This window comes from Chenopodium album, chromosome 13 (genome assembly GCF_948465745.1).
Source record: "Chenopodium album chromosome 13, dcCheAlbu1.1, whole genome shotgun sequence".
NCBI classification, from domain to species: domain Eukaryota; kingdom Viridiplantae; phylum Streptophyta; class Magnoliopsida; order Caryophyllales; family Amaranthaceae; genus Chenopodium; species Chenopodium album.
Window position 1 is genome coordinate 49227031 of NC_137846.1, and position 72089 is coordinate 49299119.

General features: G+C 34.0%; 5 protein-coding genes across 7 annotated transcripts; 3 read left to right on the forward strand and 2 right to left on the reverse strand.

Annotated features, from left to right (window-relative positions):
* Positions 1-3463: 3463 nt before the first annotated feature.
* On the reverse strand, positions 3464-7968 carry LOC145576793 (uncharacterized). The gene is made up of 7 exons (XM_081634494.1): positions 7390-7968; positions 6244-6384; positions 6044-6157; positions 5767-5940; positions 5180-5295; positions 3929-4001; positions 3464-3826 (listed from the first exon to the last, which is right to left on the reverse strand). The coding sequence occupies exons 1-7, from the start codon at positions 7831-7833 to the stop codon at positions 3821-3823; spliced, it is 1068 nt and encodes a 355-aa protein (XP_081490620.1). The 5' UTR covers positions 7834-7968; the 3' UTR covers positions 3464-3820.
* Positions 7969-11573: 3605 nt separating this feature from the next.
* On the forward strand, positions 11574-12941 carry LOC145575637 (uncharacterized). The gene is made up of 2 exons (XM_081633470.1): positions 11574-12213; positions 12274-12941. The coding sequence occupies exons 1-2, from the start codon at positions 11574-11576 to the stop codon at positions 12939-12941; spliced, it is 1308 nt and encodes a 435-aa protein (XP_081489596.1).
* Positions 12942-17542: 4601 nt separating this feature from the next.
* LOC145575638 (uncharacterized) lies at positions 17543-18119 on the forward strand. Its single transcript, XM_081633471.1, has 2 exons — positions 17543-17876; positions 18103-18119. The coding sequence occupies exons 1-2, from the start codon at positions 17543-17545 to the stop codon at positions 18117-18119; spliced, it is 351 nt and encodes a 116-aa protein (XP_081489597.1).
* An 823-nt stretch (positions 18120-18942) lies between these two features.
* Positions 18943-28251, reverse strand: LOC145574873 (peptidyl-prolyl cis-trans isomerase CYP37, chloroplastic-like). Of its 2 annotated transcripts, none has more exons than XM_081632744.1 (12): positions 27948-28251; positions 26781-27032; positions 26583-26672; positions 25164-25259; positions 23379-23486; positions 22622-22671; positions 22315-22417; positions 21720-21773; positions 20495-20653; positions 20288-20410; positions 19497-19546; positions 18943-19383 (listed from the first exon to the last, which is right to left on the reverse strand). In XM_081632744.1, the coding sequence occupies exons 1-12, from the start codon at positions 28110-28112 to the stop codon at positions 19263-19265; spliced, it is 1371 nt and encodes a 456-aa protein (XP_081488870.1). In that variant the 5' UTR covers positions 28113-28251; the 3' UTR covers positions 18943-19262. The 2 variants fall into 2 exon arrangements, with proteins under 2 accessions (XP_081488870.1, XP_081488871.1); XM_081632745.1 differs by having other exon boundaries at positions 26781-27040; positions 27948-28081.
* Positions 28252-36964: 8713 nt separating this feature from the next.
* LOC145574875 (trafficking protein particle complex II-specific subunit 130 homolog) lies at positions 36965-58060 on the forward strand. 2 transcript variants are annotated; one of them, XM_081632746.1, is made up of 21 exons: positions 36965-37295; positions 38489-38718; positions 39914-40095; positions 41615-41798; positions 42152-42242; positions 42747-42907; positions 45317-45406; positions 45494-45655; positions 45990-46051; positions 46156-46246; positions 47098-47261; positions 47407-47614; positions 50674-51219; positions 51301-51513; positions 51640-52015; positions 52238-52328; positions 52393-52477; positions 54436-54625; positions 55755-56050; positions 57454-57547; positions 57648-58060. In XM_081632746.1, exons 1-21 carry the CDS (start codon positions 37232-37234, stop codon positions 57821-57823), a joined length of 3756 nt encoding a protein of 1251 aa, XP_081488872.1. In that variant the 5' UTR covers positions 36965-37231; the 3' UTR covers positions 57824-58060. The 2 variants fall into 2 exon arrangements, with proteins under 2 accessions (XP_081488872.1, XP_081488873.1); XM_081632747.1 differs by having other exon boundaries at positions 57457-57547.
* Positions 58061-72089: the final 14029 nt, after the last annotated feature.

A 72089-nucleotide genomic window follows, 5' to 3' on the forward strand; every position in this document is an offset into this window, starting at 1 on the left:
TTATTCCAATTGGATTTATACATGCTAATATTGTGATCCTGATTAAGTAATACTAAATTATAGTGTAATGCGTTGAACATAATTTGAACTAAAAGATGTATGATTAATTTTTATTAGATTCAATTTAAAGTAAGGGTTTTTGGTTTTTTGTCTCCGTACAACCCTATTCCCAACATATCTAGCCTCTTTAGTTGAAGTTGAATCAAATTGACTTGTACAAAGTTCCGATCAAATTAGATGCCGCATCTCCTTATCTTAATACAGTACTAGAAAAAAAAGAAGTATGGAGTAAAAAATATGTTGAATCTCATTCTTCAAATATCCGTCAAATGTAGTGGCTTCTTCAATTAGGTGTTGAAAACTTCCAAATGTAAAATAGCAAGTGGATTCTTACCTGTCAAACAAGCTACAATATCCCAACTTTAATTGCATTCAAATCTATTTCAAAGTCTTCTTATTTCATGACTTAGTCCTTTTGCATTTAGCATGCCTTACATACACAATTTCTCAATCCAAAAAAAATAAAAAAAATAAAAAAAAAAAACAAAAAGAGAATTTTTTTATTAAAAAAATTGAAAAATCAAAATCAAGCATATATACACTCATATATAAAGCAGCCCAACAAGACCAAAAGAAAAACCCAACAAGTCAACAACAACAACAACAACAACAAACCAAAACCAAAACAAGAAACACAACATCAAGAGAATATGCAACACAAATCTAGGTTGCTATCAAAGCCACCAGTTGGCGGAGGAGTACAAATGAGGATCAAGAGAAGAAATATACCAGCGGCCTCGGTCGCAAAAGGAGGATCACAAGGACCTACATCAACCCCTTCTCCTTCATCAAAAGGGTTGGCATTATTATACTATGGTAATCAAGATTACTCTACTTATGGAGACAAGTTAAGAAAACAGCAAATGATGAAAGAGATGTTGATAAGAAGAGCGTTATCTCCGCCACCTAGACGGCTGACGTTACGGTGGCGGAACTTTCAGCCTACGCCGAGCCGGCTTTCGATGATGTCAACGGCCTCATAATATCAAAGAATTCTATCTAGTTAGTTATTCATCATTCATAACATGTAATTTTATTTTATTTTTCAGATTAGAGGTAGGAAATTAAACATTGTTTGTTTTATGGTGTATATAATATTGTACCAACTTTAAGTAAAGTAATGTCTTATAACATCTAGCAGAAAATTTTGGGTTAGCTAGCTATAAAAGTTACGGTTAAATGTTATGTGCATATTTGGGTATTATTTGTGAGATTTAAAATATTTCAAAGTTACACATAATATTTAACGGAGGTAGTATATAGTTTATATTTTAACAGAATATTTACTACAATTAAAATTTGCTGAAGCATATATACAGATCGGTCAGGGGGAAATTTGCTGAAGCATGTATACAGATCGTTCACTGGAATTATTGATGGATATCAACAAAAAAAACTCCAGGTTTGATAATAGATTATTACAGGATTTGTTGATATCATGATGAAGTTAACTGTTGGAAAAAAAAAAGAGGCTAATTTCTAATGACTTTAATCTGATCTGGAAAGTTAACTGGTTGATAAGGGGTATATTCGAATATCAATTTTATTATACAGTAGAACCAAATGGTATACAAAATCAAATTCTTATAGACAATTCTTCGTTTTTTTTTTTTTTTTTTTTTTTAAAATTGCAGTATAATCTTCTTTTTTGAACAGTTACAAAATATGGACCATTGATGATATTAATTTATTTGAATGTGTATTTTTTTTCATCTGTCTCCCTAGATTCCCTCCGTTACATGAAAACTATGTACCTTTCTCGTTGCAATTAATTGAGCACAGAATTTCACAAGATTGTGTTTTTTAACTCAAATGTTTTCTTTTTACAGTCGTATTTAAATGAATAAAATGTTCTGTTTTTAGTGACTTTTCTTTATTTTTTTTTAATAATACTCAGTATTCTAGTTTTTAATAATATTATAGTCCGTACTAATTAATGGCACCAATAAAATCCCTTATTTTCTTCTCTCTCCTCAAACTTATACACTTCTATTCTCTCCGTCTCCAAAACTTCAACCCTTTTGAGTTGATTTCGCGGTTATTAAGAAACTTAAATAAAAAGAAATAAAAACATATTGAAAAGATAAATTTACATGTGGTTTGTAAAAAATTAGAGAGAGAAATTATTAAAAATACATGAAAAAACAAAATTTTATATGAGGAAGCTAATTTTCCACAAATATTAATGTAAATTAGTGGGTATTTTAATGCAAATGGGTCAATTATTTTGGGACTAAAATTAGGCCAAAAAGGTCGAAGTTTTCGGGACGGAGGAAGTACCTAGTATTTTAAATAAATTTAACTAATTGACCTTCTTAAAATTGCGTGAAAGTCAAAACTTCATTTATTAAAACATGGAGGGAGTAAAATCCATGATATGGTTATTGATATTTTTTTAATTTTTTTTAATCATAAATCAGTGAAATTGATAAAAGAATGATTTGGGAAGTACATTAAAGAAAAAAAATGAAGAGTGTTCATGCTATATACTTGTATATATTTACATTATTTAGGCAAATAATTGTCAAAGTTTAGAGGAAAAGTATGTATGATATGGCTTGTTATATGTCTTAGAAAAATAATTGCTAGTGTCAACGAACTACCTACGCGATTTGGAAGAGGTTACTTTTCTTTTAAGATTCAAGTTCTAGTTGTTCTTTTCTTTTCCTAGAATTGTTGCCTCAAGTGTTTTTCCAAGAGCAAATTATGAGTCACGTCCTTGCCAATAATTAATTTTTACTATAATGTACTACTTCCATTCTCGTGCTTTATTTATTTGGTTAATGATTCTTTCTATCTCGCTTTGTCAGTAAGCCGTCACAGTAGTTTCATTTTAACTCTCTCTACATATAACCTTGCTTAAAATACCATGCATCTACCCCCTCATATTACAATTATATTGAGGAAGACGGTATGTGAAGTCTCATTTTAACTCTTTCTACATTAGCTTGCTTAGATTGTCCAATAGATGAATAGATCGTTTTGATCGACTTAGATTTGGGTAAATTTTCTCATCTCATATACTTGTAAAGTTGTAATGAAAGCGCTTCAAATTCGATCTCTTTAATAGTCATATCCAGGCTACTGTCAAAAATCATGAAAAAACAATTAATATTAGTCATATTTAATTTTGAGTACCTTAGTTTCAAATACCTATCTTAATTTGGGTCAAAAATCAAGTTATCTAGCTTCAAATATAAGGTGGCATCGACTGTGTCAGGTCCGCGGATGAATACCAAACAGATGAATAAACATCAGCAGCAAACTTGTAATCTTGCAGAAGTAACTACAATTATTTTGCATACTATAACAGACTAATCCAATGCCGCTGTTTATATTATACATTCATACTGATGTATGTAGTCTATGTACTACCATTCAATAAGAAAAATAGAACACAGGATTAGTAGAAATTATGTTAATGCTCTTTTACTTGTATATGTATGATTTATTTACCTCAAAAAAAATACATGTAAATATACAGGAATAGCTATAGCTGAAAATACCAATCGGTGTAGAATGCTACGTATACAGAAGCTATGTTGTCGCTTATACTCCTTTTGTACATCTTATATGTTATGTAGAAGCGACGTGACCACAATTATCCTTTACAACTAGATCTGGTAAGCGTTGCAACACCACAATTTACCAAAGCCAAAACCCAACCAGCTCACCATACCACTTGACAGATTCAACCTTCATTAGGATCACTAATAGTGGGAAAAATCTGACTGTTGTCCTCAATGGAGTCACATCTTCCTCACACCTGGAAAAAACATAGCACATTAATAACCAGAAGATTCAGACACAGGTTGCCTCTCAAGATGATTGCGAGAAATCAGTTTACAGCCAAAAAATAATACAATACCTCTGAAGGACTTGAATTTGTGGTTTCGGTAGACTCTTCTGAGAGTCTTGCTTCCGACTTTTGATTTGATAACCTAGCAATAACAAAACCCAAATAAAACGTCAGTGTCAAGCAGACACCGTACCATATAATCTATACTTCATAAATGATTTTTGAAGAGCAAAATGACGCAAACACGGTTACAAGTTACGCATTAAGCATCATTCTGCACAAACTTTACAAGCCAACCAAAATGACATTCGGCCAATAGAAGTAACAGGCCCACAAGAGCATGATTCAAAACAAGGAAATTGGAAACAGAGGACTAAGAAATTTACCGTCCTAAGGCAATAATTAACTTTAAAAAGAGGATAATAGGTTATAGGTATTCCCAAATAATTCCCACCAACCAACAGCTTTATCTCCACCCATTCAACTCCTCAATTTTAGCCCTTAATTGTTTCCTATTACTCTTTGATTCATTCATCTCATCCCATACATAGACTTGTATATTGCAATTTTGAAAACAAACATCTCAAATGTATTTACAGATGCACCATTATAAAAAGCCAAATCTTCACGCATTTCCGAAAAAAAAAAAAGAAAAAAAAAAAAAGGGCAAGCTTCCATCAACAAGAGAGAAAAGAAAACGAAAATACCAGCTGAAAAATAAGCAATCTGTTAGATGGCTAAAAGTGGAGAGCATGACACTCATATCAAAAGGTCAAGACTCTGTATCTGTGCATGTTTCTTAAGCAAGGTTCATAATAATCACTAGCAGGAAAAATTTGAAATTGCATGACAATCTGACTTCACTAATATCCTTAGTCCTTAATTATTACACAATTATCATTTATTAGCTGGCAATTGGTACTGTTATCTCAGAATATATTAAGCAATAGAATGAAGGGAATACAAATAAAGATTTCATGGAATTTGATATTAACACAAACAGATAATTTCTGCTAATAGCCAGCTGCCATTTACCAACATCTAACATAAATCTGGATCATAGCAACCTATTTGGAAGAAAATAAGCACCAAGTGCAGCATATATAGACCATTAGACACTGTCATACTTCAAGTTTAGCATATTTATAACTATTGAATATAAATGACAGAAAGGGCAATTAGTATATTTAGGAACAGGATTGACAACAGACACAAGTGTTATTGTTCACGTTATAAAATGAGCTGGTTGGGGACTTGGGGGTACGCGTCAAAAACAGAAGACTAACCAACATTCAAGATAGCAAGTAATTCTTAACTTACGTTGAAAGTATTGTCACCCATATGAGCTCCACACAATCAACCCAAAGCAGTCTTTGTTCTATAGGAATGACACCATAGGTCACAAGGTGTGCAAAAGGCCAAAGCTTCCATCCTGCCTGCAAAGCAATAAAGATACAATAATTATTACAAAGTTATGTCTAATAAACCGTTCTTACAGCTACAACGAGTCATCAACGTAAGCACCCATTCTCTTCCAGAAACAAATCAATAGCTAACAGTAAAGATTTTTACCCACTTCTAGTAGACCTTCTACATCCTCAAAGTATGGTTATAGTTTTGCTTCTAATTAGCTTTATGTCTCAACATGGTCCTAGATGTATTACTTAACTTTCTTACGCCCCATATCTGGCTGCTCAACTAATCAATACAAGAGGGCCTCAGAAGGCCTCTTGAGATACAACATCGCAGAAAGGGCGCTGGAACTGTAATGGAATGGAATGCAAATTTAGGATCAGCACACATTTCCTCAAGACCAGACACTCATTCTGTAATGTTTTAAGGTCAACCCTTATGCAAGTATCAAATGCTATGTTTTAAGATAGAAAAGATCTAGAGAAATTACTTACAGTGAGCATAGGCAAGAATGTTCCCTTCAGTTCTTTGAAAATACTAACGGGTGATTCCAATCTCAAGAGCCCCAGAACTATAAAATAAATACTATTCCATATTCCTGCCCAAATAGTTTGATCAAAGGCAACTTTAATAGGAACTGCCCACCAGTCTTGGAATGGGAATAATGCCTGAAAGAATCAGACTAGTTAAGACCACAATCATTTTAGGAACAAAGACGATAACTACAACAAATATATTAGAACAGTAGACAGTATTTTCAGTAAAGAATACCTCGCACAATTCATAATAGTAATGAGAAAGAGAACCATGTAAAGCGAATCCAGCAAGTCCAGATCTCAACATGCGGGTACGATCAAATTCAAAAAGTGGTTTCCCTTCATAGCACTGCAATTAAATAATGTAAGAAATTTATAGGAGGCATATTGGAAACATCCAATTAAGAATAAACAACAATCACCACAGTAACTAACCTGCGCTATCCAATCCCCTATTGAGTACACAACTCCACTAATCACCATTTTTGCTAATACAGGATTGGTTTTAAGAATCTCTTCATAAGCACTCCAGTTGTGTTGTGGAGAATATCTCAGTATTTCAAAAATTGTCCATCCCTGAAAGCAAAACACATAGGTAGTGACTAGTGAGCCAGAGGTTTTCAGATTTCTACAATTTTTTTCTTGATAAATAGTCCAATGTATATGACTTCAATGGAAAACATATATCAAGTAAAAAAGCAAATGCAATTCAGCAGAGTTGCCATGAACTACATGTCATGTTTAAATAAAACCATACATATTGATTACTGTTTCAAAATATGATTTAATTAATTACACAGGTGGAAAATATAGCGTTTAAGACTTAACCATCTTTTTGACAAGAAAGCATTAAATGGAAGCTTAATCATTGAACAAGTCATGTAAATAGTCAGCAACGAGTAAAAACACAACTATCAACATGTGATTTGTGTTCAGCTTCAGCCAAAATCAGTATATGGCTACATCCCAGATGCCATCTAGCTACTTGATAACTGTTCATATCACAATCTCAATTTCAGCAAGAATCAAATTCAACATAGACTTAAACCAATTTTTTTCATCTGTCATGAGCTCATAAACAGCATGCATGAACAAAACTACAATTTAAAAATAAAAAATTCCCTATACTTCCTAACTTCCATAAACAAGCTAATGAATTTACTAGTACAGTACTACAATGGCTTTGTTCCTACCACCATAAAGGCATAAGTTTGAGATAAAAAAGTTAATATTAGTTCCCATAAGTTCATATAACTGCTACCTAAGTTCAATTCATAACTAATTAAGCTCTAATGAGTTCAGATAAGTTCCGTAAAGTTCAGATAAAGATTTCCAAGACAAAAGAACGACAGACAATTACTAATTACTGCTCCTTAACCAGAAAACATAAGCTAACAAATTCAACTTGTACATGATTTCTCAAGCAAAACCCATTAACATCATTAACTTTCAATCAGCTCAATATCAACATAAACAAGCAACTTTGTTAATCAATAATCAATACAAAAAACAACCCATTCAGAAAAATTACAATGAAATTACAATAAAAAAAAACTAGAAATTTAGAATTATGGAATATACCTGCCAATAATCATGATCAATGGTGAGCAATTTAGTCAAAGCAAAACTACCAGCAGCAAGAACAATAGAAGCATTAATAATCCTATCAATCATCTTATCCAAATCTTTCCCACCATTTCCTTGACCATCATCACCACCACCACCACCAGAAACACCTTCCAAAGACAACTGCCCATCAAACCCACCAACCACCGCACCTCCGCCAACTACCTCACTCTCCTGAAGAACACTCATCGCACTTTCAATTTGTTCCGCGATTTTTGAGCTCTTCGCCGGAATAATACTATAATCATCGCCGGAAACGGAGGTGGTGACTGCGGAAGACCGCCGGAAGGTGGTGGGAAGGGGTAATTGTGTAAATGGTTTCTGGGTTTTTGTGGGTTTTAACGGTTTCGTAAGAGGAGGAAGTGATTGAGGTGAAATTGAGTGTAACGAAGCCGCCATTAATGGAAGGTTGGAGTTGGAGGAAGAAACAGAGGACGAGCAAAAGCCAAAAGCAATCGACGTGTTATCTTCGACTCAAGAAAGAAAAAATTAGGAGAGAGAAAGTGAATTTTTTTATATGATTGGAAGATTCTAGTTTCTTCTTTATTTTATTTTTTAATTTTTTAAATAGGGTAATGCAAAATATTTGTATCTGCTCAAAAGTGTGATCCAAAATTTGCCTAGCTATTTTCTCAAAAAAAAAAAAAAAAATTTGTCTACCTATTGTAAAGTTGATAAACGTTTATCTTGATTATGGATCATGGGGAGTTTATAGTTAAGTAAGCGGTATTTAGGAATAAAAATACAATTCGAGAATGATCACGTAAGTTCACATTGAATTCGGGGTGAACTTAATCTTTTTGAATTTGTATCGTTTGGATGCCCTTAGAAATAATAAAAAAGAAAAATACATTTTAATAATACCAACTATTGCTGATTTAGCTCTAATAATCATAAGACTTATTTTTTAATAATTCTAATTATGGAGTTAGTTTGCCTCTAATGGTCCCAATCGGTCAACAATAGGTCAATAAACTGTTATAACAAGTGACCATGACACATGTCAACACGTGATAGGTCCAAATTAAAAAAAAAAAAACTAAAACAAAAAATATATAAAAAAACCCCAAAACCCAGCCAATCGGCCACCCCAACCCCCACCGCGCGCCAAACCCTAACCTCCGTCGAAAACCGGCCGGCCAACCCCCTTAACCACCAAAATCGATTGGCCAACCCTCTACAACCCATCTAACCTACCCTTGACCTCCGAAACCACCAACCAACCCATCCCGACCCCAAAACTCACCAACCTAACCCACAACAACCTTCGAAACCAGACCCCCTACTTGAATCCGCCGCCATAACTACCCCTCCTCCCTTCTCCCACCGCCATGACCGCCCCTCCTCCTTTCTCCCACCGCCGAAATGGCTGATTTTGAGGGTGGGGAAAAGGAGGAAGGTGATATGTCTATTTTATATAGTAATTACTCCCGTCATTTGGTCATAATTAGGAGTATCTTTGGCTCTTTAGAGTCACTTTTGTTACTAATATGTATTTTCGTAGTTTTGTAGTATTTTGTAGGAAATTGCAGATTTAGAGCATTTTTCCGGTTTTATTTGGAGCCATTACGAGCACTAGAAGATATTGACCGTATTTCATAGCCCAAGGCAGGTTAGAGTCATTAAACCGGTGATTAAGGGCTCGGCTTAGAATTGAAGAATTGAGGCGTTAGACCGAGTGATTAAAGCCCCAAAGAGGAGATTAGAGCATCAATAATGGGGGGTTCTTAGGTGGTTCTTAAGGAGAGAGAAAATATAAGAGCTAGTTCTTAGGTGAGAAATGGGAGTTTCTAATTTAGAAATTGTGTTAAGGGATTCTGAAATAAGCAATGGGTCTTGAAATTAAGAACTGGTGATGAGTTGGCATTAAACGACATGGGTGCCACTATAATGTATGTGCGTTTTGATAAAAATATCCACCGAAACTTTGCATTTTGGCAGAGCAAATTCAGAGAAATGCAGAAAGCCTCCAACATTTACACATGGCAAATGCATGCATGCAAAAGAGCTCCAACGGCTCTTTTACTGAATGCATGCATGTGAATCACTTTTTTTTTTTTTTAAAGAATTTAAGTTGAAATTTTTTTAACAATGTAATAGTAATATGTAACGGTTATTTAATTTGTTTTTACAATATAAAAGTAGATAACTTGATCACCAAAATTACCATACTTCAATTTTTTGTAAATTTTTTTTCCTTTCATAATTAATATATATTTCTCAACATGGATAAAAATAATCCAAATTATAGATTACCCAACTACACAACAAATATAAATTACCCTATAAATCCAAATTACATAATGGATAATCAAAATCTTCAATATTATCCAAACAATCAAAATTACCCCAATTATCCCAATAATCCAAATTTTCCCACCCATCCAAACAACCCAATAAACCCAAATTTTCAAGTAAATCCAAATATAAATCCTAATATAAATCCTAATTTTCATCCTTCTATTAACCATCACCAAAACATGGGGAATAACATTTCAACTTCATCTTTTTCCCCATACTCCACTCAAAATTCTTCAAATTATTTTACAAATATGTTAAATGGTACAAATTTGTCAAGTGTCGGGGAATCTGAAGGTGAGGATGTGGTTAATCATGGTTGTGGAGGTTCGGGGTCCGGTGTATCTCTTAGTAACATTAACATTAATTATGTGGCAGAAGAAGAAAATGAAGGTGATAATGATGAACCAACACCAACAACTTCAAGTGGTAAAGGGAGGAGGATATCTTGGAATAAGGCCCAAGATAACCTTTTAATTAGTGGATGGCTCAATTATGCTCCTGATAAAGTAAATGGTACTAATCAAACCGGTGAAGCATTTTGGAGTAAGATAGTAGACTACTACAACAAGCATCGTAGTGGGGGAAGACCAAGAGAACTTCAACAACTCAAGTGTCGCTGGCAAAAAATACGACCTGCAGTTGCAAAATATGCAGCATGTGTTGATCTATGCAAACAACGAAATAAAAGCGGTGAGTGCACTTTAGATGTCACTAATGAAGCTAACACAATTTATTATTCTGATATGGATGAAGATTTTAAGTTTGACTTTGCATATGAAAGATTAAAAAACCAACCTAAATTTATGAATGCATTTGTGTACACCACCGATTCATCAACACCCTTATTTGATCCTCCAAATTATCAAACTCCAAGTGGTATCAATCAATCTGGAGGAAGTGACGGGAGTGAAAAAAGATCAAGACTAGACGAAAGTGGAAATTTTTCTTCGTCATCTGCAGAAAGAACACCACAAAGTGCTAACCCCCTAACACGACCAGGGGGTCAAAAGGCAGCAAAAAGGAAATTGAAGATGAAGGCAACTGATGTTGTTGATCCTTTGCAAGAGAAACTTGCAAGTATACAACATTCAAACGAAGAAACTGCAAAGGCAGTGAAGGAGTTCGTTGAGGTTGAACGAATTAGAGAGGAAAGAAAAAGACAAGCCCAAATCATGAAAGAACGGGAATTAAAATATCAACTACTACAAGCATTACTAAGTCGAGATACTTTATCAGAGGAAGATGAAGCTCGTAAAAATAAGTTGTGGGACGAATTAATGACCATGTAATGACTTTATTTTTAAACATCATTGTTAATTTAATGTAATTGTAGTTTATCAATAGTTATGTTTAATTACTACTAGTTAATGATATTAGTTAATCGTATCAGCATAATTCTTAATTTATATCAGGGTAATTCTTAATCGTATCAGTGTAATTCTTAATCTTATTAGTTATGTTGTATTGAAAAAACAAAAAAACATGCTTATGTTTGTAATTTTAAAACGACAAAAGACCAAATAGTACAAACATGTTGAAATATGAGTCAAAAACCACGTACATAAATAATTTTGAGGCATTTTCTTTTGCAGGTGAATTATCGATGTACTCAGAGCTCTTCTGCCGACATCAATAGCATTGTATTGATATAATATGACTTTTGTGTGACAATGCATGGTGTGTCACGTGTCTTTCATGGCACATCAATTATTTACAAGCATCTTTAACTTTTCAAATCTATATAATAACACCTTGTACATTAATGTTTACACAACTTACAATTCAATTCCTCTCTTATTTCACAAAAATTTCAATACGCAGTATCTTCAAAAATAATTATGGCTTCTAGTTCAAGTTCAAGTTCAAGCTTTGCAAGCTTAGATCATGAAAATCCAAACCCCCGTTCACAAGTCCGGCAAATGGCTCGTAATTGGGTAATGGAAATGCCACATCGCAATCAAATTGTAGCTGAAATTGTTACCGAGCTCACTAGAAGGAGTTCAACTTCTCAAAGGCAGAGGAAGAATCGTTCTCCCAATCGACCAAGAGATCGTGTTTCCGGTCACAACCGGTTATTCTTAGATTATTTTGCTGAGAATCCAGTATATACTGATGATCAATTTCGACGGAGGTTTAGGATGAAAAGGTCGTTATTTATGCATATAGTTGAAAGAGTCCAACAAAGCGATCCATGGTTTCAACAAAAATATGATGCAGTAGGGAAGCCCGGTTTTTCACCACTACAAAAATGCACTGCAGCTATGAGATTATTGGCATATGGAGTAGCAGCTGACCAAATCGATGAGTATGTCAGAATTAGTGAGAAAAGCTCACTCAATGCCTTAAGTAGATTTGTTGATGTTATAATTGCCGAGTTTCAAGACGTGTATTTGAGGAAGCCAAATGAAGAAGACTTACAAAGGCTATTGCACATTGGAGAGGTGCGTGGATTCCCAGGCATGTTGGGAAGTATAGATTGTATGCATTGGGAGTGGAAAAATTGTCCAACTGCTTGGCAAGGACAATTTCAAGGTCGAGATGGTAAATCTACAATAATATTAGAAGCAGTTGCATCGGCAGATTTATGGATTTGGCATGCTTTTTTTGGAGTTCCGGGCTCATCAAACGACATCAATGTACTAAATCGATCTCCAGTTTTTAATGATATTTTTGAAGGAAGAGCGCCACCAGTCAATTTTGAAGTAAATGGTCACCAATACAATATGGGATATTACCTAGCAAATGGTATATATCCAGAATGGGAAACTTTTGTGCAAGCATTTCGACTTCCACAAGGTCGAAAAGCAAAATTATTTTCGCAACGCCAAGAGTCGGTACGAAAAGATGTTGAGCGTGCATTTGGAGTTCTCCAGGCTAGATTTGCTATAATACGAAACCCGGCACTAATATGGAAAATAGAAGTTGTGCAAAAAATAATGATAGCTTGTATCATATTGCATAACATGATTGTTGAAGATGAACGACAAGGTTACCTTCACAATGAAGAGTATGGAGATTTTAGGCAGTTTGATCAAGCAGAAAATGATGATGACTCGCCAACTAATTATAATGTACGTTGGCGTGCCGATATGCAAACATACCTAAGGAATAGGATGAGAGTACAAAATAGGGAAACCCATATTCAATTGCGAGATGACTTAATGGAACATATCTGGGATCGGTTTGGTCATGATGGTGAGGAATAAAATGTATTTTTATTCCTATTAATTTTAATTTCTGAATGTATTTCTTTGTCTCTTTTAATTGTGTTTATGTTTTTTTTTTACTATTGTTAATGTGTTATTGTATGCAAAAGTTCTTATCTCCATATTCAATATTAATGCCAATTTTTTTAAGTACATTATACAACTCATATTTAACAATACATTTGTATGTTGTTTAATACCAAAAAACAATAATTAAAAAAAACAAGCATATATACTAGTAGTAGTAGTAGTAGCAATAATAATAATAATAATAATAATAATAATAATAATAATAATAATAATAATAATAATAATAATAATAATAATAATAAAAGTGTTCCTAAAAAAAAAAGTGTTGTTGGACAAATATAATAATGATGGAGCAATTATTAAAAGTAAGAGAGAGAAAGAAGAGAGAGATTAAGATATAGTGTTAAGACCTAGTGCATTTCTTTGGGTATATGAAGGGTGGAGCTTAATAAGAATTTATGATGATGTGGAACAAGAGAGAGAATAAGAACTACCATATAAGAAACAATGCATTATTGATGCTCTTAGCGTTTGGGCCAAGTTATTAGCCCAGACGGAAGTCCAAATGGTTAGAGCTCCGCCCGGTCGGATGGAGGCTCGCCAGAAGGCGCGCCCGATCGGGCAGGGCGAAAGAGGAAGAAAACGCTCTCGCGCCCGGATGCCCTATGAAGAAAAAGGCGGGTCCGGCCGGGCAAGATGGTGCCCGACCGGGCGCGTCTTTTGGGAGGCGATTTCCGACGTTATTTTACTTAGTTTCTAATTAGGATTTTTATGTTTTGTATAAATATGTTTCATTTAGTTTTGATACAATTATCTCTCTTTCATTAGCTAAAATTCTCCTTTAAGCTTAGACTTCTCTTTTGTTTCTCTTCCTACAACTCTTGGTTTTAATTCAATTCATTATTTCCGTTAACTTTGGTATCGATTTTTTCCCTTTTAATTTCACTAATTTATTTGCTTTTGTTTATCATGTTTTGTTTAATTGCTTTGATTAGTTTAGATTTAATTATGTGTGAGTAGATTATTTTCTAGGGTTGTGGGGATCCATAAATAATATGAAGGGGTAATTTATTATTGTTGATTGTTAGTGCTTGATTAATTTCCTATTGATTGATTTAATGCTATGCAATATTGATTTGAGATTCAAAAGATGAGAATTGATGTTTAGGCTTAGTTTCAATAGGTAGGTTAATTTATAAATGGTTAAGTCAAGATTCGAGAGATGGGATTTAATACCGATAGATTAATTCTGTGATTGTAATACGTAGCGAAAGCCCTTTATGATCTGATTAATTGATGCATTGATGATTGCTTATTGTGTTTTACCCTGAAATATTATTTATTGGTGAACCTATACCCTAGGCTTTTATTATTTGATTTCTCTCTACTTTAATCTCCTTAGTTTAATTCTTTTTACAACAATAAATTGGTTACTTAATAATTTAGATTATTTTAATTAATTAGGAATAAATTGACTTGTTTCCCTGTGGTTCGACCCTACTTCCCTATCTACTTAGTTAGAGTACTTAGGTAATTCTTTTGATTAGGAGATACGACTTTATCCTGTCAGAAAGGGTGATTTTGGTGGCGGAGGAAGGGGCACTACTTTTTATTTTATTTGAATTGGTTTTCCGGCGAAGGGGAGGGAAGGGAGGAGAGTGGTTTATTGTGTTAGGTGGATCGAGTGTATTTCTGCGAGTTAGGAAGGCCGGTTAGCCATTTTCGGAGGGGGGGGGGGGGGGGAGGTTAAGGGAGGTGGTCAGTCGGTTCCGGTTGGCTGTGGGATCGATTTTTGTTATTGATTTATTTATTTTTTTTAGATTAAGCTAATCATGTGCTGAACTGCTGATATGTGGTGTTTAAAAAAAAAAAATTACCCTTTTAGCAGGATATCGATTTTTGGGACCATTAGAGGCAAAGTCAGGGCATATTTAGGATTATTAAAAAAATAAACCTAAGTTGAGATTATTAGAAGTAAATTGACAATAGTTGGGATTATTAATGTGTAATTTTCCTAATAAAAAAGTAAATTAAAGGTTTTACTTGATAGTTGATATCATCTTACTCTAATCCGTCTATTTCTCAGATTTTCAAATATATCTATGTTTATATGTTAAAAAGCGTTCTTAAAATAGAATATGTATCACGTGTCATGTTACCCTTTTAAGCTCTATAAACGTGTCAAATCATCAATATATGTCATGTGTCACTTCTTTAAGCACTATAAGCATGACATGTCACCTCCACAAACTCAAGACCAACAAATGTTATGAATCTTATGATACAAATCTTACCACCTTAGCTATTTATTTATTGTGTGAATTTACCCAACCACATTATAGTTAACTTGGATAAAATGATTAGTCCTTATTGTACTATTTGTTACATATCATAGGATAATTTAACAAATTTTTTTTTTTTAAAAAAAAAAACAATTTTAATTTTAAAGTTTGAAAATTGTATTGTTTTTCAATTTTGATGAAAAATCAGAATTTTTTGTTAAATAGTCAATAGTTTAATGTTTTTGAATCATGCAAATAACATACAAAATATTGAATATGGTTCTCCTAAAAACAATTTTTTTTTTTTTTTCAAAATATTAAATTTTCAAGATGATAAAAAAAAAAAAAAAAAACAAATATTATTATCAAATTAAACAAGTACAAACTAGCAATTTGAGGCATTGCTCGACTGAGCCACACACTAGTTAGTAATTTTAATCTATATAAACACATTAGACAACTTAATTTCTTTTGGTTAATTTTACTTGACTAAGAAGCCAAGACGTGTTTAAAACCTTTTTATCACTACCGACTTGATAACTAGTTTGATATTTGTGGACGTTAAAAGGCAAATGCCACACAAAAACATCTTCCACCAAATTCTAGAGAATGAAAACTTATTCTTGATGCTGACTTGGTTGATTAAGTCACATCCCCTAAAACTTATTCTTGAATTTTCGAGTCATTTGATTGGTTAAGAAGAAAAAAAGGTTTGATGTAAATGTTTCACTAGGGTATACTTCTTTCTTCGTTCCAAATTTTCTTAAATTTTTAAAAAATGATTGAGATTCAATGAAAAAATTGTATGGTTGATAATTACACACAACAACATGTCATCTAGAATTGGCTACGTCATTGTCAAGAACTAGCTAACTAATCAATTTAGAAAACAAAAATAAATTTCTAGACAAGCATTGAGTACAAAGAATTAGTTATTAAATTTTGAAAACAATTCATCCATGAATAATGCTCATAATACTCTTCTTTTTAAATGACTCTTTTACTTCTTTTACGTCCCCCCCCCCCCCCCCCCCACCACCCCTCCTCCTCCTCCTCCCTCCAACACCACCTTCCACCCAGCCTTTGCCGTCACAAACATCAAAAATCTCATGAGTAATCGATAATAATGCTTACTAACTTTAATTGAACAATAAAATATTACAGTTTGAATTGTTGTTAAGTAACTTTAATATATGCTTCAAAAAAAAACTTTAATATAGATTTTCCAAATATAATTTTTTAAAAAATTTATTAAAGCATAATTAAGATTCAAGATATTGATTGTCAATTTCCTATGTTGACAAATATGTCTTGTCAAAATTTTGTAACTATTGAGTACAGTTTGGTACTTCTGCTTCTTGGGCTTCTTGAAAAAGCTAAGTGTTTTCTAATTCTTGAATTTCCCCCATTTGGCCCAGCTTCTATTTTTTAATTTGAGAAATAGTTTCAAAAATTAGGCCTACCACTACCTAAGTCCTAAGAAACAAGGGAAGAATGAATTTGGATATCCTTGTGATTTTTTGAGCTTGTTCACAGTGTATTGGCTCAATGGAATCCTAATTATGTATTGCACTTTGCACGAAATAGTTGAGTTTATGAACATCATTCAATCTTGTTAAGAGCAAAACACCAAAAAAAATCTTGTTAAGAGCAAATAAGATAAGAGAAGCCTAAGTTTAAAGCTTTGCAATGCCGGTCAAGAGACAGCAACACCAGTTACATACCTAACACCGGCGAAGAATATCTTATAAAAACACCAAGCTTTCACCGCGCTCGAGGCAGGCGCTCATATGATGTTGTAGTGGTAGTTGTAGCTTTGTACTCTTGTAGGTAGTCCAAAATATATAATTGTTCAATATTAAACCAGAAAACGACTCACATTTGGGATCCAAATGAAATGTTTACATAAATTCTCAGTATACCACAAAACAAACTAGACTTTAAAAAGTCATGAAATTAACACCAGTAAATACTGTAAGTCTGTAATAAATAAGTATAAAATAAAGTTCACATGCATGCAAGTAAATTGCATGTAACAATTTCCAAAATCCACAACTTGATCATCTATCATCAACCCCAACATGAGAACAGAAATCAACCTAATCTGCAACGGTCATAAGTCACACAGTACATGCATCCAATAAGCAAATAACCAAATTTAATCATAACTTAATGTTCATAAATTAATATCAAAATCTAAAATTACCATCTATAAATACCCCTTAACTTATATAACCAAATCACATATTAACATCTAAAACAAGTTATATTTCATTTTCACACATCATAATGGCAAGCTTGATTAGCAAAAATAATCATAATGTTTTTGTTTTCGCCATGATTTTCGGTCTAATTGGAGCATATTATGGAAACATTAAGGTAGGAAATGGGCAATGCAATGGTGATTTGCAAGGGCTTATAACACAATGTGCAGTGTTTGTCCAAAAACCTGGTCCACCAATGGATCCATCTTCAGCATGCTGTAATGTGTTAAAAAATATTGATGTTGCATGCATGTGTACTCATATTACTTCACAGGTTGAGCAGCTCATTAGCATGCCTAAAGCTATGCACTGTCTTCAGAGCTGTGGCAAAACCATGGCTCACGGCTCCAAGTGCGGAAGTAAGTTTTAATTCCGTACTTTACCTCGGTTCAGATTTAGATGTCATGTTACTAGTTTCAAATTATATTATCAATTTGATAATTGGTTTTGAACATAAGTTTTGTTTCTTTATAACAAGTGGTAACTTCCTTCTGATTTAGCTGTCACGTCACTATTAAAAGTTAGTTTATACGTATGTGCTAATTGATGTTTTTTTTTTTCTTTTTTTTGGCTTGTTTTTGGCAGGTTATACAGTTCCATAAGCAGGAAATGAAGAGCATCTGATTCATCTATGGCAGTTTGCTGTTGTAGCATCTTTCCACATGTTTTAGGCTTGTTATGGTAAATTTAACTAGTTTGTCGTGAGTTTGAGTAGTTACCCTAGTTAATTTTTCTAAGTATTTTGGATTTTTCTTTTAACCCTTTAGGTGTTAGTGTTAAATTAGTTTGTTACCTCATATGTATGAACTTCCATTATCTCAGGTGTTATTGAGTTGGTTTTTATTACACCTTCAACGTGATTTCCCAAAATGCGCATTCATTAATTCTCCTTTTCACTTTAAATAAAATGAGTACTTAGCTATGTGATGATAAGGGATACAATAGGTGCAGTGGTTTGATTAGCCGAATCCAGATCAACGGGTGTCATAACAATGAATTTTCAGATGAGGTGCTTTGATTAGCCAAATCCGGATCAACAGGTGCCTTAACTATGTGATGATAAGGGGATCAATATTTTAGTAGGATTGTTTTAAGGATAATGATATATGTTGCCCTTAGAGCTATATAAATATACTTCCTAAAATGGAATCAAGTTGGGAATTCACGACAAAATTACGCATAGATCGGTATAGTTAATGTTAATTTATCCTCAATATTTTCTTTTTTAGCTTCTTATACATGACCCTTGTCATTTTCCTTGTTTTAAATTAAGCTATCTCATCTCATGACTTTTAGCATTTGGACAATACAAGTCGCCATTCTAAGATAGCGTACTTAAAAGGAAGATACAACACAGTGTACTATGAATGAATTGGCCGTACCTGACTGAAGTCACACAGGACATTACAAACGAACCACACCATATTTGACAAATAAAAGCCTTTGATTAGGAATCTGAAAACAATGTTCAATTCAACAATCTTAGATACATAACTCAAACAATAAACCTAGACACTATACATAAGCCAGGTTGCTAATGAAGTATGAAATATGAGTTTTCCACCAGCAATGCCAGAAGGAATATGATCTTGAAGCTGAACATTGAGGTAATATCATTGTACAGATCTGGAATAATGAGCTAGGAAGTTGTAAGCGTTTATAGTTCTCTATCAAGGTAAAAGAACGAATAGCATGCCGCAAATTTAAGAAATGCCATCAGAGCAGAGTCTGAGGAGAGAGCACTTTCAAGTTGAATTTGGGTTATTTGGCAGTATGAGGCGATCTTGGCCTTCCACTAGCTTTGCAGATCTAATGATATCGCCAGTTTTGATTTGAGGAAGAATATCTCGCCCCACTATCGTGTAACTACACCATAAAATACCAGTTATGAAAAAAAAGCACAATCATATGAGAATGTTGAATGTATTTAGTGATATAAAAGAAAAATATTAGAGTACAATAAAGCTTTAAAGACATACCCAAACACAGAGAATTGACCTTCATCAAATGACAGTCCTCCTAAGCCGGCCTGAAAAAGTGAAAGGGTCATAACATATTCACATTATCATATACTAATATACTATGTACCATGATTATTGAACAATACTAAGTTATATATCCAAGAGGACACGTCCGAGGCAAAGTCCCTTGCAAAAGAGCTAAAGATAATTCCTACACTATTACTTAGGAAGAAGTTCCCTACTTCGGGGATATGATACCACCAAAACTACTGGGCTGACCGGCTGATGGTGGAATTTTTATGTACTATCTTGGTGATGTAAAGTACAATGCCCTCTTACAAAGCACCTTAATTCAACTTACTCCACCCCCAACCCCTGCCCTCAATGAGCTTTGAGTGCAAGGCCTCAAGTTCTAGAGTGAAAGCTCTAACCAACTGAGCTCCCCTCACATGGTCGAAAATCGAATCTTACAATGGGATCAAATGAACTTTTTTCAAATCCTGAGTGATAACTTTGGGTCAGCAATGTGTCATAGAAATCACCAATAGAATATAAGTATGACATAATTTCTCAGCCTTACTGGAAACAAAAATGCTATCTTGATCCAAATAGAAAGATGATCTGCTAAGATAATGCCCACTTTTGTATAGAAAACTACTGAGAGTCCTGTGACATTATTACTCGTATTATTAATTTTCAAATTAACATAAAGCAGAGATTATTGTAATACTGGTAGCCATCATTAAGTAATACAGGCTATACAGCAATGTAAATTTAAGGTAAGTTCAACAAGGTTGGGGTAGACTTACATTTCTCTTGTCATACAAATAAAAGAAAAACTGATTCGGCGATGAGTATTCCTCAGAAGAATCACTGTGAGCCATAACAACCGCTCCATAAACAGATAATGGCAAAACTGGAAGCTCGCCATCCTGAAATGCAAGAGAGATTATACATTGCAAAATGACATCAGCAAGCTTGGCAAGTTCTCAGATGGGATGAAAGTGAACACCAACCTGTACACTCAAAGTTGTCTTGTAGAGTGGCTCAAATTGCCCAGATGGCATTAATTCTAGAGGAACACTGTAACCTTTGTTTGCGTCAAGTTTGTTGTCGGAGAGAACAGCTTGAGTGGTGCAATTTAGCTTTGTACCATCATATGTTCCATCAATTACCTGATAATTTTGTGTAAGTATGCCATTTTATACAGAAGAGTTAATCAACATAACTTGATCTTGTATAAAATGAAGAAAAGTTGACAACCTATTGATTCATTAACCACACTTGAATGTTATAAGGAAATCATTGGTATTTTAATGACAGCAATATAATTATGTATACATGTGGCCATTGCTTAATAATTTATTGCTCATCGAGGGTTAGCCAATGCAGTCTATGATACATATAAACCATTTGAGCCATTCAAAGAACAAAGAACATAACTAATTAAAACCACACCATTTCACAAGATCAAAATGTTCTTCCACCTCACAATCCCATTTAACTTCTTCAGGTAGAAAGCTCAGAGGTTTCAGCACATCAAGCACCTCACCAGGCTTTTTCAGAATACTCAGAGCCATGCTAACAATAACCCAATTAACCCTTTCCTAGGCAACCTCCTGGACCAAGCTCTCTCCAAGTAAACCTTGATGCTTCTCTCAGTCAGAACTCTCACTACGTAGGTATGGTGAAGTGCACAGAAATTCAACTGACCATTTGATACGTAGTTTCCAGAGGAAATCCGGATTTCCCAGTGCTGAGTTGGAAGAACTCCTGTGCGTAATTGCAGTAATTCTAAAGGATGGCGCAGTGCCATCCTTGCTTCAAATTGTAAAACCTTGGTGGAATAAAAAATAAATAAATAAATAAATAAAAAAAACCGGCTACTCAGATTGGTGGAGCTATGAAGGTATCCAAAATGAAAATCCTTTGCGAATCTTGGTTACCAAATTGGATATATACAAATATAGGGCACAAAAGTAAAATATAGCCTAACATCAAGAACCTTAAGTGGAACTCCTTCCAAAATAAATCCCTCTTAAGCTTCTCTAACTTTTAGGTGACTTACTTTCCTCCAGAAAATGTAAATGTAATTTGTGTGCATACATCTTAGTGATGCAATAATGAGACTTGAACACTGAGAATCCATTTCTCAAATTATTGATTTTGAACAGATGATGAAATCAATGTGCATAACAATATTGAAATTTATCAAGGAAAAGTTTTGTTCAGGTACCTTACCAATTTAGCGAAATTCCCAGCAGTCAATGGTGCCGAATACCCATCTATTACAACCTGAATGCATGCATCAGTAATAAGTTAAAGTATGATGGTAACAAAAAGAAACAACTCAAAAGCAAAGAATTTATTTACATGGCATAGAAGTCAAATTCTCAACTATTCAAATTGAAATCCTACGGTTCCTAATTCAACTATAGGCATTCCTTTTAGTACTTATGTGCAGGTGCTACATGATCTGTGCATGATGTATCCATATGATTATTTCCCCTTAAAAAGAGGCAGATAATTATACAGAAGGCATTATAAATTGGATCCCTCAGCAAGGAAAAGCAACTGGAGTTTCAAACTTTAATAGATGCTTTCACCCTATATAAGTTGATAGTTCCTTTCACTGATTGAAGAATTGCGGGTTTCAAGAAGCTCAAAGGAAACAGTTTGAAGCGTACCAAATAGTAGATCAATAGTCTGACTTTTAGGCGCACACAAGTCCAAAAATGTTAAATGAGCAGAATACACGAACTAAACTAGATAGTCAGGTTGCATTATGGGATTCTTATTAGTGCTTTACAAGAGAGATTTAGTACAGAGTTAGTACCTGAATGGTGGCTGTATTTTTGGCTTCACCTCCAGCTTGAGGAGTAAATGTAGAACCGTCTCCTTTCTCAATAGTAAATTCAACTGTTCCTCGCCCATTTAGCCTAAAGACCAAGTATATCCAAGCACAGATTTAATACAGAAGAGAACGAAAAGAAATCTACTTTTTATCCATTGCTTCAAAAGCAGCGGATCAAATTCAACTGTCAAAAAACGAGTTTATTAATTAAGTAGCAGGAGCTCTAATCAATAAAATTCTTCCTCTTTCCTTCCACCAACAATGAAAAGCTGACAAATAGAAAACATGCCTTGGATACTGTGAATATTGCTGAGGTAATAAAAACGATATTCCTGGAGCCTGTTGCAATCGAAATATGTTAAATTTTTGCCATCTAATTGAAGCCTCACCATGGAAGCATAGAAAATACAGCTAACAATCAAGTAAATTCAGAAGAAATATATTAAACAGTGTATGTGCAGGAATGAGAACAGCAAAGATAGCATGATGAGACCTCACTCACTAAAGGCCAAGGCATGCTTTTAATAAAATCCATTGCACAATGAAATTACAAAGGTCGGTACTAGAACCCAAGCACTGAAACAGGTGGCAACTAGCGGAAAAGCTTCTTCGAGTCTAAAAAGCATTTGATCTTGAAGCATTCAGATAATCTTGGATATTATGATTGATTAGAATTGCAATTTCCCAAGAGGCCAAGAAACAGAATAGAACAGAAGCTATTTTTAGCTATATAATCTCAATCATAAGCTTAGATCTCTACATATCTCAGCAAATTAATTAGACCCCTGTGGTTTCTCTAACGAATCTTGTATAACTAAGTTTTTGGAATGCATTCAAGAGTATACAGCAGCTTTATTTACAGAAGTGGCCTTTCCAGCCAAACACTGTTATTTCTCACTTACAAAGTGCTATGATTATATGACAGAGCAAATGGAAAAACTTGAAAATGCATTCTCAGATGTTTCAAAACAACTATATCACTGTATGTCACTCATTGCTTAAATTTCAACTTTTCAACCAGAATAACTATCAATATTCAATGATACCTGTAACAGCTCCAATTCTGCAACTGTATCCAATGAAGATGCGAGGCCCACTGATACTCTATCAGCATCCTTTTCTTTAATGCAATCGAGAAGTGATCGCAAGCTACCCTACAAGAAAAGGCTGAAGAAAGTTGTAAACTAGTATTTTCATGACATAAACTATAAGAAGAAGCCAGCTTCAGAGTAACAGCTAGAGCATGGCCGTGAACCCCTGTTTGGACTGTGAAGCCAAGCAACACAAATGCTCTACTTCAGCGGAACAACCAAGGAACAGCCATTCCCTGATGTTGAGCATATTGACCAAACACAACTATGCTCGGGAGGAACTGTGCCTTATCTGCAATTGTTTGGAGTCTTAAGGCATAAACAAACTGTGCTGAATCTGGCACGACAACCCCCCCCCCCCCCCCTTCCCCTTGCTCTAACAAGTGACAAATATTTTTAAGTTTTCAGTAATTTTCCCCTTCATATATTAACTTTTCTAGGTTAGTCACTACTCACTAGCCACTGATATTTTCATCTTTTGTCGCCACTTTTTAGATAGAGAAAAAAGTTCTCTTCTATTTTATCTAGTTTTTCAAGTACTTTAAGTTGCTTAGTTTACTCTCAACACTTGTACACTTACTCTTGGAAATTATTAACCTCTTCTTTCACATCCTCTTTCAAAGGGTTACTATAATTTCTAATCTCTCTCCCCCAATTATTGTTAGCGTGCATGATTGCTCCTCACATTATTGCTATTATTTTTTTTTACTTTTTTTTTTTTCTTTTAGCATCATAAGATTCATGTCTAGTAGTTTTTTCATGTTTAGTAGATTTTTTACCAGTGATCATGTTTTGCTAGTTTGATTTTCCCCAAAAATCAGGTAATTTTTAGGAGGCAAGTCAAGGGGAAGGAAGGTGATATGTGAAACTTGTTTGTGTGGCTGTAAATATAGGAGGATTGTTTTGTAGAATAGGAGGACTTGTTTGTCATAGCGTTGGTCTTCATTACTTGAGTAATATCCATGATGCAATCCGAGGAGGATTTGAATACATGTTAGGCATCTTCACTTGCTCTAGGGGGTTAGATCTCATACTATAACAACAACGTGAGTTGGGGTTAATTAGGGTTCAAGCCACACTACTGATTTTAATCCATTAGCCCTGGATGAGAATGAGCTAGGTTTTAGTGCCAACTTATTCACATTGGTAAACTAGTCATAGACTCATAGGTGTGAATGAAGGATGGTCATTACAACTTACAAGTCATAGCATGCTAGTGGGAGAGCCAACGCCCCTAGACCTCTTTTATTATATTATTTATCCTATAACCTCATTCGTTTCTCTATCAACCAAAAGTGAAAACGACAGTAAAGAATCATACTCTCATAGGATGTTTAATTATACTAGTTAGGACTTAGGAGGCCCGAGATAGGTTTCTGCTTAGAATCTTAGATAGGAGTGAAGACATGCCAATCACTTTCATGATTATAAATTCCCTTGAAATTTTGAAATAATATTCACACACACACATTGTTTTCTTCTCCTTTTTTCTTCTAGAAGCTTGGGATGAGGATAGAGTCAACATAACGTACTTTCAAACAAAAGAAGAAGCATTTAATTGGATTTAATGTAGCATATACTACATAGGTTTTATAATATACCATATATGTTGGCCAAATAATGAACAAGCAAAAGCAAGCACAAAGGTTAATAGAAACATAGAGCCAGCTTCAAGGTAGTAAAGAAGAAGAAAGCTGCTTACTGACATTGGAAAACATATCCTCAACATATATGACATACCTTCCCGTCAATCAAAGATGCATACAGAAGAGAACCCTTTTCCTTCGAATCAGCGGGTATACTTGCCAAAATTGATTCCTTTTCATCTAGAGCTACCTGGCATGAAAGGTTAACAAGCTAAAAAGATCAAAGACATTTCTACTTCTTTGACAAAGATGGGATAAACTTGAAGGTAAAGCAAGTATAAATACAAAATTAATACCATACTCAGAATAGAAGCCTAATTTTCATTGACAAAGATTTCAAGAGTTATTGTAATTGAGGAGCAGAAATATAAACGTACAGTGCACCACTAAGACAAAAAGATATACTTACAATGACGCATATATATCAGAGACCAAACTGCATCATGTTATATACGGAGTATTAGAGAATTTTGCATGATATGAGTAAGGACTTTTACTACTAGTTCAATGGGGCAATTCTAGCACATAAAGAAAAAAATAATAATAAAAAATTACATACATAATTTATTTTTTAACATAGAGGTGAATAGTTCAAAAACCAAGTGGAAGGAAATCACTGTAATTTGTCATCACAGATGAAGAAATATCATCAAATGTAATTGTAATTGTGTTAAACTTCAGTTTTTATGGTCATATGATTACCTGATACCACAATTAAGGAAATAAATATAAGAACTTCAGAGTTCAGACTGAGTGAAGAAAGCACAGAGTTTCGAGTGTCAAATTGAGTTTGCATTTATCCATTTGATCTTTTGATTAGACCATGGATGCAAGCAAATGAATAATATATACTTTTGACGTATACAATTCTACAATTTACATCATTGAAGACATGATCCTGAAAATTTTAGGGTTTGTAATCTGTGCATAGATGATTGTCAGTTAAACTTTAAAATATCTAAGTACTTCAACCCTAGATTTTTCAACGGAGGAGGTCATGTTGGAGTATATAAACATCACCAAGTATGGAGTTCAATGAACATTGTTGCATTAATCACAAATACTGTTCGATTCAATTAGTATCCAGTGAGAATAAGAGTTGTTATTATTGCAACATAGTATTTAGCTCAGGTACAGAAAGCAAAATGCCACTGTAGAAAATTAATTATACTAGTGAGCTAGCTAGTAATAGCCTGAAAATTAAATATGTCATGCACGTATCACGTAGTTCATGGATCTTTTAAGAATACAGATATTGCAGGTTTCTCTCTAATCAAGTAAATTTTATTTTCTTCTACAATTATCTACAGAACTCTGGAAACGAAATTCCAGAATCCAGAATCAAATGTTTGACTTATATCCTTGAGTAGGGCGATACTGACAACAGATCAGTAAAGACAGAAGACATAACCATAACTCTGCTTCATGAAATTATACTTCAGCAGTTCAGTGCATGTAAATTGTAAATGATACACTACATAAATATTGTAGCTGCAAGACATAGAAAACAAACCTTTAAAGCCTTTTTTACATTTCCCTCCATTGTTCCATATGGTTTTCTTTGAGGGATTCTAAGCAAGTATGAGAGCTCCTCTAGAGATTCCTGGACAATATAACAGAAATAATAGACAAAAGGGGGAAAAAAGACAAGTCAGAGAAAGATAACAAGATTATCCCTCAGAGAATCATGTGAAAGAATGTAAAGATCAACCTGTATTGTTTTCATGTTTGAGTTTGCTGGTATTGCCCTTCTTAATGCAAGTTCCCCAGTTCTAGGAACTTTAGTATCTGGAGAATAAAGCACAGCCTTTGCAGGAGGGACAGAGTAGGAACCCCAATCAATAATAGGTAGAGGAGTTGAAATCTGAACGACAAGAAGAACTGCAGCCAGGGTCCTTTCGAGTCCTTTCAGCCCATTCTTAACCATGTGGGTATAAGATGTACCATGCTGATCTGTTGATTCCTGCATGACTGAAGTTCCATTTATGAATTGGGATAACCATGAAAAGAATTGAACTCACTGTACTATACGAAGGTTGATAGGAATCCGTAAAGCAGGAAATGAAAGATATACAGAACCAGCAAAGTTTATATCAAATTATATTATCTTACTCATTCATTCAAACAATTGGCAATTTGGCATTGTCTTGCTCAAACAATGTATCACATAGTACTAAAAAAACCACGCACAACATGTAATTTCATACTAAATTCAATGAACGGACCAACTAGGCTATATGATAAAAGAACTCGCAACTATGCTAATTAACCTTAAATGAACATTGATCAGAGCATAATGCACATCATTCTCCCACATATATAATCTAGAGAAACATTTGTGTAAGACCGCTTTTGTGAGTCGAAGCAAGCATGTAACCCTATCCCAAATTCTAACTCCCCTTAGCCCAACCCACCCTGCAAGATGATATTAGGATGGTAAGGCAGTCTTACTTAAAAATTTGTATATAATCTAGCAGTCTAGCTGGTAGTCTCTTCGTCCACAAATAATCTTCCCGCACACCATTGTAGGATCGCCACAACAAACCTTTTTATCAATTAAAATAGAAATCTTCTCCACTCAATCCATGAAAAATAGAATCCTCCACTTACTCTCTTTATCTCACACTCTTATCTCACTTTACTTAATTCATCAATTTGCGTCTCCAAACCTAACAAAAAGATTATTAAGACGAAAGAAAACAACCCAGAAATGCACACCAAGCTCCCAATAGCATAATTCAATAGTGCACATCATGCTTCGGATGTATTTGTGCAGTAAACAACACTAACAAATTGAAAATAAGATCTACAAATGCGAATATTAAATGTACATATATAAAAAGAACTCGAAAAAAGGGGATTATCAGAAAGAACCAACCTTTGAGGAGTAATGGGTAGTTACGCGTCGAACAGTGGAATGCTGGGTTGTTTGAATTCGAGGGAAGAAGAATTGGCGGTGAAGGGGAGAAGTGAATTGGGAATTCATTGAAATTTTGGGAGATGAAGAGAGGAAGATTGGAGAAGATGATAATTGCGACGCCATTGAAGAACTGAGTTGGGGGGAAGAAGAAAGAGATAATGGCGCGTTACCTATAGCCTCATCTACTCAACGTTATCTCATCATCAACTCATCCGGTTGGGTATTCATTTTGTATAATTTTTGTTTATTCCATCTGGGAGCCTTCGAGGTTTAGTTCACTAGTTTGACCGCACTAGACTTTCTTGTCCTTCTCGGGGTTATAGGAGTTTAGTAAAAGGCTTCAGATCTCTTGATCATGGTCTTTGTTGGAATGTGGGAAATGGTTCACAAGTCCATATTTTATGGGATTCTTGGGTGTTTTGTGTTTCAGTGCAGTTCAAGGATTTACTTGCTAGATCGGATTTTCCGAATTTGGTGTCTTCTTTAGTTAATCCATGCACGAATACATGGGACTCTTCTCTAGTTCACAAGTTTTTCCCTCCTTCAATTGCACTTTGTATTATGGGTTTAGAACATCCTCGTCGATAAATGGATGATTATGTTTATTGGAAATTTTCTAGCTACCGGAGATGGATCCTTTTCAACTAAATCAATTTATGCTTATCTGATCCAACACCTGGATCGATCGGCCTCTCCAGTTTTCAGCACTTCTTCTCACTGGTGGAAACAAATTTGGGGTATGCCTATTCTTCCTAAGTGAAAGCTTTTTACGTGGAAAATTTTATATAAGGTGTTACTGGTGGCTGCCATTTTATGTATAAAAGGTATGCCAGTTGATCCAAACTATGGTTTTTGCAACCAAGCTCCTGAAATGGTTGAACATCTTTTCTTAGACTGCCCCTTTGTTCGCCGTCTGTGGGTGTATGGCCCCTTAGGTCTACGAATTCCCGATGAATCTTCATTCCTAGCACTGTCAAAACGGTTTGACAGTTCGGGTTCGGTTCGGTTTGAAATCGGTTCGGTATTAAATCGGGTCGATTTGAAATCGGTTTAAGTGTCTCATGGGTCGGTTTCGGTTCGGTTTAATTAGTTATCGGTTCGATTCGGTTTCGGTTTATTCTTGAGCTGTTTTAATTCGGTTCGGGTTGTAAACAGTCCGGGTAGTAAACGGTTCGGTGCAGACAGGTTGCGGTTTGTTAACGGTGCGGTGTAAACGGTTTTTATCCCGGTTCAAACAGTTTCGGGTTGGAAACGGTTGCGAGTTAGAAACAGTTCGGTTCTTTTTTGGTTCAGTTTATAACTAGTACGATTCTTTTTCGGTTCAGTTTATAATTGGTTCGGTTCTTCTACGGTTTAACGTTATTTAGATCAGTTCCATGTCGAGTTACCAAATTACGGTTCGGGTCGGTTTTCGGTTTCAAAAAATCGATTGTTTATCGAGTCGTTTGGATTCGTGCAGATAAATGGTTTTGGTTTGAAATTTGATAGTACTTGCTAACCTTTTGCGTTAACAAGTTTTATGTAAAGTCGAGAATCATTTCATATTTAAGCATCATATTATAAACAAATTCTCATTGATTTTATAAATACATATTATGTTCTGTTTCAAGTTTAGTCATACTGATCTTACTAGTTTATTACGAAGTAGATTATAAAAGTTAGTGTATTAATGTATTATTGTTTTACAACTAGGTTATTATATGCTTCTTATTTAATCATTTAAATACTAGTATCATAGTCATGATTTGATGAGTTCTTGTGAAATGGAAATTTGCAATTTGGTAATTCGATACTTGATTAGTCAACAAGATTGATAATTATGACTCATTCATCATTATATATTTTCATCAATTTATGAAGATATTACAAAGTAGTTTGATTTGTATAATGAAAGAAAACATTAATGACTAATTAACAAGGTAATATTGATTAGTTCAATTGATCATGTGTACACATTAACACATAGCATCTAACCATCTCATAGTTAAATATTCGTATGTATTAGTACAAAGTTATAGACTCATGAGTGATCTTTTTAAATTTGTCTATTTATACATTTTATTAATATAATGTTTTTACAATTTTTACGTGTATCGGTGTATGAAAATAAAGATATAGATGTTTTAATACGTGTCTTGGAGACTTATCCCGATCAAATGGGGCAAAAAAATAATTAGGAATTGAGGGAATAATATTTTTGTAGATGAATATACAACACACAAACATACACAGATCACCACTCTCAACCATAGATTAAAAAATCAATGGTTAGATTCTTTCTCCCACAACACACACGGATCACCACTCTCAACCATAGATTAAAAAATCAATGGTTAGATTTACGTGAAATACCTTTTGAAACCCTTTCACTCTCACTCTCACTTCACCACTTTCACTCTCTATTCTCACGGTGCCTCATTCTTTCTCTCTCTCATCTCATTCTCAGATCTCCCTCTCCCTCATTCATTCTCAGTTCTCCCTCCCTCTCATCTCAAATCTTGCAATTGTTTGAAGCTGCCCAGAATGACAAACTTTGAAGCTGCCCAGAATACCGAACTTTGAAGCTGTCAAGAATATTGAACTTTGCAGATCTCCCTCTCTCTCATCAGTGTTGTTGCTGCCCAGAATCTCCCCGAGCTGCGTCCTGAATTTTACTCTCCAAATTCAGGTATGAACTCTCTCTTTCTTGTACTTCTTGCAACTGATTTACTAGGATGTTGTAGAATCTGAGCTAGGATGTAGAATTTCATTTAATCAGAATCTGAGCTCTAAAGTTGTAGAATTTGAACAGCCCCATAATAATCAAATGGCCTACCTAATTAAGTATGGCAGCTATTAAGAAGTGTGGATGAATTTACCATTTAGTCATTAACCATCTAAACATGAGATGCCCATAATAATGATTTATCCAGTGACAAAGGATGCCGATTATCGTGGCTAAATGTGGCCTTAAATTACCAAACTATGGAATAATGTTCACCCAACTCTCTCTAGTCCAAGACCAACCCAACATTAGAGGGTCACAAACTCACAATCAATCTATGTATATCTTATAAATCATGGTTTTGATTTGAGGCAAATGTTGTTAGCAATAAGGTTTTGTTTATACAAAAATGAACAAATCTTGTTACAAATTAAATGACCTATGTATGAATCGGTTAGAATAAGTTTTTCTAATATAGAACATATTTTATATGAAATTTTAATTTAATATGACTATTATAGCCAATTGTACAATTATACAGATTGAGAATTTATGTGTTTATTATCATTTCTTATTTTATTTTTTTTTATTTTTTTTTTATGAACACTCTAAAGCAAGATGGATTGCTACTGAAATTTGATTATATGAGTTAAAAAAAAAAAGAGTTTAATTTCAGTTTAATTAGTGTTCATCTTATTTAATTTTCTGGTAGTTAAAAATTAATGGGTTGCTACTGAAATTTGATTATATGAGTTAAAAAAAGAGTTTAATGTCAGTTTAATTAGTGTGCATCTTATTTAATTTTCTGGTAGTTAAAAATTAATGGGTTGCTACTGAAATTTGATTATATGAGTTTAATTAGCGTTCATAGAAAGATTATTGACCTGGGATTGACAGTGAAAAACATTTGTTATAAGGCTGAACTGTGTTGTTTTGTTTCTGTTTTTTCAACAATGGAGCTAGGGTATGAAAATTATGATGAGGAAACTATAGATTCTCAAGACTCTGTTCAGAATCAAGATTCTTCTCAACAGCAAGTCACTACCACTAGTGGTAGTAAGCGTGGACGAACATTAGATGTTTGGAGGCACTACACCTTTTTTGATAAGATGGTTGGTCTTGCTCTGATAAGATATGCGCGATGCAATGTTTGCGGTAATGAATATAAAGCACCAGGTAAGGCTGGTACTTCCACTTGTAAAGCTCATACTAAGGCATGCATGAGTAAAAATCCACAACATCCTGCAAATAAAGAAAGTGGTGTTCAGCCTTCGTTTAATCAAACTCGTCATTTACAATTGCTTGCTAGAGCGGCTATAATTTTGCATTCTTATCCTTTAAGTATTGTGGAGCATCATGGCCTTAGGGAAGTTTTTACAAATCTGAATCCTAATGTGAAGCATGTGTGTAGAAACACTATTTTGAAATATTGTATTGCGGAGCATGATAAGTTTAAGTCCTTGTTGTTGCAAAATTTTTCTGGAATTGAAGGTAGAGTTAGCTTCACTTGTGACTTGTGGACAACATGCACTAATCGAGGTTATCTCACTTTAACTGCACATTATGTTGATAAAAATTGGTGTCTAAGGTCTAAAATTCTAAATTTTAGATATTGTGGTCCTCCTCATACTGGTGTTGAAATAGAAAAATTTGTGTTTAAACTTATTGGGGAGTGGAACCTTCAGGGTAAAGCTTTTGCAATTACTGTTGATAATGCTCGATCCATGGATGTTATGGTTAACCTTTTGAAGAAAGATTTAATGTTGACTTCTCCTCTTCCTTGTAATGGTAAATTTTTTCATATTCGATGTTCAGCTCATGTCTTGAACATTATTGTTCAAAGAGGTTTGAAAGAAGTTGATAGTAGTGTTCAAAAATTGCGTGAAGTTTGTAAATATATTGATTCTTCGGACTCTAGACTTACTCAATTTGAGCATACTCTTTCTGAGGTTAACTGTGTGTTTAATGGTAAGTTACGTCTTGATGTTGTGACTCGTTGGAATGTCACCTATACGATGCTCCGAAAAGCTTTAGAAGCAAAGGAAGCCTTGAAAGTGGTTATCGATAAGTTTATGGGTTATGAATTCAAACTTTCGGATGATGAATGGGATACCCTTGTAAAAATATGTAATTTTCTAAAGCCATTTTATGAAATCACTGTGTTATTTTCTGGTTCAGAATATCCTACTGCAAATTTGTATTTTGCTAGTGTTTTGAAAATTGAGCACACAATAACTAAAGCCCATATAGACCCTAAACTTGCACCCATGGCAAAAGTTATGCTTGAAAAGTTTGAGGGCTATTGGGATGACTATAGTTTGATCCTTTCAATTACTATTGTTCTTGATCCTCGCTATAAGCTTATTCGAGTGACAAAGATGTTGAAAGTGCTTTATGTTGAGGAGGCATGTGTTGAAAAGGCGAAGGTGATTAAAGATGCTCTTTTGGAGTTGTATAACTTTTATTCTTCTATGTCTTCTGGTTTTAACTCAAGCACGATTGTTCCCCCCTCCATCCCAATTGTGATCGATAAATCAAATAGTGACTTAGATGATGACATATTCAAGGTAATTAATTTCTGTTACTGTGGTTTACAAAAATAATAATTGTATGTTTTAATTTTATTATTTAATAAAAGCATTTTGTTTGAACTTTTCTAGGATATTGATGATGATGATGATGGCCCATTAAATCGGCCATCGATGGAGATTGATAATTATTTGTCTACTCCTCGTCAACCATCTTATGAAGGGCAGAATTATGATGTTCTCAAGTATTGGGAATCTCAAATTAGTGTGTACCCAACATTAGCTGTTATGGCTAGGGATGTTTTGGCCATTCCTATAACATCAGTAGCCTCTGAGTCTTCTTTTAGCATGGGTGGTCGTATTTTAAACAAGTATAGGAGTGCGCTTTTGCCTAAGAATGTTGAGGCGTTGGTTACCACACAAAATTGGTTACGTGGTTATGATTGTGATATTGAAGAAGACGTCCTTGAAATTGGTAAAGAGGTGATAGATGAAAATTTTGCATCTAATTCGGAAGGTATTGAAGTCCTTTAATATTTTTGTTGTAATTATGTTGTTGAGTATAATCTGCTCACATATGGCATAGGAGTGTTGTAGTTTTTTTTTTTTAATAGCTTTTTTTCTTCCTGCCTCTTGAATTCTGCTACAATTGATTTTCTTTTTGAGTTTAGTTGATTATAAAATGAAAATCTACCGAAAATTCGTTGGTTTAATTGCATTATGAGTTGTGTTTACTTTTTGTGTAATGCTTACAATCAGTGATTTAGCTGAAAATATAATTGGGAGTTGCTTTTTGTCTTTGTCTTTTATCCATTACAGTCTGAAAAAGAGGAAGTGTTGCTGTTGCTGCTGCATTTTGGATGTTCTACACTGCTGCTGTGTTTAGCCTCAAGCCTAGGCGATGCTACTCTTTTTACTTCTGACTATGGTTTAGTTTCTTCAGTTAAATATGGAGCAATTAACTTGAGATTGTACATATAAAAAAGATCAGAATTTTTTTGTACTTTAATGAAAAGTCAGAGTTGAATTGGTTTGAGTTTTGTTGTAATTGTAATGAGAATCATATATTTTGATGTGAACTTCAGAGTATTTTTATTATATGATTCAAAAATAATTTTATGCTTTTAATATTCTGATTAAATCAAATTACTTCTAAATTTACAGTTTTGCTGCTCTAGCATAGGCTCAAAAAAATAAATTCATTATGGCAGGAGGATTTTTAGTGGCAGGAAGATATTTTATACTATGATAATAAATTAGCAGGAAGATATTTTATACTATGATAAATTTTAAACTAATATTTGGCAGGAAGAATTTTTGTACTATGATAAATTTTCAAATTCTTAATGGTTCTTTGTATTATCAATAGTAAGATTATTTTGCTTAATCCATATAATTACATTAAAAAAATTTGGGAAAAATAATAATGCTCTATTGGTAGCAAACATTTGTGCATAATTAAATTTCATTTAAAACACCTTTTAACTTGATTTAATATTCTCTTTATATTAAGCAGTTTGTAGCCGATTCGTTTATAAGCGGTCCGGTTCATAAACGATTCGGTTTGCAAGCGGTTCGGTTTATATACGATTCGGTTTATATACAGTTCGGTGCAAACGGGTCGCGGATTGTAAACGGTTCGGTGTAAACGGTTTTTTATCCCGGTTCAAACGGATTCGGGTTGAAAGCGGTTTCGGGTTAGAAACAGTTCGGTTCTTTTTCGGTTCGGTTTGATTTCAGTTCGGTTTAGAACTGGTCCGGTTCATTAACGGGTTCGGTTCTTATTCGGTGTAACGTAATTCGGATCGGTTCGGTTTTGGGTTCATTCACATACAGTTCGGGTCAGTTTTCGCTTTCAAAAAAACGGTCTTTAATCGGTTCGGTTCTCATCTGGGTCGGTTTGTTTCGGACAGTTAAACGGTTTCGGTTTGAAATTTGACAGCACTATTCATTCCCCTTTGAGGTTTGGTTCACTATTTTGATCATTTCCTTGGCATCTGTGTGTGGTCCCTTAGGTCTACGAATTTTCGATGGATCTTCATTACCCTTCGAGGTTTAGTTCACTAGTTTGATCACTTCCTTGGCAACTCTGAAATACTGGTCTAGGTTGGACTCAATCTTGAGTATGGCATGGGCAATTTGGATTTCAAGGAACAACATATGTTTCTGTGCTTCAACTTGCTCTCCTAGTTTTGTTTTCCAACTTGCAAAAAATGTCTGGATTTCGAGGAGCTTTTCAGCTAGGGAGTTCCCTATTCCTAATCATAGCTTCACCCCTCCTGGTTTTGCTTTTCATCTATATTCGTATTTTCTTCGAGGTGGGGAGTTCACCTACCTTTTTATGATCTTACCATTAATGGTGCCTGAGATTCAACAGACTGTAAGGAAGGTACAAATTGGATTTTCTCGGTCGTGGGTACCAATGATATCTTGGGTGGAGGTGCCCAGGTGTTAGAATCCAACTCCTTTTGATGTATTAGATTCCATTTAGATGATTTCTTAGAGTTTACTTTATGTTTTCTTAGCTTGAGGTCTCATTATTGTGTTACTGTCAGTTAAGTGTTCACTAGGGATTCTCCTTGTAATCAAATTAAAGCTCTTTAGAGGGTGAATGATTAATGAAATCTTAAGCCTTCTACCAAGTGTTGCCTTGCTCTTATGCTTGTTTATTGTTAGACCTTTATAGATATTGTGTCTTACTTGCATATTAGCTCCCCTTCAACCCAACTTAATACGAGTGATAGAGCAAGAGAAAAAGGCGGCATCAAAGAAACAAGCTCGCGATAGAGACACCCAAAAATGGGAGATGAAGCCCAGTGAGTCGGCAACATCCAAGATACACCCCCGCCAAACCCAAAATCAGACACCCGGTTCAAAGCAAAGAGCGATGAGCCCAAAGACACCAAAGGAGAACCGGACCCGCTTGTGCCCACCTTGAAGTATTGGCCGTCACAAGCTCCGACCACCCGCACTCTGTCGCCCAAATAGACGTGAGTGCTCCTGTGATTCAATTGCCCGCTTGTGTTGCTTTGTGCTCATAAGCCCCTCTTCCGCTCAAGGCTAGCGTTCTTGCCGCCAAAAGGCTAGAGCGCGCCGCACGTTTCGAGGCCCAAACTCCCAGATCGTGACACCAGACTTATTTTGCCCTGTTTATTTGCGTTACAAATCGCGCGCCATCGGGGTTTTGTTCATCTTCGTATTCTCATTGACTGTATGCTTATTCTTTTTGCTTTACAGGATGGTGGTGCCACACATTTCTACAGTATGAATTCATCAGGAGATTTGGGACATTCTTTCAACCTTTCCTAATTGCCAAATTCTGAAAGTTAGTCATCAGTCAGTGGACTTTGCTTATGATCTAGCTACTTCAGCTCATTGTCGTCAGCTTCTATACTTTCATTTTTAGTTTCTTTTTCCTTTTTGTTTCGTAAAAAAAAATAAATAATAATAAACAGGGCTGGTCTAAAAAAATAAGTGTATTTTTATTCGAATAATTTTCAATTTTTCATTAAACCAACCCATTCGAGTCAGGTTGACATGTGAGAGATTTTAAACCGATGAGAGAATTCTTCTATCGAGTACCTATACCGAAAAAAACAGACACACTAAAGGCCTGTTCTCAATTACTTAACTGAACTGAACTTAATATTTTGTAAGAGAAGGAAATTAGGAACTGAAATGAAGTGAAAATAAACCGAAGAAAACCGATCCCTAAACAATCTCACTAGTCAGTAGTCACTACACCCAAGAAGAAGAGGAAAGAGAGAGAGGGGGGAAGAAGCCTCAAAGGTGGGAGATATGAGAAGGATGAGCAACAACATTTGAACCAACACCAGCGAAGTCGATGCCTCTTTGCTCCATTTTCTTACTCCCTTAAACACTGAAAACATCCACCATAATTTCAATTCACATTCAATCCAAAAACCAAAAACCCTGGATTTTCTTCTTCTTCCTGATTAAATCTTGCGCGATCACCGCATGATTCCTTCTTCTACATCTTCAGATCAATCATGGCGAATTACTTAGCTCAGTTCCAAGCTATCAAAAACACCTGCGATCATCTCGTCATTGCTGGTACTCTCTTTCTCTCTCTTCTCGTAAACTTCCATTTTTGTTTTTGCTGATTAATTGCACAATTCAGAAGATTAGCATTTTGATTTCATTTATAATTTTTTGATTTGCTGTTTGATTGATCCAATATCAAACTGCTTGTCGCTTGATTTGCATTGATTTGATTTCGCAATTACATTGTTTGATTCAGTTTTGTGATGAATGAGGGTGTAAGATTATTAATACAATGCAGAACTTTAGTTCTAGGGTGCAATCATGGATATGAAATTATTGGGATATTATATAACTTGATTTTCTATAATGTGGGCAATGTAGAGTATTTGGTAAACCGATAATTGTGCTGATTCAATGGAGCTATCGGTTCGCTAGTAAGTTAGTAATTTGAGGACTAGGGTATCAATCTTGCACATAGGATTATAGGAATCTACTAAGCAATTGATTTTGGACTATATTAAAAGTTGATGCTCACTTACTAGACGACCTTGTCCAAGGTATATATGATATCATACCTTGTACTTTTTTTTTATTGATATAGTCGCTTTAAGTGAGACACAGGGGAGTCTTTTTCCAAATAGGTTGCACCATCAGTTTTAGAAAGCACGAGTCATACCAGGACAAGTGGATATTTGTAGGCAAGGTGTAAGGTTTGAGTGATGCTGTTATCTACTTTTCTTTTTTTAAGGAAGAGTGAATTTATGGAGTATAAGCAAGAAAAAATTGGAGAGCGGGGTTCTATGGTAGGATTGATTACATATATTGGGGGGGGGGGGGGGGAGGGGGTACTTCTTGAGATAAACGTAGAAAAGCTCCTCACACTTAACTAACACATTAAGTCATTAATTGAAAAATATACAGTCAACGTTAGCATAAATTAATCCACAAAAAATAAAAATTGGTTATCGATCGTTGGCCATTTGAGTAAACTATGTTCTGGTATTGTGAGATGGATACTTGTAAAGTTGTAATACCATGTCATGACTTCAGCCTGGAAGACATAACAGTTACCAATGTTAGAAGCCTCAACATGGGGAGGTATAGGCAAGGTCTTTTTTTTTTTTTTTTTTTTTTTCCTTCTATTTGAGCTCTTATGTTCCTGCGTATCTGTATTAATCCAATTGTTCTTCTTCTTTTATGCTGCATTTATATTTGTTTATTTGTCAACATTCATTGCTAATGCACATACAACTATGTTTCAGTGGAAGATGTGAGTGATTTGTGGCCAAATGTCAAAAATTTATTTGAAGAGCGGCTTCCATTCAAAAAGGCTTGTCTAAATAACAAGACTCGAAATCCTGTGTTTCTGGAGAAACTGCCAGCTGAATATATATTGACCACAGATTCAAGGCTTCGCAGCCGCTTCCCACAGGAGCAGTCACTATTTTGGTTTCGGGAGCAGTATGCTACTGTGGTACTTGTTACATGTGAGGTAAAAAATTAAATCTTCTATCACTTTCTACCTTTCTCCTTATTCCTTCAATTTAAAATTACAAGTGTTTCTCATGCGATTTCTGTTAAAATTGACAAAATTCTTCTTGTATAGTTTTTTCCATTTTAAATCATGCACCCTATAAAGTCTCTCCTTTTGTGATCCCAAAGGCCATGGCTGTTCTGAAATTGATACATATCCTTATTGAATTATAAAGTTCTTGATTTTACATTTTCTTAATGATTGAGTGTCAAAGTGTTTTGCAGCCTTCTTGGTCATTATTTATTTTACATTTTCATTTGCATGGTCTTCAAGATGTATCTTTGACCATTAGTATCTAGTTACCTAATAACAAATAATTATAAAAAGTTATGCACGGAAAGGATTCCAATAGTATATCACAAGAGTGTTTTTTGTATGTATTAAAGATACATTTTGGTCAAAGTTTTTAAAGATTGATCATGAAAAGAGGGCGGAGTGAGTATTAGCAAGGGTAATACAAAAGGAGGACAAGGTGTCCTTACAAAGAAACTCTTAAAAACTACAAATTCGTCCAATTCCTCTTCATCTTTCCTAGAGAATAATTTGGGAAAGGCCCAGCTGCTATAGCACCTAAAGAGGCTAGTGAAGTTGCATTGTCCAATATCAAATCACGCGTGAAACACTCATGCTTAAAAGTTCAACTATTTCTTTCTAGCCAAGCACACCACAATATTGCCATGCCATCACTGAATTGTGCCAAAGCGTTGTCTTCTTCACCCTACCAAAACCCAAATTAAAACTGTAACCTCTCTTGAATGTATTTGATTAGAATATATTATTGATATTTTCCTGAGAGCCACATCATTATGCGATTTGGAATAAAGTAACTTGCTTTGTTTCCTTTTTCTTACCTTTATATTCTCATTTCTTTGCTGATATGAAATTATGATTAATGTTTCTTGTATAAAATTGGTCTGCAATTACTGTCTTGGAATTTGGTGCGGAAGTTATCATTTGTATAGGTTTACTTTATTTTTTTATTTTATTTTACTTTTTGGGTGGGGGGGGGGGGGGGGGGGAGGTTATTGAACATAATTATGAGTGAATTTCAGGCATACTCAATGTTGTTGTTTAGCCTTACTCTCATTATTTGGTTGCAATTTTTCTTTGCTTTGTGTTTACTTGCTTCTATCCCTTGATATATATGCCGCAGGACCTTGATGAGTTTAAATCCATCCTCAAACCTAGAGTGAAATTGTTGACACAAAATGATGAGAAGGAGTGGTTCATTGTGTTTGTGAATAGAGCTCATCCCACCAATGATCAAGCTACCAAGATGGCGAAAAGGGTATATGCCAAGGTGGAAGTGGAATTCAGCTCCAAAAAGAGAGAAAGGTACTTTAGTGCAACAAGGAGCATGTGGTTCCTTCATTATGATTCTGCATAGTATATTTATGTCATTCCTAGAGCTTGCGTGACCTACAGAATTGACTTAAGGTGCAGTTTTACACCACATTAAATTAGCTTGTTTGGTCTAGTATACTGATCAATTAACAATTACTGTAACAATTTTTTCAATAATACTTGTATTGAGCGGATGTATAGAATCACATTACTTGTTGTGTTTAGGATATATTTGTGTTCTGAGATCTTTTTTGGATTATTGGCGGACTCTGATAACCTTTAATCATGAGTATTTATAGCAGCTGTTGTTGTATCTGTCTGAATCTGCTCAAATTTATAGCATGAACAACCTTTATGTGATAGCTTCAACACATAATATGCTGAATTATTATTTGAGTGTAGCTTCCAAAGTTTAAACTACTCTTTTCCAACAATAGTAAACTGCAATTTAAATTGGAAGAGGGTTGCATCGGCTTGTGGCATGATGTTATTACCTTCCTATAATATTTTTTGCTTACTACTCCCTCCGTTTTTTTCTACTGGTTAAGCTTTCTACTTCAGTTCGTTACATCCTCTTTAAGCAAACTTTAATTTCCATCTTACGCACATGCAACACTTTCTTTCCTAATTTTTCTTACTGACAAAAGCCGCTTATAAGTTACAAGCTTACAACACTCTCTTTTATAATTTAAAACATAAAATCACTTTAAACACTCTCTCCTAGTTTTACTTTTACATGCCCCACTTGCTACTCTTTCTCCTACCCTATTTGGTTTATGTTGCTACAATAATTTTAACCAACAAAAAGAACAAAGGGTGTTTTTATTTTATAACTCTCGGTGTATCTCTTGATACATAGGGTTTTTATTGATGTGTAATACTTAACATTGGGTGGTGTGAGTACTAATCATATAATCATTTTCATACCTGTCACCAATGAATATGAACCAACTGATGTTTTGGAAGATCAGTTGGTTTTGATTAGGATATCTATACTTGTGGTTGTGCATACATTCTTTATTTCTGTGATTTTTATTACAGCCTTAGATATCTGACGATGATCTAGGCAGTGGTATATCTAAACCGTCATGTCATGTTGCCTTCTAAGAACGGGGACCTCCTCACCTTTAGCTAGGCGTGTTTGTGCTTAACTGTCTACTGTCAAATATCAGGTAAGCTAGGTAATTGGGACCTTTTTGGCTGTTCATGTTGGGGGTTGTCTAAAAGTTAGATGAAGGAGTATACAAGATTTCTGTTAGGTTTCTGGTGGTGGTTGATTGTGTCCTGCAAATTCAATATAATATGTCCTAGTGTTTTTGATTGGTTCCATTCTCATTATCCATGCCTTTTCTCCTTCGAGTGTGGATTATAAAATGGCCTAAAATGTATTGGATTCAACCCTACAAAAGAAGAAATGTGGCATAATTTGAGTGGAATACTTCACACCAAAATGAACTCTCTTAGAAATTTTGCTGCATTTTGCTTAAAGCTGGGAATTTTTCTCTCTCAGGTGTTGCAAACTAGACTTACATGGACCAGAAGTGAATTTTTGGGAGGACTTTGAGTCTAAGATCATGGAGTGTATTCGTAATACATTGGATAGGCGAGTTCAGTTTTATGAGGAAGAGATTCGGAAGCTGAGTGAGCAACGATTTATGCCAATCTGGAACTTTTGTAACTTCTTTATACTGAAGGTTTTGAATTTCTGTCTTAATCATAATAGCAGCTGTTGATAGATGCTTCAGCTAGATGTAGCTTATAATTTTTGCTTATTGTTTTTAATTTTTTTTTTTTTTTTTTTTTTTTCCTAGACACTGAATATCCTGAATTTTTAATTATCTAATGCCTATGGTTTGCCTTTTGTTGTGGAGTCACTAAATTGAATTTGAATTGGCTTTATAACCTTTTTTCTGTTGTCTTTGGCTCTTTGCTTGGATGTAGGAAGTACTATTATGATATTTATAATCTTGTTTCATCTAATAAATTTGGTATCCATAACTTTATTACGTGTTCTCCTTTTGGCCTGAAATTGTCTTATTTGCTTTAGGAAAGCTTGGCTTTTATGTTTGAGATGGCTCATCTTCATGAAGATTCATTACGCGAGTATGATGAGCTTGAACTTTGTTATTTGGAAACAGGTAATTTGTTCATTGCTTACTTTATGTAATAGGCTTCATCTGCAAATTAGAATTCTTTTAGCTTTCGAGAAGTGAGGACTATAATGTTTTTTTGTAGCTTGACCTAAACTGTAGGTTTAGGTTTGGTTATAGTTATTTCAAGCTACAAATAAACTTTGAATTGTCGAACTTCATGACTTTAAAAAGTTTCAGGAATCTTGTTTTTTATCAAATTTGAGTTCTTCTAGTGTATTGTTTCACTTTTCTTGGGAAGCTCTGCATGGGGAAGGGCAATTTTGTATGAATAGAATAATTGAATGAAGAACCTTACTGCTTCAATGTTTAAGATTTTTTTTTTTTCCAGCTTCTTCTCTGTTGATCAAATTTGTATTACTACTGTATTTGCTAAAGTTTTCCAGCCTGTATGCAGTTTTGTGTTTGTTAACTCAACTATTTCCCCATTCTAGGGAATAATGATACATATTTAACAAAAAAAATACTATGCTAACACTAAATTTTATGCAGTAAATGTGAGTGGAAAGAGAAAGGAGTTTGGTGGAATGGACCAAGGTGATGATCGAGCTGCACTGCTAAATCCTGGAATCAAACCACTGGCACAAATAGTTCAGGATGATTCTTTCAGAGAGTTTGAATTCCGTCAGTATCTGTTTGCATGTCAAGCAAAGGTATGAAAGCGATTTATTCATTTTGTTAGCTGTATCAGATGGACACTGTTATAGAGCAAAATTTCCTTGTTGAAAGATGAGTTTGATACTTGGAAACTTGAATTCAGGGGGAAAAAAAAAGGCAAAATTCCTCCTAGGCCTGATATTTAGGTCACACATACCCTGGCTGGATGATCCATGTGACAGAATATCTTTGTTTTTGGAACCCTTTGCTTAGTGCTAGGTTGTTCTGATTTCACCGAACAAAGCTGCATATGACAATGCAGCATATATATTGATATTGATTTTTTGTTGTTTTTGTTTGTTATCTAAGTTGATGGCTTAATGCTGCCATCTAGACCTTTAGTGATGGACTTCATTTAAGCCAAATGTCTCGTAAGCTATTCTAATTGTGGTTGAGATTGTCTAGGTTCTGGTCATAAAATGATTGATATTGCTGGCTGTTGTCATTTCTGCATCCTTTTCTATCCTCTTTCCATTAAATCGAATAGTATCATTTTTTTATTTTTGTTCTGCTGCTCCTAGAAGCCCTACTGCATAAAATTTGGTAAATCTGCTCTGAGAAAGAAAGCAATTTGCCCCCTTCTGTGTTATGAATATGTATTGATACCTAAAAATCTTCAGGAATGTATTATATTGTAACTTATTACTTATCAAAAATAGAGGGGATGGAGGGTGGGGGTTAATTCATCAGCTAAGAATCCTAGGCATTAAACACTATGTTTGAATAGCAATTATGAAGGGAAAGCGAGGGGGAGAAGAGTATAAAGACGGGGAAGGAAAGGAAGAGAGTGAGCTTCTATTTTCTTTCCAAATCTTTCATACATTGAAAGGATTTGATTTATTAAAGGAGAAGAAAAATGCAACCTTCAAATCCCCTCCCCTTCCCTTTTATCACTTGTTATTTATTGAGGCTCTTCTTACCCTTACACAATGTGTATCCCTTAAGTTTTGTGTTCATTGTATCATTTCATTTTCTCACTCCACAAGGAGAGGGTTGGGGGCTCTGTTATGATGCATAGAAGTTAAGGAGTTGGAGAGTGATGTTAAAGAGTGTGTCAAGAGCTTTTATTTTTCTTGTTTATAAAGTGTGTTTTGGGTGAATTGATAAGTTCTTAGTATCTCAGTAAGCTGGATTTATTCCTTAGACTTGATGTAACTCATGCATGTAATGTGTGTACTTCATATGGAGCACAAACGTTATTTATAATTTTACATGAGAACGAGCACCTTTATGTTTTTAGCCTTATCGCTAATGTAAGATTAATGACATAAAAACACCATAAGAAGCATTGAAAGTAGAAGTAGCATTCTATGACATGATACCAACACATCCAAGACCGACATATAAATTATTGAAGTTGAATCAACATGAACACGGCCCATTTTGACATTTTTGTCATATTACACAGTTATTAGCTTCTGATTTTTTTTTGTGAACAAGAAACGAACAAGAGACCAAGCACAAACACGACCCATATGGAAACATTATCTTTCTCTATTATAAGTTAATGTCGTGCACTTGTTTTTTTCCCCCATATAGTGTTTGTGAATCATAGAGTATCTGTTGACGCAGTGAAAATACAACTTTTATAATTATTCTAGATGACAGCAACTAATGCTTCTCTAAGAGTTGCCCATTTGATTCCTTGGTATGAGAGAACTATTCAACCTTTGTAGAAACCATGTATTCTCTTTAGTTAATTCAATATAAATCCTCCGAGGATTGAGAATTCAAGAGGCGTGAGCTCACAAATTTGAGTTTCTGGATTTGTTGCCGCTTCTTAGTCTCTTGGACGCCCGACTTCCAGAGTTTGGCCTATTGATGCATTGGGGTGTTTTTTGTAATTCTTTCTACATGCCTGCAAGCTGCATTATTTTAAGAAACAGATAATATATTTCAGCGTAGATTAGTGTACATTAGAGGAAAAGCTGTTTTGAAACTTAATCAGAAAATTAAAGCTGTATCTTTATGATAGAAAACTCTTTTAAAAATTTTCTGGTTTGCCAATAAGGAAAGGTTGGCTCTTTGTGGGTACACTTAAAGTAACGCGTTGTGGACTTGTGTATCATGGCTTAAGGGGATCGAAAGAATATTTAGAAATTGGTGTTGGGCTTCTTTGCGTGGTAGTACTGTATAATTGTTGTCTTTTGAGCGTATGCTTTGGGCTTACTCGTGATTATCTCATTCTGTTATAGAATGTGACTGGATAGCGTTTGTGATACCATGCAACTACTATGCTGAGTGGCATCATCCATATATATTTTGATTTTGTTTAAATTCACATCCTTGAAATTGTTTAATACAAGAGTACAAGACCATTCATTCTTTGGCTTTTACTTATTTTCTTTTTGTCATTGTCAAGTAATATTGATAGCTTATGCAGAGATTTATGCTGACGTTTGCAGCTTCTCTTCAAGTTAAGTCGTCCTTTCGAGGTTGCATCTAGGGGCTATTCATTTATCATAAGCTTCTCTAAGGCACTGGCACTCTATGAGGTACAAAGTTTCATCTACTTTATTGTTAAGCTTTCAAGCAAGTCTTAATATTCTCAATTCATTACTGAACCTTTTATTTTCTTCCAGAACATGTTGCCATTCTGTTTGCGTGAGGTTTGGGTAATAACTGCTTGCTTGGCTTTGCTCAATGCTACTGCTGCAAACTACAAAGATGGACTAGTAGCCCCTGATGTAGAAAAGGAGTTCTACCGACTTCAGGGTGATCTCTTTTCATTGTGCCGGGTCAAGGTAGACATTCTAAAGTCTTATGGGTATGGTTACTCTATCAGGAAAATTGTTGGGGTTGTATCATCTGATGATCTTAGTATATTTGGTTGAGGATTAAAATCTATTTTCATAAAAGAGTTACTGTTTTATAGATAAGGGAGTTATCAAATCACATCACCTATGTAAAATTGTAAAGTATGTTGGATTTTTTTTTTTTTCTCATTTGCTTATTCAAATGCATAAATGTGCCTGTGGCTGTATGTATGTATGTCTGTGGATCTATTCTTCCTTACCAGTTTTTCCCTTCCCATCAGAAATTTCTTCTCTATCTGACATGGGTATATTATTGTGGCAGTTTATGAGACTTGCGTACTTAGTAGGATATGGGACAGATATTGAGAGAAGTCCTGCAAATAGGTAAATTGCTAGGTTTTTTAAAGATACTTTGAATTATTTCTGGGTGGCATAGTACCTTCGAACTATATTCTGCTGCTTAACTTATTTTGGTTGCCACCAAATAGTGCTTCCCTCAGCATGCTGCCGTGGCCCAAACCAGCAGTTTGGCCTTTGGTTCCACCTGATGCTGCTTCGGAAGTTCTAGAGAAAGAAAAGGTAATATTTCTGTTTCTATTATTGATGGTCAGTTATTATTTTATAACTTATAATTGCTCAGGGTTTATTAGTGCCTATTTTATTTGTGTGAAGAGCTTCTGCAATCCCATGGTCTACTCCTTTTGAGTTCTAAAGAGTGGGTTATTTATTACATATTGGATGATGTGAAGCACTTCTTCCAACTTTTTGGAAATTAAAATTGCTTTTTGCTGATGATAAAATAAAAAAATAAACGAATTAATGATGAAGGGGTAGATTGAAAGAAGACTAATATTCTGCATTCAAGCTTTAAATCTTGAAAAGCAAGTAAATCTAAAATGTGACCACTTTTTTTTTTGAGGAAATTTTTTTTAATTTCAATAAGTTGAACTATTGTAAGATAATGTCATAACGACAGGGCTGTACAATAACAATTTACGACGTCTAGAGTAACTGAACAAAGTACTATAAAACTAAAATGCAAATGGCCAACTTATAAGATAGAAACAAGTCAAGGTAATCCTTAGACAGCGAATTCAGGAAATGGCTGATCTTACTGGAGTTCTTTCCAGGTTGGCTGGGTATCCATGTTCGCGTGATGTCATTATTGTTTCCAGGGAAACAATGAATGGCTCTGTATAACATATTCATGTTTACTTGTAGTTGCTTTTTCTTTTTTCTTTTTTTTTTTTTTAAAAAAAAAATGCTATTAATGTTCTTTTTGTTATGCTTATTATTTCTATTTGTTCTGAATCATTTTTAGTGAAGTTTCTTGGTCTATTCTGAAAGAAAATGCTTTCTTGAAGGTCTTCTTTGTTATTTGTTGAGATAGAATTGAAAAGAATATTTGACTTATTTTTTGGTGTATCCAGATGATTCTTCAATCAGGTCCAAAAGTGAAGCATTTTGGTATTCAAAGGAAGCAATTGCCTATTGAGCCCTGTGTTCTTCTCCGTGAAGCTAATAGAAGGAGGGCTTCTCTATCTGCTGGAAATATGTTTGAGATGTTTGGCGCACAGCTTAATTTGAATGAAGGGTGGGTAAATGAGTGCAGTTAAATTTTGTCTACCTTGTTACCTTATTGAACTATATGTATAGCTTTAGTTAGCGTTCTTATCTATCTGCTGAAGTCTTTTTCATTTTTCCTGTTTTTCTAAGTAAAACCTTATGCATATCTACAGCTTAGATGTTTCAGGAGGTGCAATCCCTCCTAGCAAAACACCTGCACCATCCATGTCACGTAATTATTCGACTCCAGGAAACTTTGAAGGCTCTATTGATAGACCTATGAGGCTGGCAGAAATCCATGTTGCTGCTGAACATGCCTTGCGAAAAACAATCTCTGATCCCGATCTATGGAAATCTCTATCATCTATTGAGGATTTTGAGGTATCATATTACTTACTCCATGTCATTGCAACTGTTATTGGTTTAGTTCTGTTTTATAACTGAAGATAGCAAAATATCTTATCTTGTAGTGTTCCCTTTCTATTATCATCTGGTCCATCCTTTGTATAGAAAATCCAACTATTTGAGCAAGACTTCAATTAGATATTGCTGTAATAAACGTTTATGAGTTTCCAAATTTACCCTTTTTAATCCATGAGCTCTCACTTGTCTATATGAAAAATTTATTCAACGTGATCTCATTAATTAAAAAATTGACATTTATATTAGAAATGCACAAACATTTTGGGGTTTATAAATAATAGGATTTGACCAAAATTAAAAATTATAGGACAGCGAGAGTATATGCTTGATTCCTCCGTTGACACAATTTAGTATGGCCAACCCACCCTCTTCCCCCTCCTGAGGTGAGCTCTGACCCGGGTCTTTCTAGAGATTCATCATTTGCCCCGACAACTGGGACATGTGCTGCTGTAATGAGATTAAATGAAATATAAAAAAAAGAAGAAAAAAAACATGAAACTCTCTATAGGATTTCTTGGGGTCTTGCTAGAAGTTGGAGAAAATTATGAGGGACTTGTCTTTTTCTTGTTTGCATGAAAAGAATAGAGTCCATCCTACTTCGAATAATTTTTTAGTCCCTGGACTTGAAAAGTAGGGGGCCTTTGGTTTCAGGGATTTGTTGCCATTGTTGGCCAGACTCATATTCTTGGTGGGAAAAATATTGGTGATTTCCTCTTTGACCTAATTATCCGTGGCAATGAATGATTTTTAGAGAAGGATATTACAGATGCCCTTTTGTCCCAAATATTGGCTTTGTTCCTGCTTAGGACAATTCTAAGGTCCATTTTGGAAATTTTGGCATTTGGAAAAGAACCCTAGTTCCCTTCCCCCTCTTCCATATAGGAACCCTAGTATGTTTATGATTAAAGGGAATTATGTGGCTTTTAAAATTTGCTTTAAAATGGATACCCAATATTAGGGGTTGGAATAGCTAGGGCCTAGGGGTATGGGAATTGAAGTATATAGTATACATTTGGCCATTTTTTGTAGCTGTTTTTATAATTATTTAAATCATAAAACCTCTAGAGTAATCTTATTCCTCTCCTTCAATTTTGGATATTTTTATTTGGAGATCTTAGGTTTTGGGAAAGTAAAAGGGCCTTTGTGTGTGGATGGCTTGGGTTGTTTGAAAAGGCTTAATAATCATGAAAAACATCAATTTGGCATTTGAGTTGTTGATTTTTCTTGCTGTGTTTGCTATATACTACCTTCGTTCCAAAAGTCCTTTATGGTTATTATTTGCCCATAAATTAAGACAATTGAAGAGAGTGTTGATGTGGTGAGTCGATGTAAGAAAAAGGTAAAAAAGTACAAGAAGGGTGAGGTAGCAAAAAGATTTTGCTAAAGTAGAATAAAGCAAAAGTGTAAACAACTTTTACTAAACGAAGAATCTAAGAACTTTCAAGAATGAAAGTAGGCTTAATGTGCTGCTGTAAGACAGAATATTTGGAATGTAAGTTTTGCGAAGTTAGAAATAGGTTGGTACTTGGTAGGATCGATCACCTTGTATGGGATAGGGTTCTAATATGATCTGATTTTTAGGATCCATTATTCAAAAGGATTGGAAATTGAATGGAAATGATGCTCATAGAAACAAAGCTGGTTGGTTGAAGTGGAAGAGTGCTACAATGTTTTTATGTGATCCTGCCCCATATTAAAGGGAAAATTCTACCGCCAAGACAATTAGGCTAGCATTATTATATGGTACAGAATGTTAGGCTATGAAGCATTGTCAAAGTCGTAAAATGAATGTGGTGAAGATGCATATAGTGGGTTTGATCTGTGGCTATACATTACAAGAAAGGATCGATTGGGTAATGAAATGATTAGGACGAAAGTAGGGGTTACATCTGTTGAGATACTTGAGAACTAAATGAGGGAGAATCGCTTAAGGTGGTTTGGCCATTTAAGTCGAAGATTGATTGACACTTTGACAGGAAGGAGGCTTGAAGAGTGACAAAGTGATAGGGGGCAGTAAGGGTTAGGGGAAGACCTAAGAAAACTTGGAGGGTGATTGAGAGTGATATGAGTCTTTTGGAGATTGAGGAAAATATGGCGTTTGATAGAGCGGAGTGGAGGGAAGATATACGCTGAGGACATGTCATGACTTTAAATATGTACTCTTTTTTTTTTTTTTTTTTTGGTGGTATCCATCGTGTGTTGCAAAGTCTTTTCTGCCCGTAATCTCTCAGTTCTCATAATAATCTAGGTAGATTTTTAGCAGCGTTAGTGGGGAAGGGGAAGAGTATAGAGTGACAAACAGGGGCAGAAGAGGGCCTTGACCTCTCCTTTCTAAAATTTTACATTTGGCATAACTCTTGGCATGATGGTTGCCGAATCGTCTGTATGAACAAGTGGTTATTGATGACTATAAGTCATGGTTCAAATCTTAGTAACTTTTTTTTAAAATGATTTTTTATTTTTGTCAGCATTTATTTATGATTTGGGTACATGGAGATTACCTATTGTTGCCACCTTCCCTCCAAGAAATAATGTGTGGCTTCGCCCTGGGACTGACAAATTAGAGAAAAGGGTGATGATAGAGAAGAGAGAATGGAGAAAGGGAGGGAGGGGCCTTAGGGCTAGTGGGTAATTATTACCCTCCTTTTCGAGGAGTACATTACTCCATTAACTTATAGCCTCAATTCAAATAGAAAAAAAAAAACTCAGAATTTCTGTTCCTTAAAATTCTCCCACCCATCTCCCATTCCAGGTGACCCCCAAGGCCCCAAGAAACTTTAATTACTGACATTGAGACATAGGTCAACTTTAACACATATAACTTATAATAATTGGTTACTTTAGTATTTAATACACATTTCATGAAAATCAGCAGGATTAGTTCGTGAGAATCTGCATTTAATTTTTAAAAAGTACTCTAGTTTTGGCTTATTAGAAACACTAAAGAGTTGAGACTGTCAATTTGAGTATTTCTGTATATACTGGGTACAAATTCATCCATTATTCATTCATGGCAGCAAAAGTACTTGGAACTAACAAAGGGAGCTGCCGAAAATTACCATCTTTCCTGGTGGAGAAGACATGGAGTTGTCCTTGATGGTGAAATTGCTGCTGTGTTTCATAAACATGGAAAGTATGACCTAGCCGCAAATTCATATGAGAAGGTTTGTGCTCTTTATGCCGGTGAAGGTTGGCAAGATCTTTTGGCTGAAGTGCTTCCAAACTTGGCCGAGTGTCAGAAGATTCTCAAGGATGAAGCTGGTTATTTGCAATCTTGTATAAGGCTATTGTCTCTGGATAAAAGCCTCTTCTCTACCAAAGAAAGACAAGCATTTCAGGCAGAAGTCATTGGCCTTGCACATAGTGAAATGAAGCACCCAGTTCCACTTGATGTGTCATCTTTAATTACGTTTTCTGGGAATGCTGGGAGACCATTGCAGCTATGTGATGGTGATCCTGGTACTTTGTCGGTGACTGTGTGGAGTGGCTTTCCAGATGACACTACCCTAGAATCACTAAATCTTACTCTGATGGAAACTCACAATGCTGATGAAGGTGCTAAGGTAGGCTTGGTCAACTCTTCTTGTAGCACTAATTGAATTTATCCAGTGAAGGATTCAGTTGTTAGTTTTATGAATTTTCAGGCTACAAGTATCTCTTCTGAGACAATATTGAAGCCTGGAAGGAACACTATTACACTTACCCTGCCGCCACAAAAACCAGGTTCATATGTCTTAGGAGTCCTTACTGGTCAGATTGGACACTTGAGATTTAGATCTCATAGTTTCTCCAAAGGTGCTCCTGCAGATAGTGATGATTTCATGAGTTATGAAAAGCCAACTAGACCTATCTTAAAGGTATACACCTCAGTTGATATGGATCTCAAGATAATTCTGCTTCATGCTCCTAACTTATGCTGACCATTGACTCAGCTCTGATCATGAATATATTTGAGCATTCTGACGAGTTCTTTTATCATGTAGGTATTCAAACCCAGAGCTCTGGTTGATCTTACTCCTGCTGTTTCGTCACCTCTGCTGATAAATGAAGTGCAGTGGGTTGGAATAATAGTAAGACCAATAGATTACCCCCTTAAAGGGGGTGTCTTGCACATTGACACTGGCCCAGGTTTAGAAGTTGAAGAATCTCATGTTATTGAGATGGATAGATACACAACTGCTCATAAAAGTATACCTGACATGGGATACTCTGGGGAACAAAATTCTCCATCCTCTCTTGTCAAAGATGTTGCACAATTAAACCTGCAGGATGGCAAGATTCAGTTGCCTGACTGGGCAAGTGATCTAACTTCTGTCTTGTGGATTCCAGTTCGTGCTGTAAGTGATGGAATTACCAGAGGTATGATGTTAACTACTCCTTCTACTCCTTCTACCGTAATTTACTTGCTCTATTTGACCAATTTTTGTAGAACTTTTGGGTCAAATGGGGTAAGTAAAATGAGACTAGGGGAATAAACCCCGCATGTTTAATGCGGAGCCAGAAAATTGAAGTACTGTTGAACAAATTTTTTTTTTTCTTATTTCTGCTGTTTTTAACTTTTCTTCTTAATTAATTGTTCAGCGGCATCGCAGAGGCTGAGCATTGTGGATATGATGAGGACAATGGCTCTTAAACTTGAATTCGGAATGTCCCACAACCAAACGTTTGATAGGTACTGTTGTAGGTGTTGTTGCATCTTTTTGTGATACAATACTTAACAAAATTGTTTTATGTAGGACTCTGGCTGTCCATTTTACTGATCCCTTTCATGTGAGCACACGTGTCATTGACAAATGCAATGATGGTACTCTGCTTCTCCAGGTATTTACTGTTGATATTAATCTATCTCTAGACAAATTGCTAATCTTATTCATGAATTGTTGAATATGTTGTTGCTGAAAAGTGCATATTGTTTATGTAGTTAAGTGGTTTCGAATAGTTTTGATGCTACATTAGCAATGGGGTACTTTCAATCATTCTAATGACAAGCTACAAATAAATGTATATGAATGTATTGCCATAATGTTGTTATTTGTGCTAAAGTAAATTTTCTATTTTGTTCCTACATGTAAATTTTTACTTTAAATCTTGTTAATGACTCAATGTTGACCATCATTTTTTTCTATATTTCTAAAAGAGTAAATATGATGTTTCACTCAGAATTGACAAGCGATTTGTCACATTATAACACAACAAAAAATTACAATGATGAGCTGCCCTGGTGTACCTGAGAGTAAGGAAAGGAGTGGTGTAATGCATGGTGGATGCCTAACTTTGGTACTTTCGGTTTTTAATTATTTGACGATACAATAAATGTGTTTAAACTCAGGTATCAGAATAATGAAGTGAACTTTCACATTAGTCAATTGATGTTGTGACTTGTAACGGTCTGCTATTGAAACCGTGACTATTCCTCTATGCTTTTGTGTTAATGAGTGAGTTGTGGTATGTATAAGATGTTGAAAAGTTGGAATGTGCAATTTTTTATTTTTTGGTGATGTTGTGATGAAGGGAGGGATTCTTGACTAGATGGAAACATCAGATATGCAGGATAGTGTTGATGGTCTCGTGGAGGAGAAGCTGTGGAGGAATGCATTGTCGAAGGTTTTGGAGGTATGGATGTGGCTGCAAAATGAGTAGGTGATATTGTTTGAGAAAATGAAGGCTGAAGAGGTGGAATATGGTTTTTAAGGTGGTGAATATTAAAAGTTGTATTTGTATGTACAAGTGAGATGGATTAAAAGCTATAGTCTGTGAGGATCCACCAGGCTATTGCTCTTTAAAATTCTGAATATCTATCAGAAGATCATCCAATAATTTTAGCTTTGATGTGGAGTCATGTATCTCATGCTGATAGTAAGTGTTTAGAGCACCCTTTTAGGGAACAGATTAAGAAAGCAGTGTTTGGTATGGGTATAATTAATAAGTATTGGATTTCTTTAAAAGATCATCTGAAATTGTTTAAGGACTTCTTTGAGATTGATAGTGAGAAAGAGTTTGAATTTAACTTCATCTCTTTTGTTCCTAAGATCGGTCTATTATCACAGGGATTATTGAGTATTATCTACGTGTTTATCTATGGTATGCTTAGAAGTTGGTTTGTTTGGTTTGGGGCATTGCAGGGCCTTACTCAAGGTATCTTAACATCTCCTTTCTTGTTGACTGTTGATTATGTTCTTAGTAGAATGCTTTTGCCAAGCAAGGATAGTGCTTTGTAACATGGAGGGTCTGGTAGGGAGGGGTGGGCTGTTTTATCTAAATCTCTCCAGTATATTTTTCTTAAAAAGATAAGTGAAATTAATGATAATAGTGCTACATTAGTATCATTGCCTAATGAAACACTGATTGATGGTAGCTTTGAATAAAAAAAAAAATTACTTTTGTTATAAAATAGATACTATTTTATCATACAATTTCAAAAATAATGGTCAAAATTTGAGCTGTGGAAAGTTAGGTGTCTTATTTTTTCGAAGGGAGGGAGTATCTATTATACTTAATTTTCAGGATATAGATCAACTCTCTTTTTTATCCTTCCAACTTATCCATAAGAAGACTATTCGAGTTGCATTCAAGCGCCAATGATATTGAGCTCTGTTTTTAGGTTATTGTTGTTAAGTTTGACTTGACGGAGAAAAAATTTCCAGGGAATGCAAGACATTCATATTCCACTTCAGTAGCACATTTTGTTTTTTTTTTTTTTTTAAATTACGCTTTTGATTAAATTATGCATGTAGTTGACAAGTAGATAAATATTTTACATTGCTTCTGTATCTATTCAGGTTACTCTGCACTCACAAGTTAAGGCTACTTTGAGTGTTCATGATGCTTGGCTGGATCTTCAAGATGGATTCGTCCACAACTGTCAGAATAATGGGCGACCAGCTTCAGCTTTCTTTCCTCTCACTGTTTCTCCTTCTTCAAAAGCTAGCATGTTGTTCAGCATATGCTTTGGTTCCATGAATGTCAAAGGTATTATGAGAATTTTTATGCTTGATATTGATGGTAATGCATGACTTGTTACTTGGCTGCACTACACAATCTATATAAAGGGCTTGACTGCTTGAGTTCAAACTCTTCAGTTGGTGCTTTTGTCCACTTGTTAGGATGTTTTAATTTATCTTTTTCAAGGAGTAGGTAGAAGTGGTTAAAAAGGGCTAATCTTGGGGTAAACTTGTCTATCAAAGGGAAAAAGCTAGCATACAGGTTTTCACAAACAGATACACAAAGTGACTAACAGACTGTTTGACATCCACCTTTTACTTTTCTCAAACTGAGGAGAGTGGATGAAAGAGTTAAAACTAATAATTTGTGCCTACATATGCTGAGAGTCGATGACTACACGGAATAATCACTTTTGGTTCATGTAGCCAACCCCACTTATGGGTTTAAGGCTTTTGATTGATTGATTGAAGAATACTGGGATAATCAAAGTTTTAATTTAGGGAAGGGAATCAAGGGATTTCTTTCATTCCATTGTAGTCTGTGTCCTAAGGAGGAAGAGTTTTTTAATCATCTTTTACTCTTCTATCCTAGAGCTCTTTTCTTTGGTACTAATCATTAAGCTAGGTCCAGCCTTATTTTGAGAAGAACGTTCTTATGGCTTGGAAAAATAAAGGATGAGAAGGGTAGGCTTGCTGAAGCGTAGAAGATGGTTCCATTGGCCATTTGGCAGTGCTTATGGAAAGGAATAAACCAATAGAGGTTGTAGGTTCCTCTCATTTAGGTTACACATGTTTCTGTATAACTAGTCTTTTATTAGGTTCTAAGTGATACTTGCGTTAGTAGATAAACTGTTTCATGATAGCTCAAGGGCACGTATTTTTTGTTCTTAGCCCTCGTTCTTGGTGTTTTTTTTTTTCTATCATATCTCTTTTTTGTTCATTATAAAAACTTATGTCTGCGATTGGAAATATGCTTCAAAAATGGGCATTGGGCAGTCCCCACCTGGCCTTTTCTGCTTGCATTGAAGAACAGCATTTGCAAACACAGTTAATAGGATTACTTTTTAACCATCACTATACAGTTGACTGCTTTCTTAATATTTCATGTGCTTCATCTAAATATTCGGTAAATTGTTTGTTATTTCCTCCTGCTGCAGGTGAAACTGGGGCATCCGGTGCAGAAAGTATATTAAATATTAGTTATAAAATTAGTGGAGATAGAACCATGGGAGCACACATGCCTGTCATAATCAAGTCTTCCGCAACTGAGAGTGTAGGGCAGGATTTGATCTTTAAAAGTGCTCTTGTTTTACAAAGACCTGTGTTGGACCCATGCCTGGCAGTTGGCTTTCTCCCATTTCCATCAGATAGCCTTAGGGTTGGCCAGCTTGTTACTGTGAATTGGAGGATTGAGAGGTTAAAGGATGCAGAAGACATGGTTCCTCAAAGCAATGTGAGTCATTAATTGCTTTGTTGGTAATGTTGTATCTTACATAACAAACATAGTGATAGTATACAATTCAGGTAATACATCACTTTTTCCATAGTTCCCTGATTGAGGATTTTGGAGAGTTTGTCTATGAGAGCCAACTGCACCTGCCATCAACTTTTATGTCAGCACTATTCTAGCTTCTGCTTCCCCACTGTGACCATGCATGCTCTTGTGTTTCTCTAGTTCAAACTAGTTTATAGCACTCAATTGTATTCTCTAGCTCTGTGCCAGTGCCCACATCACCACATGAAGTATGGATGGCTTGATCGTCACTTTTCTAACTTTTTTATTTTTTTGTGATGAAAAGTATCATCTCTTTTGTGATAAAACATACGCCTATTCCTGAGTGATTGGTGTCTTGATCTGCTGATATTTAGTTTTTAGCTTTCTCTAACTATACTACTGGGAAGTTTTTCCACACAAAGCTTTTCCCTCTGTTTCACTCACTTAGCAACCTTGTTAGTCTAGATCTTTACTAGTTTTACCTAGGTGATTGAAGGGACATCTATATTTATATACAGTTCTCACATTAGAGAAAATGAGATAGATCTAATCATCTTTTGAAGTACAGGAAGTAACTCCATCATCTTTTTTTATTTTACTTATTACGTTTTTTTTTTTTTTTTGGGGGGGGGGGGGGGGGGGGAGGGGTGTTGCAAGTTTCACAACTCTCCTTTTCTAGGGGCAACCCTGGCCCATTTTCTTACCTCTTAATAGCTTTATAATTTCAAGGCTTTGATTAATTGATTAATTAATAGCTTTATAATTTCATATGCCCGGGATGCATGCTATAAATTTCAAAAAAAAAAATTGTACAACCACCTTATTAAAAGAGTACGCAAAAATAAGGGTGATTTAGATAATCTCAAGTGGACACCAAACTCCTAGAGTTGGCTTGGGTAGTAGAGTTTATCAAAGCTAGTGGCTTGTTTTATATTCTAATCCCGTAATCATGCTGTTGAGTGAGAATGTTAGCTGCTATTGGATGTCCAAATGAGGAAAGCTATACACCTTATTAGTTTGATCAACTTTTATGAGGAACTTACATGTAGGGAAGGGTGTTGTGACCTTATGTAGTAATGAGTTTAAGCGCATGTGAAGAAGAGGGAGATAAATAACCACTGTATTTGTGTAGGGAGTAACTGTTATTGCCAAGTGGTATTGCGATAACACCTCCCTTATGCCTAGGCTCATTTTCTCTAATTTAGCTGGCTATGAATAGCTTAGGTAATTGATACTGCAACTGTAATTGTTGGCTTGTCTTTTCTTCGCACATGTCACTGAAATTTGTGTGAATAGAGGATGTCAAATGTTTTATCTTAGGTTGTTTCTTAAATAAGAAGTGTAATCATTCTTGTCTTCAGCAGGAGGAAGTATTATACGAAGTTGATGCGAATTCAGAAAACTGGATGATTGCTGGCAGAAAGCGTGGGCATATCTCTCTCTCTACTAAGCAAGGTAATGGCAGTCAAAAGTTTAAACTCTATGCTTAAGTGAACTCGATATAATTTGGATTCGATATCTTTATTAGGAACTAATATGCTTGTAATATATACAGGCTCAAGAATTATCATCTCAATCTTGTGTATACCCTTAGTGGCTGGGTATGTACGCCCCCCTCATCTTGGGTTGCCAGATATTGACGAGGCAAATATAAGTAGTAATCCACCTGCACCGCATTTGGTTTGTGTCTTCCCTCCTGCTCTAAGCTCCTCATACTGTATACCAGCGTAACTATTCAAAGGGTGTTTATCTTTGTACTATTGATTGATTTTTGTAGTTTAAATCAGTAGATTGTAATTCTTTCACAGCAGTATTGATCACTAGGCACTAGAAAATTTTCAGCATTGTGAGTACCCTGTCTGTACAATCTGTAATTACCACCACATAATAGGATGAGGAACATTTTTGTAATTTGCATTGTAATCTCTCTATAAGTCAGTTTTAAAGAAGCAAGGGGATAAATTTTTATTTTTTTTTTTTTTTCATTATAAATATTTTTTTATTGTATGCCTGAAATCTCTTGATGTATAACTTTGCAATATTTGAATAATAGTGTGATATTCAAAAGGTACTACATAAAGAGTAAAAAATTGCCGTTATTTAATATTGCAGAATGTACAAGTAGAGTATATCAGTATATGCATAAATGACAGATAGGTGTTAAATTAAAAACATATTTTTAAAAGATAATGTTTATTTAAATAAGAGCTGTGCCCAGTTAATTCCCCAGAATGGACAGCTCATCAAAAGTACTGAATAAATAATCACACTTTTTAATATATTTACAGAAATGCCACCAGATTAACAAAAAATCGTTGAGGTGATAAAATCTTGGTACTTTCATTCTTTTAAAATTGTATCATGTTGACTTTCTCGTCTGTCAACCCACAACTTTGATTGTTAATATGTTTAACTTTTAATAAGTAAAAGTTATATTTTAAAAAAAAAAAAGATATTTTAAAAGCACAAATTAAGACAATTTTAACAAGATTTCACATGATCATTAATTATATTACTCATTACATATTGTAATCACAAATTTTAAATCTGCAGAATATAGACTAAAAGCAAATGCAACACAGCGTTAATTTTATTAATTTGATAATTTTGGGTACAATCTCTAATTTGATCCTCTGATTCGATCTCCACTTTGACTTTGATGTGATTCACGAATTGACTTGATTCTCGATTGAGGGTCGTCGAGGCTTGATCTCGATCGAAGATTTGATGCAGAACTTTGACTTATTGTTGATGTAGACTTTTGGCTTGTTGTTGATGTAGACCTTTGACTTGAATTCTCGATTCGAGGGCCAACGAGGTTTGATTTGAGGAGGTTTAGGATTTTGAGAGGCTTGCTCTATTTTCTGATGTAGTCTTTTTTGTTTCCTCTAAGTTTTTTACTCCTCTCACATGAATTAGAGAGCCTCTATTTATAGAGTGAGACACCCTAGGGTAATTTAGGGTTTGATATGTATTGGGCTTTTGATTTGGTAATTGAGACCCATCTATTATAGCTTAACCCATTTGTTGAGTTTTAACCCTTAAAATGAACCTAATAAAGTAAATTAAATAAACAGGGCTAAGGGCCTGTTCACATTTACTTAATTTCAGTTCAGTTCAGTTCAGTTCAGCTCCAATCAGTTCAGTTCAGTTCAGTTCCAATCAGTTCAGTTCAGCTCTTAATTTCCCTCTCACATAAAATATTCATTTCAGCTCAATTCAATTCAGTTCAGTTCAGTTCAGTTTAGTTCAGCTCCAATCAGTTCAGTTCAGTTCAGCTCAGTTCAGTAAATATGAACAGGCCCTAATTTAATATATTTCACCCAAATTAAATAATTTAAATTAACAGTCAAATAACCATTAAGTTAATTAAGTGAACAATTTGACTTTTGACCTGTATCAGATCCGATGTGGCAGTCAAATAAATTTTACGTGCCTACACATATAAATTGCAATATGTAGTTAAAGAAGAGCATGTAAATAGTGGAAAAGTCAATACGGTTGTACTAGTATATATATATACACACACACTGAGCACTAGTATATAATTAAACACCCGTAAAAAATTAAACTTCATAACAATAGCTATTTAACTTCATACTTTCTTTGTCCCTTAATTAGATGTCTACTTCTCTCTATTATATGAGGAATAAATGTTAGAATTAGGCATCTAATTAAGGGACGGAGGACGTCTTTGTATTAAGTGATTAATGTTTGTAATAATTCCGATAAAAGACGGATTTTTAATAGTTTATTCTTCTTACCTTTAAAACAAGAAAACATAATAGTTTCCCTCCAAAGAATTTGCAACGTAGCAGTCCTAGATTTGATGAATGCATAAGACATAATACTGATGTCCCATGTTCACATGATCGTATTAAAAAGGAAAATAAAAGGCTCTCTTCAAAATTCTATTTTTATTTGTTTTGTTTGATAGAGATTTTTGGAGTGATTAAAGCAAAGGGCAGATGGCAAAATTTGCTGGGTTCCCTAGAAATTTTCATGTGAATTTATGCGTGGAATAATTGTGGCTGTATAAAATAGTCATAATATATAACCCATGTTAGTGATGATGGTCCTCATTTATTATAACTTGCTAGACGTTAGGTGTTGTTCTTTTTAAAGCTTCTACCAACGACTTCTATTTATTTGCCTTTACTTTTACATTATTTCATATGCCTTTCAGTCTTTGGTTATGTATACTTCCTTTACATAATTAGTATGATGTTTTGTTAACCCATGTATTACACAAAATGATCATTTTGATTAGATGATAAATTAAAAAAGGTTATGAGGTTATCCATGTATGAATATAATAACTCAACAAGGCTCATTTAAAAAACAAATTAACAAAATCGTTGTACTGTGTTACGTTGCTATTTGTAAACATTGTAAGTTTGTATCATTATAAATCATTAAATCAAGTATTAAGTTTGTGTAATAAGTTGTATTAATAATCATTAAGTTTATGTATCTTGATAATGTATGTAGCTTTATGTTCAACAAATTTTAAAGAACCGATGTTGAGTTCTTAAAAAAATTTCATTTATGACAAAATACAATATTATTTTACTATGGAATTAATAACATAATACTAAAACAAACACCGAGAATGACACATGTTACTTTCTGATGTCGTTTTTTCCCTCCAAAAATCACTTTCTTGGAATAAATATATTCTAACTTGATTTTTCTTTTTATATCTTTTTGATTGACAGCTTATTTAAGACAATAAAATTATATATATTTAATTTATATATTATAATAGAAATTAAAGATTCTTATTAGTAATATCAACATTACTTGATTAAAATGATTTTTTTTTATAATATATTGTAATCAAATGGATTTAATTTATAGTACTTATATATATATATATATATATAGTTATATTGCATCAAATTGATTTTAACTCATAAATCTATAGCTATAACTATATATTGTATTGTATTATATTATATTATATTAAAGGTAAAACCAGGAATGACATGCATGTATCATCTTCTTTTTAAAAATTTCCTAACATTTTTTTTTTTTTGGCCAAAGGTTTTTAGAGAATATGTAATATAATGCAATAATATTTCCCTAACTACTATTTGTTATTTATGTTTCATCTATACACACTCAACAATAATATTATTATTTTAATTAATACTATGCAATAACTAATAATAAACAATGAAAGTTATCGTACATGGCACGGGACCTAATCTAGTATAAGATAAAACAAGTGTCATATCAAAAAAAAAAAAAGGCATACTAGTAAAAAAAACCCTTTCCAATGAAATAAAATATTATTGAGATTCTGTTATACATAGATTATTCTTGGTATAAAACTTATAAAGAATCTGTTTTTACATAGTATACAAGTTATTTTCGTAAAAGTTACTCATATGATTCATATCTTTTACAATACTATTTTATTGTATTGTGAGGGTTTGTGACAAAACAAATTTGTTTATAGTGGAATATATATGACAAATAAAATAGACTTAAAAGAAAAAAGTGAAATTCATTACAGTATAACCTAGCAAGAAATAATTAACATGCATGCTTTTGTATTATTCTGTTTTCTCAAAGTCAGAGAGTATTAACGCATTGATCAATCTAGAAAAATTATTTTTTCTTAATTAGTTAATGGGTAATGATATATGGGCAATCGAAGTTATGTAATAGTGATCTGAGTATAATAACATTTTAGCATGACCAATGAATCTTATAATATTTTGAACGTCGAGATATATTGTTTGAGACTGACTTCGTACATATAATATTAAAATGACAAAAAGATGATTCATGTCACTAGTCTAATAATAATTACATTGTAACACACTTACTTAAGGCGAGTTATTAATGAAAATGACATTGATAAAGTAGGATTAGTTTGTGCCATAATTTACGGATTTGCATTGACATTGAATGACATAACATAGACAAGTAGTTCTTGCCAACAGTGACACTCTAGTAACAAGAGAAGAATGGTGACCAATAAACATTAAATGCTGAAACCTGTTATGAAATATATAGAAATTAGAGGATTAAGAGAAGAAGGTAATAAGAGAAGTATTACTACTTTTATGTATTACTCTTGGTAATATTTTTGTGTATCATACAAGTGAAATTACATGGCTATTTATAGTAGTAAGAACCACTATTACATTGTGGGCTATAACCTTAGAGGGTGGCAATTAGAGTTGGCTACTACATTAAATGCAATGAAGAAATTGGAGTGTGGACATTCACACCTTGACTAAATTAATTAACTCTTAACACTCCCCCTTGAATGTCCATACAGAATAGGGTATATGTTGCCTCGTTAAAACCTTGCTAGGTAAAACCCTTTAGGATAAAAGCCATAGTTAAGGGAAAAGAGTACAACAATATATTACTATATGCTTTAGTGTACTGCCTCATTAAAAACCTTGTCAGGAAAAACCCATTGGGATAAAAACCTGATCGAAGGGAAAAAGAGTGCAGTGCATATAATGCTCCCCCTGATTTTAACATAGTTTATGAAGACGACGCATCCCAATCTTGTGGACCAACCGCTCAACACTCTTCGAAGGTAGGGACTTTGTAAATAAGTCTGCAAGATTATCAGATGATTGGATCTGTTGGACATTTATCTTCCCTTCCTTCTGCAAATCGCGTGTAAAGAACAGTTTTGGGGATATATGTTTAGTCCTATCACCTTTAATATATCCTTCAGTTACTTGTGCGATACATGCAGTATTGTCTTCGTAAATGATGGTTGGACTTTTAGTTACTTCTTTCATCCCACATTCTTCTTGGATATTGCCGATCATTGACCTTAGCCATACACACTCACGTCCTGCTTCATAAAGGGCAATCAACTCAGCATGATTTGATGATGTCGCAGTTAAGGTTTGCTTTGTTGATTTCCAAGAAATTGCAGTTCCACCATAGGTGAACAGATATCCAGTTTGTGACTTGGCGTTTTGTGGGTCTGATAGATATCCAGCATCTGCATATCCGATGAGGGTGGCATCTTGCCTTGATTGATAAAACAAACCAAGATCTTTTGTTCCTCGTAGATATCGTAGTAAGTGTCTTACTCCTTTCCAGTGTCTCTTCGTTGGTGCGTTGCTAAACCTGGCTAACAAATTCACAGAAAAAGCTATGTCTGGTCTAGTATTGTTAGCTAGATACATTAGAGCCCCAATTGCACTTAGATATGGTACTTCAGGACCAAGGACATCCTCGTTTTCCTCTCGAGGTGTAAATGGATCATATTTCATAGTCAAAGACCGAACAATCATCGGGGTGTTTGTTGGGGTCGCTTTGTCCATGAAAAAACGTTTTAACACTCTTTCGGTGTAGTTAGACTGATGGACGAAAATACCATTATTTAAGTGCTCAATTTGCAATCCAAGGCAAAATTTAGTTTGTCCAAGGTCTTTCATCTCAAATTCTTTCATCAAGTATTTTGCAGTTATTTCAAGTTCATTTGGGGTTCCAATGATATTCAAGTCATCAACATAAACTGCAACAATTGCAAACCCTGATTGTGATCTCTTAATGAAAACACAAGGACTGATTTGATTATTCTTGAACCCTTCTTTCATAAGGTATTCACTAAGACGATTATACCACATCCTCCCAGACTGTTTTAATCCATAAAGTGACCTTTTTAATTTTATGGAAAGTAAATGTCTAGGCTTGTGGTTTACTGGTAATTTTAGTCCATCTGGGACTTTCATATAAATATCTGTATCGAGTGACCCATATAAATATGCGGTCACTACATCCATCAATCGCATCTTTAGTCCTTCTGAGACTGTCAAGCTTACCAGAAATCTTAACGTAGTTGCATCAACTACGGGAGAATATGTCTCCTCATAATCAATCCCTGGAATTTGAGAAAAACCTTGGGCTACAAGTCTTGCCTTGTATCTAACAATTTCATTTTTCTCATTTCGTTTTCTCACAAATACCCACTTGTATCCAACTGGCTTTACACCTTCTGGTGTAAGGGTTATTTTTCCAAACACTTCTCGTTTTTCGAGTGACTTTAACTCTGTCTGCATTGCCTCTTTCCATTTTGGCCAATCATGCCTGCAACGACATTCTTCCACTGTTCTTGGTTCACTATCATTTTCGTCAGATGCCATTTCAATTGCAATGGAATATGCAAATATTTCATTTACGATAACATTATTTCTATTCCAATAATTCCTGGTAGAAACAAAGTTTATTGAAGTTTCATTGTTATCAATGTCGTGGTCATCTTGTTCATCCCCTTTCGGATTATCATCTTTTTCTCTGTTCTCATCTGTACTTTGTCTTTCTTGACCTTCCGTAAGGGGAATGTTGTTGATCTCATCAGGTCTTTTTAATTTTCTTGGTTTAGAGTCTTTTGAACCAAGTGGTCTTCCACGCTTTCGGCGTGCTAGAGATTCATTTTCAGTGATCTTATCACCAGATGGAATTTCAATTCGTGCAGGGGCATTTTCAGCTGGTATATGTGATTTTGTCACTTTCTTTGCATCTATAAATGCATCAGGCAGCTGATTTGCAATGCTTTGTAAATGAACAATTTTCTGAACTTCTTGTTCACACATATTTGTTCGTGGATCAAACATTGACAATTGTGTTGCATTCCAAATGATTTCTATTTCTTTCTTTCGTGGGTGCACTTTCTCTCCCCCTAAGGCTGGGAATACTGTCTCATTGAAATGACAGTCGGCAAATCTGGCCGTAAATAAATCACCGGTCATTGGTTCAAGATATTTAATTATGGAGGGTGATTCAAACCCAACATAAATTCCCAGCCTTCTTTGTGGACCCATCTTTGTTCGTTGGGGTGGAGCAATAGGAACATACACCGCACAACCAAAAATTTTTAGATGTGAGACATTAGGTTCTCGACCAAAAACTAATTGTAGTGGTGAGAACTTATGATAAGCAGTTGGTCTCAATCTAATTAGAGTTGCCGCATGTATTATGGCATGACCCCAAGCAGATGAAGGCAATTTTGATCTCATCAATAATGGCCTTGCAATCAATTGTAGTCTCTTAATTAATGACTCAGCAAGTCCATTTTGTGTATGAACATGAGCTACTGGATGTTCTACAACAATTCCAATCGACATACAATAATCATTAAATGTTTGGGATGTAAATTCCCCAGCATTGTCAAGCCTTATTCTTTTTATTGTATGGTCTGGAAATTGTGCTCTTAGTTTAATAATTTGAGCAAGGAGTTTTGCAAAAGCAACATTTCTACTGGATAAGAGACTTACATGTGACCATCGAGTTGAGGCATCAATTAATACCATAAAATATCGGAATGGTCCACATGCAGGATTAATTGGTCCACAAATGTCTCCTTGAATCCTCTCTAAAAATGTTGGAGATTCAGTAGCAATTTTGTTCATAGATGGCCTTATTATTAATTTGCCAAGTGAACATGCAGAGCATGTTAATTCATCTGATCGAGGGATTTTAACATTCCTAATTGAATGTCCTACTGAATTTGCTATAATCTTGTGCATCATTCCTGTACCAGGATGACCCAAACGATCATGCCATAAATTTAGCAGATTCTTATTATCTAACTTCTGGTTAGATATCGAATTTATTTCAACTGGTCGTATATCTATATGATATAATCCTGAAGAATATGCTGGCAATTTCTCATACACATGTTTCTTGCCATGTTTTTCTGCCGTGAAGCATAAATATTCCTTTTGATCCACTATCATTGTTTCTAAATGAAAACCATTTTGACGCACATCTTTAAAACTTATAAGATTTCTTCGAGATTTACTCGAATATAAAGCGTCATTAATGATTAATTTTGTTCCATTTGGGAGTATTATGCAAGCTTTTCCAGAACCTTCTATTAGCTTGGCTGACCCAGAAATGGTATTAACATTTGCTTGAAATAATTTTAACTTTAAAAAATATTTTCTATCCTTCAGAATAGTGTGTGTTGTTCCACTGTCCAATAGACATTGAAATTTGGAACCAACTTCGGGCAGATCCATATCTTCATAAAATAATAAGTATAAGATTAGTTTAAGATAATTAAACTGGACTTACTTTATTAATGATGAAAAATTAAAAGTATATAACTTGAACATGAAAAAAAAACATACAAGAAAAGTACATAATGAAAACATAATACATATCATAGTAATTGATGAATTATCTAAACATGATTATTCTCTCCAAAGATAAATTCACCACCAGCTTCACCATTGTCTATGTGGAAATCAGACACATCAAGGCTAATTCCAGGGACATTTTCTTCATTAACATAATTTGTTTCGGCATGTTTTTCTTTCCCTTTAATGGAAGCCTGGTATAGTTCTACCAGATGTTTGGCCGTACGACAAGTACGTCCCCAATGTCCAGTCATGCCACATCTATAACATGTGTCTTTTCCTTTTGTGGTGGCTTGATTTTTGTTTCCTTGTTGATGCCCCCTTTGAGTGTTGTCTCTAGGGGGAAATTGGCCTCTACCACGGCCATAACCACGTCCACGGCCACGTCCGCGGAAATTTCCACGACCTCTGCCACGGTTATTATATTTTCCACGTCCACCTCTATGAGCAACATTTGTCTCGGGTGGATTTGAGCTTTCTACAGCATTTGTTTCATTGAATGCTTGAGACCCAGTTGGTCTTAGGTTGTGATTCTTCAACAGAAGATCATTATTCTTTTCAGCAACCAATAATGTAGAAATAAGCTCAGAATATTTTGCAAAGCCTCTTTCACGGTATTGCTGTTGCAATACAATGTTGTTAGCATGGAATGTAGAGAGTGTTTTCTCTATCATGTGCACTTCAGTGACTGGTTGATCACAATATCTCAATATTGATACGATTTTATATAGTGATGAATTATAATCACTGACAGATTTAAAGTCCTGAAATCTCAGGTTTGTCCACTCAAATTGTGCTGAAGGAAGGAGTACCCTTTTATGGTGGTCATATCTTCCTTTCAAGCTATCCCATAGTTCTCTGGGATTTTCCACCATTAAATACTCAGTTTTCAAACTGTTATGTAAATGATGCCTTAAGAGAACTATAGCTTTTGCTTTCTCTTGATCAGTTGGAACTTTAACTTGAGCAGGGGCATCTTTTTCGTTTCCTGGGATGGTAATTTCTTTGATTGTATGTTCCAATCCCTGAGCCTTTAAATTCATTTGGGCATCAACTGTCCATTCAAGATAATTATGTCCGGACAAGTCTAATACGTCAAATTGTCTTTTCATCAAGTCTCCCATTTTAACTGATTGAAGATGGTGCTGATAACGTGTTATGAAATATATAGAAATTAGAGGATTAAGAGAAGAAGGTAATAAGAGAAGTATTACTACTTTTATGTATTACTCTTGGTAATATTTTTGTGTATCATACAAGTGAAATTACATGGCTATTTATAGTAGTAAGAACCACTATTACATTGTGGGCTATAACCTTAGAGGGTGGCAATTAGAGTTGGCTACTACATTAAATGCAATGAAGAAATTGGAGTGTGGACATTCACACCTTGACTAAATTAATTAACTCTTAACAAAACCAACAATTTTCTAATTTTACTTTCCACATTCAAATAAACACAGTTTGGATAACGACTTCACTATCAGATTATCAATACCGCCCCCACTCCATTCACTATTATTATATTAAGATGAACGATGATCCTATTAAACCGGCACCTCTCACGGGTTTAGCCAGCCCAACTCCATTGATGTCAATATATTAAGGTCTCTTAAGTCTTAATTAACATCCATTAAACCCCCAAAAGTCTAACATTAATATTTGAAAATTTATTAAAGTTATTCAAAACAAGCCTCTTTTTAACCCTTTATTAATATTATCAAGGTGTTATGAAAAATTGTGTGGATATCCATTATCCTCTTCTAGAATATTCTAGATAGATCTAGGGTTTAAATCTTATCCAAACAAACTCTAATTGTATTATATATATATATATATATATATATATATATATATATATATATATATATATATATATATATATATATATATATATATATATATATATATATATATATATATACCTCATCAATGGAATAGGTAGATACTGATTGATTCTCTCCCCAATTTCTCTCTGGTTCTCTTTATTTCACAACACAAGGGATATTGTTTGTTTATATAATATGGTTGATTCAAAATTTCAAAGTTAAATGACACTAAAGTAGAAAATTAATGTGTAATATAGTAGTATATTAAGTGTGAAATATTCAAATTAAAATTCAAACAAACTCTATAAATATTCTTTAATTCGTATATTTTACGTGATCATTCTTTCAAATAATCTTTAACTCGACCTTGTCAAACAATTTATCTATATTCTAGTTTCAAAGATATCCCATGAAAAAGTCTATTTTGCAACACATATATTGAAGTATTGAACTACTCCAAATTTTGGGTCGACAATACTTCTTTTTCCGTTCTATTCCCCACAAATTAAGGCCAAGACTTCCAACAAATATATTGTGCCAACTATTTGGGTAATAATTTTATTTCCATAATAATTAGAAAATTAGTGTGCTATCTCCGTTTCTTATTATGTGTAATAAAAAATTAATACCCTTTTGTTGCACATAATAATTAGAAAAAGTGATAGTAATTTTTTTCATAAAATTTAGAAATGTTTTTTTCATTGTGATTTGTGTTTTTGATTGAAATTCATAGCCAAACTATGAGATCTATAAATTCAATAATAATTGTAATTTTGATTAAAGCAATATAAAAGCCGTCAATAAGACATGCTCAATCATGTCAATTTTAATAAGTGTCAATCAAAGAATTCTAAACCAAGGAGTGTATGAAGGTGCTATCCAAGTAACAAAACCTATGAATTATTGAAAGGGATAATTATATTGTTGACCAATAGTTATTTTCAAAAAAGACGAGTGTGATAAATATTGTCTTGAGAAATTTAGAACTAGTCCATTTAGTACTAACTAAACTATAATCCTGATCTTATTATACATATCTCAATTTTTTCCTGATCATTATACAAAACTATTTTTCCCGATCTTATCCAAAACTGTTTTTAGTGATCTTAATAGCTTTGTATTTATCATCATCCTTATTAGTCGTGAAATTATTTTATTAGATGTTATTAAACTTTAAACTTGAAATAGTAAGTGTGAAAACAAAGATGAACGTATGTCTATCTCTTTCCTATAACAAATTACATGCATGCTCCGTTGTTTTCATTCTTTTCAAAGAATCGAGTGTATTATATATGGTGCTCAAATCGTCTATGTCACCGTGTAGATGAGTGAAAGATTAAACTAGTTGAACTAACATAAATAAGTAATACTTCGCAAGTTATTGGTACAATTGATATTAAGGAAAGATTATTGGAGCAAAACTAATATTTTTATAGGTGCAACATCATGTGCCATTTTTCTTGATTTGTTTATTTTACAATACATGTTCATTGAATCATTGGTCGGAAAACGCAACGAGGTTTTGAAGTTATCATCCAATCATGCAAAGTTGTATGATTGATCTTATAAATTAATGTATTGTGCAAGTTCTAAGAGTAAAATTAACTTATCTAACAAATTTATAATACTCGGAGATTCGAGTGATAAATATTTATATACTATCTGTTCGAAGTCGTTGTCGGTGATCTTTCTTAAATAATTTTATTGTGTCAATTTAGTTTAATATTGACACTGTTTTGTTCATTTAATACTTCAATCTTCTCACAAATTCACAATCCCACCCCCAACTTTTTTGTTTGTTTGTGTGCAATCAACAATTGATGACATAGATTGTCAAATGTACTAGATGAACCCCGTGTGATGCACGGTTTGTTGGAATTTTTTAAAATAATTATATATATATATCTATATGTGTGTGTGTATGTGTGTGCTAAAATTTGTTATATATTTAGATAAAATTTCTAATATCAAAAGATAATATTTTATATTTAATTAATTTAAACCGAGAAATCTCATTCGCTAATTTTTCTTACGTGCATTTAATTATTTAATTTTAAAAGAAATTAATAATCTCGTATTTAATTGGCTACCACTAAAATTTATTATTTTATATGGCGCGCTGAAAAAAATTAAATCTTACGTGGCTCTCTAAAAACTTGGGAAAAAACTCTCCTTTATATATATACTAGAAGAAAGCCCGTGCGATGCACGATTTTTCATATATAAATCTTAAGAAAAGATATTTTTGTATTTGATTTATTTTACTATTTAATAATTTCAGACAAAAAAAATAATAATAATTTAATTAAAGTGTTATTGCCTATTACAAAACTATATTTTTTAATGTAATTTTTAATGCGACTTTATTTATTGTTGTTTTGTATTTTATTTGTGGTGGTTTGTTATATGACAATTGAATTTAAAACTATGAATAAATTGTAAATATGATATCTTTCAAAAAAATAAAAAATTGTACATATGATATTTTATCGGTTACATATTAGGATAAAATATTTAATGTGAAAAGATATATTTTTTTTTACATATTTAAATCCTAAATCATTATTCGTTGACTTTTAAAAAAATAGAAATATTAAAAAAAATAATGAAAACATGTATACTATTTATGTTCTATTTTGATAGGTTCACCAATTTCGTTCACACCCATATCTCTTCCATCTAATCAAAATGGACAAATAAAACATGTTAGTAAAAATAAATTTTATATTAAATTAATCTTTATAGTCTTATAAAATAAATTAATATATTACCATGAAGTGAAAAATTGTTGTAAAATTGATAAAAAAAAAAAATTGTAATTGTACAAAATCAAATCTATGCATTGGAATTTTTTGTTATCATTTTTATCAAATATTTTTGGTTATGTTATAAGAATCGTACATCACGGGCTTACATCATTATTTTGGAAAATTAAATCATTATTTTGTACAATAGTATTTTGAAAAATTAAATCATTATTTTGTTGTCACTGACAATGCGTGAGATATTACTTCTTATTTGTAACAATTGAAAAGTATTTAATGGAGTAAACTTTTCTTTCAATTAATTTTGGATGAAATTGTACAAAGTTGGCTTTAATTGAGGTATGAACGTAATCACCCTGTAATTAAAAATAAAAATTAAGTTAATTTGATGACTTGATTAAGCTACCTAAATCACCAAAAAATTGTTTTAATCATAAAATTAATAATAAAAACTAAAAAGGTTTATAAAAAATTTAATAAATGTAAACGATTTATAAAGATATAATACATCTTCGTGCTTTGATTTTTTTTGAGAAGATAATTATTGATTTTTAAAAATAATTTAAATTTTAATTATTCTCTATTCGTTGTTTTTACCTATGTGTCAAAATTCTTAAATCTTATTCGTCACTTTTTCTTAGGGAGCGAATAAATTTTTTAATTCTAAAATAAATTATTAATCTAATTTTTCATTGGATAAAATAATACATTTTCTTATGTGGCGCACCAAATGCTCCCAAAAAATGCCTATTTTATTTATATATATATTAGATTAGATTTTAGATTTGTCATGAGAAATGATATGACCTTAATGATTTTTTTATTATTTATAAAAAATCATATAACAAAAAAAAAAAAAAAAAATTAAACAAAACATAGATAATTAAAAAGTACTCCATATTATAATCACATCAAATTAAATTTCGCAACGAGTTGACTATGTAAAGTTTTTTTTTAAGTAGATAGAATCATATTGAACCAACACTAAGCTACCTCCTCCATATGTTAAACTAATCTACATATACTAATCCACGTTTGAGATAGAGAGGGGAGGTAATAACAAAATATGTCTGTTCCTAAACAAATTGGAGTTGAACTGAACTGATTGGAGCTTAATTGAATTAGAGCTGAACTGAACGTAATACGCAGATCACAACATTTTAACATTTACTTTGTTTCTAAATAAGTTGTTATAAATTTATAATCTTGTCGTTTACCACACTTTCAGACTTGTTAATCATTAATTATATTTAGGCCTGTTCACGGATCGGAT

Coding starts and splice junctions, on each gene's coding strand:
- LOC145576793 (XM_081634494.1), bottom strand. CDS start 7,833: ATGGCGGCTTCGTTACACTCAATTTCACCTCAATCACTTCCTCCTCTT. Junction 6,385..7,389: donor TTGATCATGATTATTGGCAG/GTATATTCCATA, acceptor TTTTGCTTTCAG/GGATGGACAATTTTTGAAAT. Junction 5,296..5,766: donor CATTCTTGCCTATGCTCACT/GTAAGTAATTTC, acceptor ATTGCTTTGCAG/GCAGGATGGAAGCTTTGGCC.
- LOC145575637 (XM_081633470.1), top strand. CDS start 11,574: ATGGCTTCTAGTTCAAGTTCAAGTTCAAGCTTTGCAAGCTTAGATCAT. Junction 12,214..12,273: donor CATGTTGGGAAGTATAGATT/GTATGCATTGGG, acceptor TTCAAGGTCGAG/ATGGTAAATCTACAATAATA.
- LOC145575638 (XM_081633471.1), top strand. CDS start 17,543: ATGGCAAGCTTGATTAGCAAAAATAATCATAATGTTTTTGTTTTCGCC.
- LOC145574873 (XM_081632744.1), bottom strand. CDS start 28,112: ATGGCGTCGCAATTATCATCTTCTCCAATCTTCCTCTCTTCATCTCCC. Junction 27,033..27,947: donor CTACCCATTACTCCTCAAAG/GTTGGTTCTTTC, acceptor TCAGTCATGCAG/GAATCAACAGATCAGCATGG. Junction 22,418..22,621: donor CAATATTCACAGTATCCAAG/GCATGTTTTCTA, acceptor CTTGGTCTTTAG/GCTAAATGGGCGAGGAACAG.
- LOC145574875 (XM_081632746.1), top strand. CDS start 37,232: ATGGCGAATTACTTAGCTCAGTTCCAAGCTATCAAAAACACCTGCGAT. Junction 37,296..38,488: donor CGATCATCTCGTCATTGCTG/GTACTCTCTTTC, acceptor ACTATGTTTCAG/TGGAAGATGTGAGTGATTTG. Junction 51,220..51,300: donor ATGCTGATGAAGGTGCTAAG/GTAGGCTTGGTC, acceptor ATGAATTTTCAG/GCTACAAGTATCTCTTCTGA.